The sequence below is a fragment of the Bidens hawaiensis genome, unplaced genomic scaffold, assembly GCF_021521415.1.
Source record: "Bidens hawaiensis isolate Kalapana, Puna unplaced genomic scaffold, B.hawaiensis_p1.1 tig00011819_1, whole genome shotgun sequence".
In the NCBI taxonomy this organism is placed as follows: Eukaryota; Viridiplantae; Streptophyta; class Magnoliopsida; order Asterales; family Asteraceae; genus Bidens; species Bidens hawaiensis.
The window spans coordinates 627,861-682,926 of NW_027491940.1; the positions used below are offsets into that span (position 1 = coordinate 627,861).

At 35.4% G+C, this 55,066-nt stretch overlaps 4 protein-coding genes across 4 annotated transcripts; 2 read left to right on the plus strand and 2 right to left on the minus strand.

Moving 5' to 3' along the window:
* The first annotated feature begins 448 nt into the window (after window positions 1–448).
* LOC143539168 (putative peroxygenase 4) lies at window positions 449–5,025 on the plus strand. Its single transcript, XM_077032565.1, has 7 exons — window positions 449–667; window positions 762–854; window positions 1,554–1,639; window positions 3,825–3,922; window positions 4,046–4,171; window positions 4,680–4,832; window positions 4,987–5,025. The coding sequence occupies exons 1-7, from the start codon at window positions 643–645 to the stop codon at window positions 4,994–4,996; spliced, it is 591 nt and encodes a 196-aa protein (XP_076888680.1). The 5' UTR covers window positions 449–642; the 3' UTR covers window positions 4,997–5,025.
* A 1,261-nt stretch (window positions 5,026–6,286) lies between these two features.
* LOC143539181 (mediator of RNA polymerase II transcription subunit 23-like) lies at window positions 6,287–27,321 on the minus strand. The gene is made up of 21 exons (XM_077032573.1): window positions 27,122–27,321; window positions 26,972–27,015; window positions 20,877–20,976; window positions 19,924–20,766; window positions 17,092–17,326; window positions 16,794–17,011; window positions 15,810–16,017; window positions 14,653–14,930; window positions 14,477–14,560; window positions 13,940–14,034; window positions 13,592–13,754; window positions 12,663–12,908; window positions 11,508–11,678; window positions 11,088–11,204; window positions 10,879–11,004; window positions 10,652–10,800; window positions 9,708–9,948; window positions 8,522–9,152; window positions 7,467–7,648; window positions 7,209–7,312; window positions 6,287–6,568 (listed from the first exon to the last, which is right to left on the minus strand). The coding sequence occupies exons 1-21, from the start codon at window positions 27,263–27,265 to the stop codon at window positions 6,370–6,372; spliced, it is 4,578 nt and encodes a 1,525-aa protein (XP_076888688.1). The 5' UTR covers window positions 27,266–27,321; the 3' UTR covers window positions 6,287–6,369.
* A 6,327-nt stretch (window positions 27,322–33,648) lies between these two features.
* Window positions 33,649–37,012, plus strand: LOC143539182 (uncharacterized). Its single transcript, XM_077032574.1, has one exon. It carries the CDS (start codon window positions 33,913–33,915, stop codon window positions 36,937–36,939), a length of 3,027 nt encoding a protein of 1,008 aa, XP_076888689.1. The 5' UTR covers window positions 33,649–33,912; the 3' UTR covers window positions 36,940–37,012.
* Window positions 37,013–47,049: 10,037 nt separating this feature from the next.
* Window positions 47,050–49,627, minus strand: LOC143539169 (protein PLANT CADMIUM RESISTANCE 2-like). The gene is made up of 4 exons (XM_077032566.1): window positions 49,327–49,627; window positions 49,057–49,128; window positions 47,922–48,134; window positions 47,050–47,165 (listed from the first exon to the last, which is right to left on the minus strand). Exons 1-4 carry the CDS (start codon window positions 49,586–49,588, stop codon window positions 47,089–47,091), a joined length of 624 nt encoding a protein of 207 aa, XP_076888681.1. The 5' UTR covers window positions 49,589–49,627; the 3' UTR covers window positions 47,050–47,088.
* Between the last annotated feature and the right edge of the window lie 5,439 nt (window positions 49,628–55,066).

Sequence of the window (55,066 nt, forward strand, 5' to 3'; positions counted from 1 at the left end):
ATCGTTTTTGATTTTGCATGTAAAAACAGCCAAAAAAAATAAAATCAAATTAAACCGAATTTATAGATTTTCATCTTTTATTTTCCATTTAAATAATTTATATGAATTTAATAAATATAGAACTCAAATATATTAGCCTAAACGAATAATAATAAATCAGTTATTAATTAACAAATAAATTCATTACTTTTTGCTACATTTTTTTCTTCATCACAAAATTTTCAAGCTCAATGATAAAATCAAAATTGAACGATTTTTAAACTTTCAAAAACCAAAATTTCAGTTTTAACCCAAAACCGACTTAAACGTAACCCCTCACACAATGAATATTCAAAGAGTTGAGTAAAAGAAACAACATTAAAGGAATAACATTAAATTCAAAGATATGTTACTATATATCTATTAAATTAAAAAGATATTATTTTTATTATTAATATCATTTTCCTTTTAAAAGTATATATCTTACCAAATATAAAAGCAACCCAAATCTTTAATCCACTATAAAACCCTTTACACCCTTCTCTTGTTATATATTCTTAAACCACCTTTCAACGCTTTTAGTCTTTACAGGCACACGATTCTTTCTCTGTAACAGTTTATACGCATTTAGTTTTATAGCAAATATTGTCAAGCAAAGCATCAATGGCTGTTAAAACTGATTTTGAAGGTATATATATAATATAATATATATATATATATATTACAATTTCTATATATTTGTTTTGTTTTTTGTTTAAAGATCAGTTTGTAAATGAATGCAGAAATTGATAATGATCAAAACGTGTTACAAAAACATGTTGTGTTTTTTGATCGTAACAACGATGGTGTGATTTACCCATGGGAAACTTTTCAAGGTTTGTTTTCGTGTTGATTTCGGTTAAAAGATTTGATATACGTGTAGGGATGAGCATTTTTTACCGAATACAGGCATACATAGTCTGTATCCAGTTTTAATGTTTTCGGTATTGGTATCATTCAGTTTCGGTATTTTTAATTGTACCGAACTGAAAAATTCTGTGTTGTATTTGGTATATGGCTTTTGCCTAATACCGGTATCGACCTAAAACAATTGGTGCGGGAACGGTTACTCGGTTTTCATGTTTTCGGCATTGTGCCATTTGGTTTCGAGATTTTTAATGGTACCGATACTGATAGGTACAAACCGAAAAAATCGGTAGGGTTATTCAGTATATGGTTTCATTCATTTTACGGTATCGGTATTTTTCGGCAGGGTACCTGCTTGGTACAATCGGTATAATTAAACTGGTACCCTGCCGAAAAATACCGATGCCGAAAAATGAATGGAACCATATACTGAATAACCGTACCTATTTGTTTCGGTTTAGTACCTATCGGTGGGTACCATTAAAAATCTCGAAACCGAATTGTACCGATAGCAAAAGCATGAAAATCGAGTACCGGGTGCGGGTTTTGATTGTGTTCAGTCTCGGTACCGGTACGATACCGGTATTTGGTAAAAGATAAAAAAAATGCTCTTGGTACGATATTATTTATTATTATTTTGTGAATTTGGGATCTGTTTTTTTTTTTAGGGTTTAGAGCAATTGGAAGTGGTATTTTGTTATCTTCATTTGCTGCATTCTTCATCAATGTTGGTCTTAGTGGCAAAACTCGTCCGGTATGCATGATCTAGATTCAGCTTTTTTTTTTAATAGTTAATTTAGTATAATAATATTTTAATAAGAATGAACAAGATTTTGGTGATAATGGTATTAAAAGCAACATAGGTGTGTAATCGGTGCTTCCTCATTTAGAGGTCGAAGATTCAAATCCTATCGTAGACAGGTTAGGTGGATTTAAGATTAGAAGCTGTTAAAAAAAGGCAATATTTTACATTTGGACCAAGATCCTTGAATTGGTTAGGTTTTGATGGTAGACTAATGTCGGACTACTAATTAAGGTTTTTAACGCTTCGGTTTTGATTTTCTTTTTTCGAAATGATAAGTTAGTATCAAACAGTTGATTTGGTTTACACAGCTGGTTTCAAGTTTTAAACCGGAGCAAATTAGAAAACCGAACCGTTTACTAGCATGGCTTGCTTGCTTACTTGACAATATTTGTTTGAGAGGCATGTGTAATTTACTATTTAGATTAGATTTTAAGTTTGTATTACTTAAAAGTTAAGGGGCAATTTAATAGAATAATAACCAAGTTTCAAAAGTGTTTTAATTAGGTCAATCAACTTTAAAAAGTGTTCCAATTAAGTCACTCAACTTTCATATTTTATTACACTAAAGATTTTAACATGTGTTTTTAGCGTTTTTCTTTTTTATTTCACATACGAAATCTTTTTATCTTTTTTTTGTTGACGTTGAGTGACGACGTGAATTTTATTTTTTATTTTTGAATTTTAATATAAGTAACGTTTTTTAAATTTTTTTAAATTTAACTACATATATTACAAATTCCGACCCCCACATTTTATCCTCCATTTCTTTCTTAGCACACAAAAAAATCGGTGAGACTCGATTTGATGATTTATTGACCCGATTTAAGAAAAATTATGCATGATTGACCTGATTTAAACACTTTCGAAAGTTGGTTACCATTCTATGATATATTCCCAAGAGTTAACTAATAATAAATTTAATAATTATAATGGATTAGAACACCGTGATGCATGGCAGTTATTATTAGAGAGATAAACGTGTAGGGTAAGAGTCATGCTAAAGTGCTTATCTTACTTTAGACTTGAGGACCCGGGAGTATGGCTTTATTATTATTATTATTTAAAATTTTAACTATTATAATTGCAAAAAAAAAACATAGAGGTAACTTTGTAAAATAGTAGTAGCAAAATTTTAAAATTGTTTCAGTTAATTTACTTAAGTGTAAAAAGTGTCAATTAATTCATTCAGAAAATCTTTTTATCTATTATAATTTTATGTTGATATCTGTTTCAAAAATGCACTGTCTAGATTTAAAATTACGCTTTTTTTTTACTATTTTCATCTTTATATATTAAGTAGATTTCTGAATATAAAAACTTTGGCATGGCTAGCCTGAAACATTTTATTCATTCTTTTTTTAGTTTTTATATTTCTCAAATATTTTATATATGCATGCAAAAGTTATATAGTTACATGCTTCATGTACAATTTTTGATCTTTATACTTTTGACAACTGTTAACCAATTTGATTAATATTTGATACAATGTGCAACACAAATTAAACCATTAATGTCAAAAATAAAATTATACCATTATTTATGAAAGTGACAAAGAAGATAACATTTTTTTGTATTTGGTCATTAGTTAAGTAATTTCACCAAGCAATGTGTTGATGGTGATGAACTAATATATTAATAACTAGTTACAATTTTTTAAAATATATTTTTTTATAGAAAATAGTAAGTATCCCTGTTGTCCCATTAAAAAGTTAAATTCCTTTTAGCAGATGTATTACTTTACCATGAAGAAGAAGTATAATACTTGAAGTTTGGGCAAGATTAGAACCACAAGCAAGTATCACATAAAAATATTATATAGGAGGTTAAAATGTTAAATTAAAACAAATAAAAAATTAAAAGATAGGTTTGGATTCACCCATAAATAATGTTTAGGATTTATGTATATAATATATAAATAACCATGTCTTTTCAGAAACCGTTTATTCTAATTAATATGACCTGCCAGCCTATTTACTATACTTGTTAACATGTTTAACTCGTTTAGTTAGATGAATTACAATGTTTTAAGTGTTTTAAGCTGATTTTAACACGAATATATACATGTGTCATGTTTTGGTTTATCAGTACAAACATTTGACTCACCAGCCTGACACGAGTAACAAACATTTTGCAGGGAACGAAGTGTCCTAATCTACTTTTTCCGATCAACATTGAAAACATCAAAATGGCGAAACATGGAAGTGATTCGGGCGTCTATGATGCTCACGGAAGGTATCATTGATTTGATCATACTATCTTGCTATTCACATACTAAAAAATGACTTGTCTACAAATTTCGAATGGATAATAACCAATGCAATCCAGAACAACCCCTAATTCGACTTTTGTTTTAAGGTTTGTTCCTTCCAAGTTCGAGGAGATATTCCACAAATACGCATGCACACATCCGGATGCCTTGACAGCAGACGAATTGAATGAGTTCGTTAAAGGAAACCGAGAACCCAAAGATTATGCTGGATGGTAAGAATACATTGACTTTTAATATATTTTCTTAACATAGTTCGGTTATGGTCTAGAACCGAGCCTATAACCGGCTTCAGTTATAAATGGTTCGGTTAATTTAGTTATTGGAAAAGATGGTTTCAAATAAAATATTAGCAATCCCTTAACTTTATAAAGGGAAAATAGGTGGCAAATAATGTGTTATATATTTAGAGTTAATAAATAAATATTTTTGACATATAGCATATTATATATTATATATAAATAACATATAAAGGAAGTGTCTATTTGGGTAAGTTAATTCAGTTATTTATACACGTATAACTATAACCAAACCATAAAAATCATAACTAGTTTGGTAACTAAAAAAATCATAATTCAGTTACTAAAAAAATCTTAACCGAACCATGGATTTCTCACCTAGTTCGGTAATTCGGTTTTCTACTCACCTTTGGGCAGAACTATTGTAACCTCGAGTTGAAAAGCTCTAGTTATACTGATTTAATATTGGTAATGTATTGTGTAGGATTGGAGGTCTTTCGGAATGGAAGATATTGTATTACTTGGCTAAGGACAAAGACGGGTTATTGAAAAAGGAAACCATTCGAGCTGTTTACGATGGAAGCTTGTTCGAGAAAATGGCAGCCGGAAAGATTAATAAAACCAAGAATAAACATAGGTAAGCTCTTATAAGTAGAACGGGTTTAGCAGACGTTGAATACGTGTAACTAAAAAATAATTATATAATAAATAAGAAATAAACGAGCCGACCTTGAACTTAGTTTGACACTATGATATTGATTTAACTTTTTTTTAATCATTTTTTTTTGCAGTGAAAAATAATGGATTGTTGATTTGATTTTTAATGGGTGTTGATCATATGGATGATGATATATCAATAGATATATGTTGAATGTATGTAATTGGTCATGTGTATGCATGTGTGTTTATTCTTTTGTATGATATGATTTGTGCAAGTGTGTAACATGTATTCTTTAAATAGTGAATGGGATGCTATTTGGGTAAATTTGTTTGTTTATTCTTTAAAATATAAATCCAACACAAAAAAGCTTTTCTTGAAAACCAATACATGTTAATACATATGATACCTTCAGCTTTCGTGCGTGAGTCAAATCCAACAGGTCATGCATGACAGTTATTTCTCCAAGATTTTTGAAAAACTTAGTTATGCTATCCTTAAAAGGCTAACAGTGCAACTTGTTGCCCGTTTATCTTCTACTTAGATGTAAAAAAATATGATTGGTCTTTCAAATCAGGTTACTAGCGGTTTGATGTTTTGGTCATACAAGCACTGGTTTGAAACCATCTTGTGGCCGAGAGTCAAATCAGGTTTAGAACATGTCTGGGCCGCTTTGGTTATGTTCTAGCCAGTCTCAAAGTATAGGCCTACACCCTATTTCAAACCTATAGGTCGGGAATCAAGTCGGTTCCAAACTGGTTTCAATGTTGGTTCTGGTTCCTGGTTACAAACGGTCTTGCACCTTCAGCAGGACGCAAATAAATTATTTATAAAAGAAAACGCCAACAGAATTTTCGTTCTGTCATGTATAATAATGTAAACTATAACTATTAAAACTACGTTTCTTAACGATAATAACCTTTTTAATAAAGTGATTCCGGATGTCATGCTTACAAATACATTGATTTGCTAGTTATCATATTCAAACAAACCCGCATCATCATTGTATAGAAGTATACAGTTTTCATGACTAGTTGACTACTAAAGACTTCGTCAACATTGCAAAAAAATGTTTAGATTAATCCTACAAACCGCCTATTCCACTCGCAACTAATTAAACAAAACAGTCTTAGTAAGCAAAACCCAAACTACCATCTTAACATAACGAGCATTTTTATTCATTTTTTGATTATCCATTTAGTAATCTTCAAGGAGCAACGCTTCGATTCTCCTCGAGCAAAGTCTCTATGTTATAATCCAGCTTCCACTATCTTCATCTTTATCCTCTCGGTGTAAAGTTGCACTTTATGTGATTCTTTCTTACTTATTAGTAAGTTATTGGTGGGGCATGTGAGTTTTCACTGACAGGTACCCAAAAAACTCCAATTTATAGACCAATCCCAATTCAAAAAAAAAAAAAACTTGGCTAAAAATATACAATTTGGTTAAATTTATCATGAAAAACCTAGTTCATCTATAGGAATCCTATAAGATATATGAAACTATGAACCTCAAGTTAGGACGGGTTTCGAGAGAGTCTAGGATTAGTCGCAGCAAAAACAGCACTTGTGTCGGGTTTCAAGTGAGAAAGAAGAGGTTGAATATCCGAACGCATGCTTTCAATGGCTTTACCGCATAAAGCCAACACACCGGGTCTCGGTTTTGAATTGGGCTGTACCGGCCCGCCCTGACCTTCATAATGCACCACATGGTGGCTGAAAAGGTGAAAAGTAATATCAATAATAGACATTGTAAGCAAAACACCATTCAAATGAACGACTTATAAATTATAAATAAACGGAAATGAATATGTAAACTAGTGTTACTAACAACTTATAAGTTATGATATAAACCTAAATGAATATGTAAACAAATGTATGAACGGTGTTTTTATGTTTGGTATAAACGAACGTAAATGAACAAGCGAGACACGTTTTTATGGTTTGTTACTTTAATTTAAAATAAACAAAAGGTTCTGTTCATGTCTGTTCGTTTGTTAAATAAACGAACGGTGCGAAATTCAACTAAAAAACATCTTTTAGCACACATTGAAACGGGTCGGGTTTGGTTAGCTTGCAAATGCTTTTTTGATAACTGTTTTAGTTTTTTCTTAAAAAAATTTAACTCGTGTTTATGTTTGCGAAAACAAAGTGGTTACAAAAATATTCAAAATGTTTGAGAAAAAAACATTTAGAAGGTTGTATGCATTCAAAATTGACTCCGGGTGACGTTCAACAGGTTCCCATAGGCCATCTGACTCATTGGCCAGTTTAGAATGCAACCCATCGACCCGTTCATAACTAAATGGGTCTGATCAAGAAACTTAGTTATATGATTGGTTAAGTGTAGTCTTACAGGAAGTCAATAAGATCTGTTATGTCGGATGCTTCAACAGGAGTTGAAGGTTTAGCATTCTTCCCGAACACGTCCACCATCATGCTTAAAAGCAGTTCAAGAGTCTGCAAATAATTAATTAAAATGTAAGTCCGCCGCGAGATCTAAACAGTTCGGTTTTTGCAGTTTGGTGGCTTAATGGTTTGGTCTGGTTGGAACTTGGAACCAGCCGTTTAACTTTTGGTGTTATATACAATAAAAAATACAATTTTGGAATACCTTAATAAAGAGACCATGAGCATTTGCCAATATTGGAAGCAAAGGCCCGATTATACGAAAGACGATTCTAAGCATTGAGACGGATGAAACGGGCCTTAGTTGGTGTATGAGGAGATGTGTATTGTCCAACCACTGCTGGGGAAGATTCCAGAAGAATGCATGGATTAGGGCCACCACATTTCCTGCATTATTACAATAATTATGCAAAGCAAAAGTAGACGAAAACCTCATAAATCAGTTAACATGGATCTGGTAATGCGTATAGGTGGAATTTTAGACCCCTCTAATCATTAGGAGATCAAAACTCAAAAGTCAACCTAAGTGTATTCGAAGACCATAAATAATTAGTTCTAAAATAAAAAATTAGAATGTTTTCAATATAATAAGCTTTTAAGGGTAATATGCCCGAAATAGGAACAAGCTTTACGTTTTCCCCCAATTAATTTAAGCAGCCAACCTTAAAGCAGTCGCAAAACTATAACGAACTTATAACTTATTACAGTTTTAGCAACCAACCTCAGTCCTCATGTAAATTAATGGCACGCCACATGGCTTCAATGCATACAATAAAATGACAAATAAAAAACAGAAAAATGACCTTTTGAACATGTCTTTTGCTGCTACAAGATTGTAAGTCGGTTGTCAAAATCATGAAAAAGTAAAGTTTGTTTTAACTTTTGAGTTGTTTGCCCTTTTTTATTCACATTTATAGCATTAGTTATTTATAAGAAAAAAAAGGTTATTGTGGGTCCCCGACCCGTATTAAAACTACTCGTTTCATCTGTTTAACAAACCACGTGTACTGCTAATTTTACTCCTCTAGTTATGATTACAAGTATATTTACTTCAGTACAAATAAATATAATGAATAAAATGATTTAGGATGTTTTATGCTTTAAAAACACACTTATCAACTTTCTACCCAACCCATTTGACCAATTTCCCTTTTAAGACTTTTTTTTTAAAAAAAACCACGTTTGACACTCTAGAGGCAAAGCATAACCCGTAAACTCAATAAAGAAACAAAATAGGCAAGATAAATGAGTAAAACTTACCAAGGGCGGTTGAGGTATGATCTTGAGCAGCCAATGTTGGATCCGACAAAGAATATCCAACAACCGACTGTAATTCATTATCTTTAATTACACACGACACCTCCTCATAAAGTTTAATGTGGAACTCAACAGGAAGTTGAGCCAATAAGAGGCCACAAGCTTGTATCACCAAAACAAAGTTTTTGCGGTCAAACCCTGTGGTCAAAGGGTTTGACCCACAACCCACAGAAGAACTGTTGCTTTCAGAACATGAATCTGAACTGCGCATAGAAACACGATTCGGTTGGCCTTTAACTGCTTTTACAATTATCTGTACAAATGCTGATATAATTTGTTTTGTGGTTATCGGGAGGGATAATATTTCTATAACTGCAGTTTCAAGAATCAGTTGTGTGTATGTTCCGGGATCTTGTGTTTGATAGAATGCCTTTTGAGGTTCAAAAGCATTTGTTGATCCTGATTGGTTAGTTGCAAGGTTGAAATTACTATTTTGCCCCTCGCCTTTTGAGTTATGTAAAGGAGGGATGACATTATTCACAAGATTTAGTAAAAGAGATGTAAAGTACTCGGGTGGTGGGAATGTGGCGTCTGGTGAGTTGATGCGTTCTTGAAATGTCTTGGAAAATGGTATCTGAAGAGAAAAAATAAGTGAAAATTAGTAGTAATTACAATTATTTTAATATTTAATGAGTCAAATTGTAAGTATCAAAAAGGAAAACGGAGGTTAAATTGGTTAAACGGGTCAAAAGTCACCAAAAGTATATTTTTAAAGCAGAAAACCTCCTAAAAAGAAATCTAATATTAGGACTTTTCAGAATGTAACAAAAATTGGCCGTTTTGCGTTTAAATTTTGTAATACATTATTATAACCCTGGACTCTTTAGAATGTAACGAAATGTCCTCTTTTGCATCTAAATTCCAGATAATTATGTGTGAATTCAGAAAAAATCTATTTTGGTTTCTTGGACAAGGGTCCATCATTTTACTCAAAATTCAGATTATTATTGAGAATATGTGAACCATGAAACCATATTTGACAGACTATATATTCAAAACAATTAACGATAGGACCTGGGCCATTTCAACCTGCATAAAAATGACCTGATTTAACTTGTAACCTTCCCACCCGTGACCCACAATCTTTAAGATTAGGGTATGAAGAAATCTGAAATAGGATAAACCTTACCTTCTTTACATCGAGTACATTCAGTATTCGGAAAATGAGTTTTGCAGGAAGATGTCCATAGAAATACGCAAGAATATCATGCACGAATGTAAAATGCAAAGGGTAATAACGAAGAAAAGATGAATATAACTGAAGAATTCTGTCAGCTGCTTCTGTGGCATTGTTTTCAATAAGTCGGTAAACGATTAAGGGGATCACGGGAAGTAAACGTGCTGCAATATCGTCAAAATATGTCGGGTACCTGAAAAAACAAATTTATATAGCATCAGAAACAGGTAATAAATGCTAGTTACATAACCTTCTAAAATAATAGTTAAACCAATCCTTCAAATATTAAATGGATTTAGCAACAACACAGTCAACACAGATTACTAGGTCTGTAAACGAACCAAACGCTCATTGAACAGTTCGGCAGGTACTCGTTTATTTAATAAACATATGAATATGAGCAAATACTTTGGTTCATTTGGTTAAACAAATGAGCATGAACACGTCTTTTTCGTTCATTTATGCCCGTGAATGTTTGTCTATGTTCATTCTTTTAAATTTGCTTATCTTCATTCGTTTCAGTTCCTTTATGTCCGTTTGTTCATTTACGTTAGTATATTCATTTAGATTTTTTAGGCCCATTATTAATCTAGTTTTGTTAGCCTTTAGGCCCAACACACATTGTTCATATTTACTTTCAATTAACTCGGTCATGTTCGTACATATATGTTCGTTTATGCTTTGTTCATTTACATTCATTAACAGTTCATTTATATCGTTAACGAGCAATCATAAATGAACACAAACAACCAAAAACCATTCATTTAGTCGTTCGCTTCAATCGCTTGTTCGGTTAAAGTTAAAAGAACAGACACAAAAAATACTCTGCTTGTGTTCGTTCAGTTCGTTTACAGGCCTATTGATTATAAATTTTTTATTAAAATAAGCATGCATACTTTTGATTCCATGACAAATGAGCACCAAGAGCCTTCTGCAAGTCAACACGTTTAAAAACTCCAGTTTGAAGCCAATGGTCAGGATTGCCTTGGTTAGCAATGTAGAAACTTATCCTCTGTTGAAGCTCTTTCCGTTCAAGTAAATTAGCCTAAAAGATAAATAAAACAAATATAAATAAAAAAGGAGGATGTACATATTATAAGCACAGCTATGTTTTTTAACCTACCACAATACGCAACGCATAAGGATCATCATCACGGTCAGTTAGGGCTAAAAGTAAAATATCCAGAGGCAGTAACTCGTGGATCCAAATAAATTGTGCAAGATTTTCACACGTATTTGATATAACATCCTATGAGATATAAAACGATTAGTCAAAGTCAAAAAAATGAAAAAAAGTTTTTAAAAAGGACCGCAAATTAGTCAAAGTCAAACCTGCATGGAATATGGATGTTGTTGTAGCTCCTGCTGAATATTATACAGAATGATATCCACCATGGTATATATATTTGAAGTCACTTCCTCAGGAGAAAATTCTTTAAGCACACGTCCCTGTAAGAGAGAGATTATGAGTCGGTTGAGAGAGATAATGATAACATGACAAAAATGGCCTAACTATGTATGTGGTTTCATTTATATCAATTCCAGCCAAAAACATGTTGGATGACAAAAATGCCCTTAACTGTTTTGGAAAGACAGCAAATTTAGTCTCTGACATGTTTGACGCCTCTTGAGGGGTATTTTTGACGTTTCAAAGTTAAGGGCACTTTCGTTATTCAACATGCTACGAGATAAAACACAACCCAAAACGACTCATTCAAACATTAAACAAAGAAGAAAGACGATTATGTTTACCAGATTTCCTGTGTTAATATCCTCCGGGTGCCCGCGCATCAGAACCCATGCTCCAGCACATAGATATAGTCTGTGTTGAGGAAAACTGTGACTTATATAAGTCATTACATAAGTGGGGTCATCTGGTGGTGAGAGCAGTTGTCTACACTGATGGATCACAGTTGCTTCCGCCTGTAAATGACAATTATACTCTTATTAGTTACAACTATCTAAAAAAATCAAATGCGCAATACCTTAAATTTGATAAAAGAAAACATGTAGGTAGCGAGGGCATCTCCAATGTATGCACCAAATTTGGTCAAACGAAAGCATCTTTTTTAATTCAGTTCAGTTAACATTTAATGAATTTCTAGACATACTATTTTGAATATATAACTTTCCTTATTGTAAAATACTTTTTACTTTATATTGAAATAACTAGAATCAGGATCATTTCAGAACTTCCAAATAATTTAAGAGCTTTAAAAACTCTTAACAGTTAACAGCCAATCATTATATTTATTTATTTATTTTATATGTTTAATATTATTTGAAAGTGGTTTTGTCATTTATAAGTAATTTGGTTATTACACATAAATAATTGTGAATACATATATGTAATCACATTATTACATATGATAAATGACAAAACTACCCTCAAATAATGTTATATATATAAAATATGTAAATAAATACATAGATAAAATGACTGTTAATTAGAAGTTCTTGAATTTTATGGAGTTCTGAAGAGATCCAAACCCTATAATAATAACAAAGTACACAATTATTTTAAGATATTTAAGCACCTTTAATTTTCTATTTACTTACATCTAGATAGCAGTTTTAATTGAATAATACAAAAGCGAGTTTCATAATCAATAATAGAGTTATTTTAAAAATCTCAATGCGATTGCTTTAATAATAAATTTAGTACAAATTAACTTTTAGTTTCTCATGTCGAGTATTTAGCAATTATATAACTACGCAATTATAAAGGGTATAAAACTAAAAAAAACATGATTCTAAAAGAGTTAAACTGAGACTTGCAAAAAGTTGATGCGATGAATAATTTCACACCAAACTTAGTGTCTTCATACAGATAGGTACAGCTATATATGGTTTTTTTTTGTGGATTGTAATAACGATCACGATAACGATAACATAGTAATGACTGACCTGCTTCCATGCTTGGATTGCAAGGGGGCGCTTATCTGTCTTCCCAATCAAGGCATCACGAAGAACAGGTGGAAAGTAAAAGAGGGTCTTGTGGGACCATGTATGTGTGCTATTAGCCAATATTTGTTCAAGCATAGCTTGAAGATACAAGAGGTGTCCAGCATCAGAAATTCCACGAGTTTTAATAATAATAGCAAGAGTCATTACGGTTATACGATTCAATGTTTCTGTGAACTCAGTAGGTCCCTGTTTCAAATTTAAACAAGCGCAAATGAGGTGACTGATAAATAGGGGCAACTCGAGAGGGTTATCCGGTTGAGCAACGGGTCAACATGGGTTTGAGTCAAAACATGTAACTTTTGGCGTCTGCACTGATGAAATAATATGAGTTTACAAAACTTGGTGTTTAAAATACACTTTGATTGACTTTCAACCTTGACCCATTAGAACAAAACTGGTATTTTTAGTGTAAACTAATAGAATAAAATGATTTTAGGAGGTTTTATGCATTAGAATACACTTTGATAGACTTTCAACCCATCTGACCTAAAAGACCCATTTGACCCATTAGAACGGGACCTGGTAATTTTGTGTACACTGAGGAAATAATATGATTTTAGGAGGTTTTATGCATTAAAATACACTTTGGTTGACTTTAACCTGTTTTACCTGAACGACCCATTTCACCCATTTATATAGAACTGGTATTTTTTAGTGTACCCTGATGGAATAATATGTTTTCAACAGATTTTGTGCATTAAAATACACTTTGGTTGACTTTCAAAAAGTTTTATCTGAGCGTCTCATTTGACCTGTTTCCTTTTAAGCATTTTTTGCTCATAACCATTTTGACCCATTACAAAAACCATATCAACCCATAATTGAGGGAGAAAAATGTACTTCCAATAACTAAATAGTAAATATCTAACCTTCGTGTCCTTCCTCACAAAAAAGAATTCTCTGAACGACAAAATAAGATTCATGCACAAGTTTTCAGCCAATCGAAATGCGCGATGTTCTCCACGTTTGCCTTTTAATGTGGACAGAATTTTGGTAACATCATACATCAATGTTTTCTTCTTCCCATGGTATCTACAGTAGTACCAAAACCATATAAGTGAATATATAATTGATAGTCTACTATAACCGTTTTATTAATCCATTTGTGACATTAATGTGGTTGGTATATACATGAGGCTATTTCTTTCTATAGTCGTTAATCTAGTAATCTGGCAACCTAATATACAAAATGATTTGTTTAGGTCACTAATAATTACCTGTATAATGGAAATAGCCTGTAGTTGAGAATTTCAAGCACTAAAATTATAGGTCCAGGTTTATTAAAAATTTCAGGATTCTTCTGATGCAGATGCTGCAAAGTTGAAGTAAATAAAGAAAAACAAATTATTATAGATTAGCAAAAAGAAGTGCAGGTATCGGGGAAAAAAAGCTATGGAATCTGGCTGAATTTGTACACATGTCTTGTGACTTTATTTTTCAGACTTGCATGATTAAATCCTTTTTAACTTTTAAAACTTACCAATAACATCCCTGGGTTTATTTATAACAAAAAAAAGAAAGTCCTGTTAGCTGCTGCCTTATGTGAAATTAGCAAAAAGGTTCTTTTAAATATAATTAAGTCCCTTAAACTGGATTCTTTCATTAAGTTTTGAAAGCCCAAGGATTTAATCATAGAAAAATAAAGTCCAATGACTTAAACTACAAATTCAACAAAAGTCAATAAAGTTTTTTGAAGCACACATAAGAACAAATAGTTGAATATAGTTTCAAGATTCATGTGTTGCAGGTCTTACACTTAAAAGTGAACGGAACAATGAATGAGGTTGAATAAGCAACAACCTAGTATACGTTTCCACCATAGCAATGTTAGGTGCATGCTGCAATATTAAAACATAGATTTGTAAAACTATCTTGTACATATAGATCATAGCTAAGATCTTTCTTAAAGCATATTATTCATAGTGCTTACCACTCCAGAAAACATACTATCTTCCATCTCGAAAGCCAATTTCAGACACAAATTAATTGAAAATCCTGATAACAGTGATATTGGCACCGGATTAACCTCCCGCCTAACAGTAATTGTCTGGTTAGCCTGTGGATTTGGTTCAGGTAATTCCGTGTATCCATCACATGTTAGCCACGACATCACCATCTCACAGGCGGGTTGTGACATGGTGTAAGAAACAACCCAAAACATCCCAATTGATTTGTCATCCAAATTCATATAATCCATCATGTATTCACCTGAAAATAACAGTAACAGTTGAACAAAGATCTGCAGCATGCAGACTGAATAGGATATGCACACAGTTTGTGTGTGTGTGGGGGGGGGGGTTCAGAAAGGTAATTGTTTCATTATTAAAATTGCTCTTTAGGCCGCCCGAGTTTGTAATTCATTGTGTTCATAACAAATCTAGCCAAAAACATGCCCAGTGACAAAATTACCCTTGAAATTTTTGAAAACACAATAATACCCTTGTATCAGGCTATCAATAAGCAATGATCTCATACGTTAAAATTTTATAAAGGAGGTCAAAAAGGTAATTGCTTTATTAAGACCACTCATTAAAATTGCTTTATAGGCCACCAGGGTATTTATTTCGTTGTGTTTATACCAAATCTTGCCAACAACATGCCTAATGATGAGAATACACTAAAATTTTAAGAAAGGCAATAATACCCTTGCATCAGGCTATCAATAAGCAATGATCTCGTACATTAAAGTTTAATAAAAAATCAGGGCTTTTCTTATTTGATGATATTCCGACATGTTTTTAGCCTAAATTGGTATAAATGAAACCAGATATGTCCTATAAAGTAGTTTCGATATATGAATGGCCTTCAATAAAAAAAATATAAAGTAAATAAAGTGGTATACTGGGGGTGGTCTCCAGATACATTATTTAGTGTGTCAAATATGATTACAAAACACTATATTATTGGCTTATTACAATAATATTCTAAGATTCTTTTAGTAACATGACTTAGGAGGTTTTACTCATTAAGCATACATTTTGGTTGAATTTTGACCATTTCTCATTTGGCCCATTAGATATAAAATGCAACCCGAATCGACCCATTAATAAGTAAATGGGTAAAAGTGCCACCTGTACTACAGTATACCTTTCCTTACTTGCCTCCACCATTCATCTATTTGTTTTCCTTTGATAAGCTGCTCACTATTTAAATATTCTCTGACTGATGAGTTCAGCGCCCATATGCGAAGGGTCTGACAACTGCATATAAAATCAAGTAGGATGCTTTGGGGATTATTAGAATCCGGGCTTCTAGCTTCTTTATGAAATGATAAAAGTTTTCTTACTATCTCCACCTGCATATGTAACTGGATTTTCAGTTGAATGCATATATTTAAATAAATTACATCCGAACCTAGTAATGTATAATATATGAGGGCGTGTTTGGACTGGTGTGCATTTTGAAAGTGATTATGTGATTTGAATAATCAGAAACAATCAAATTCAATAGGCAAATCCAAATACACGATGGCTATTAGGCTTGTAACGAACCGAACGAACACAAACAGGGCATGTTCATGTTCGTTCGTTTAAGTTTAACCGAACAACAATTGAACACAAACAATTAAACAATGTTTTCTTGTTTGTGTCCGTACGGTAAGAAAAAGAACATGTTCATGATTGTTTATGTTCGTTTGATAACAATATAAATGAGCGCTTCAGAAATGCAAACAAATGAACATAACTGAGCTAAAGCCTTATACCAGTAATAAGTAAACCTGAACAACAATGCTTGGGGGTCTAAAAAGTTATTAAACTAGACTAAATTGTAACATGCCTAAAAAAATTAAATGAATATATTAGCAAACTAAACTAAACTAAACAAACGTAAACTAATAGGCATAAATGAGTGTGAATGAACGTACATAAACAAACTTAAATGAACGAACATTCATGTTTGTTCATTTAACTAAATGAACAAAAACGTTTTTCCATGTTCGTTCGTTTATTAAATAAACGAACTTCCCGCCGAACAGTTGACGTTCAGTTCGTTTACAGACCCTGCTAGTTATAGATTGAATCACGTAATTGAAATGCAACTAGATTTGTAGTTAATTAAATATAAAATAACCTTTCTTGAGTCTGTGGTTAAAGCACCCACTAAAAGCTCGACCCGAATAATCTGTGTAAACAACCATGTGACATGATTTGTTCTGAGAACTTGGTGATCTTTTTCAGATAAGCATAAAACCAATTTGTCAACAAAATCAACAAAATCCATGCAACCACTTTTCACAAGGAAAAAGAACACATCTGAAAAGATGAGCCAATCTTGCCAACAATTCACATCTGCAATAAGTATTGAAGAAAAAAAAGAACATTTAAAATCATACAAAATTTTAACTTAGATATAATAATTGTAAGCTTACCTGAATTTGTAAGCTTCAAGAGTTCAACAACTCGTTCAATGGTTGCCTCACAAAACATATCAGAACTAAAAACAGCACCTGGTGTTGATCCTTGTGGATTGGGGCGGTTACATGGTGCCTCCATAAGCACACGCCGCCACCAATCTGGTGATGGTGTATTTTTTAAGGCGTGCCTAAGACAGCGGATTGCTCTCTCCCAATCAAGACTTCCTCTTTGAATTGAAAACGCAATGTCCTACATGCATAAAGTATTAAGTATGTATTTAATACTTAAAAGGTCTATGTTAAACAGAGTACTTTTGAATATGGGCAAAAAGAATTCCGGCTGATCCGTAAACACTTTTGGTCCCTTTTTCTTGAATTCTATAAATAATTAATGCAGAAATCCCATCTACCAAGTAGCAACGTACTTTCAAATGGTCGTCTAAATATTCTCGGGCTGATGAGGACAGCAACCATATACGTACTTTACTTTCCAAACTAGTTACTAGACCATTGCCATACCTTTAACTAAGGTGTTGGGACATAAAAGGTATACTTACCAAATTGGACCATTTTGGAAAGTATGATGCTATGTAATTTACTCATCATTAATATTTTATATTCAGTTATGATTATATCATATCATTAAAAGACTGATCTAATGTCTTGAATAAAGCAATCTAAGAAGTTGTAAGCTGCTAGATCATGTATTAGCGCAATATGTAGGCTTCAAGGTCAATTTAGAAGTGGCTATCCTTTCTATATGTGCATGACCCTCTATGATGTACATACATACAACTAGACATAGTAAGTTATTACTTCATTTGGTTCATGTTACACGCGTACCGGATAAAAGTTTTGATCGAGTGAGAGATCTACCCCCAACACTACCGCCCACCTTGATTTTTAAATGTGTGCATCAAGAGCGTATAATGTGTTGATGTGTTCGTCGCCACATGGTTTCAAAATGCCCGGCGATTTTTGATCCAAAAGGCTAATGCGATGTGAAATGTGTGATATTCACACATCACGTATGTGGGGCGTTTGTTATTAAAAAGATACTAAAATATTATTTATAGATGAAATTTTAATTTGTAACTTTCAAACACAAACACTAAAAAATAAGAGACTAATATAAACAAATTAAACAAAAAGCTACAGAGCCTATAGACCACCAAATAACTTTTATGTATAACCAAACTAAGTCCTAAAATATTATTTATAGATGAAATTTTAATTTTTAACTTTCAAACACAAACACTAAAAAATAAGAGACTAATATAAACAAATTAAACAAAAAGCTACAGAGCCTATAGACCACCAAATAACTTTTATGTATAACCAAAATAAGTCCTTAACTTTATGTGTACAAGTAGTCTATGCATAAGGTACAAATAATCTATGCAAGAACTCGCTTTAACTCAGAATGTGTGCATCAGACCGCATCACATGCATCACCCAGGAGAGCGCATCATCCTCGCACCATGAAATTGCAGTGAATCGCCCCAACTAATGCGATCTCATCAGCGCATCGTGTGCGTCACACATTATGCGCTCCTGATGCGCGTATTTAAAACCAAGTATCACATGATGCGTGTGTGATGCCATCAGATGCGTGATATTGAACTCTATGCAATTGACCGGAATTTGAACAAATTAGACTGTCAATTGCAATGGGTGAGTTTTTCAAATCTGATTGTACAAATAGACCGCATAAGATACCCTCATCATCTGTGGTCAGATTTGTTCAATCAGATTTGAAAACCTCACCCATTGCAATCGATGATCTAAATTGTTCGAATATTGGTTACTTCATAAGGCGCCTCATCAGACTGCATAACATGCGCGTCAAACAAAGACCTACAACCACTTATGTATTTCTTGAGAATTAAACTTCTCGTAGAAGAAGGATTAGCTAACTGTAAGTATTGTTTGGATGTACTAAGAGATTCAAGAGTGATTGAATCAAAGAATAGTGATGCTCTGGTAATATCACATGTTGAGTTAAAAGTAGATGAAGGGGACCTTCTTGAAGATCTAGAGAAGTATAGGCCTGTTGGGAAACTAAACTATCTTACCATTACTCATTCTCACATTGCATTTTCAATAAGTAGGAAGTCGTTGCCCAATGAAGTGTGGACGTGGCATCCTATATCAAAATTCAAATACAAGGCTATGAGACACACTACTTGTCAGCTCATTTGGCTTCATGATCTACTTGGTGAGATTGGATTTACACAACCTAAGCCAATGAACTTATGTGTAATAAGGAGCCATTTATTCACATTGCAAAAAAATCTCGTATTCCATGAAAAAACACACACATAGAAGTCGATTATCACTACACTTAGGAAAAGCTTGAAGATGGAACAATCGTAGCCCCTCATAACAAAAAGCAATTAACTAATTTCTTCATTAAAGCTTTACCCGAAAGAAGAACTTATCATATTCATAACAAGTTGGGCATGATCAATATCTATGCTAAAGCAGTCGAGCTTGTAGAAAATGCTAGATTATGTATTAGCCTAACATGTAGCCCAATGGGCCTCAGGGTTTTGTTCAAAGAGGTCCCCCCTTCTATATACATACCCCCTCTATAATGTCAATATATAAACGAATACATACTGTTAGTTATTACTTCATTTCACTTTTGTCTCTCATTACATCAGCTTGCATATACACTTTTGTCACTTTCGACCCATTTGACCAGTTCCGTTTTCAACTTAACTTTTAAAGTTACATATTTAACCCATCAGAGGTCAAGTATGGCCCATTTCCAATTGCCACGTCTAATCAGAAAAACATAAATGAAGCCCAAAAAGTTTTAAATTTATCAGGAAATGTGATTACCTCGCCATGCAGCGGTTCTCCGAGCACACTGGGGTATGTAATAGGTGAGTATCTTAGTTGAGTATTTGATTCACTTATTGTATTGACTGCAACATGAGTAAGAAGGCGTTGATTCCCAAATGTAGGGCAATGAAGATGTTGATCCAACATTTGCATGTGCAGAGCCATCATATCTCGTCTCCTATGAACCTCAAAAATGAGTGTAAATAGTGAAATGTCATCAGGCAAATTTTCCATAAAATGCAGTCCACTTCTCAATAGTTCATAAAATGGCACACGGCATTTGTTATCCTCCACTAACATCCTAACAACACTTAAACACTTGTGTAGCCATTCAGATAACGCCCAATCCCGTTTATACAGTTTCATTCCATCCACCTCATCACTCCCTTGTTGACATGGATTCCAGTTTATCAACCAGCTCAGAGCATGTTTGAAAATATCAGCATAAGTACTTGGCTTTAAGTTTGATTCCATAGCAGAAATAATTATCTGGCAAGACAACTTACGCAGACTGCTTATAACAGTAGATGATTGGTCATTTGCTAACACCATAGAAGATTCAAGATTTGGAGACTGAATATTAGAGTAATTAGGACCCCCCGCTGATGCGGCTGAGGTATCCGACTGTGGTGAAGTTGTAGAAAAGATATTTACAGACGTTTCTGCAGAGGTGACAGAAGAAAGAAGATATGGTATAAACGAATCCCAGGTAATGCACCCAATACTGTACAGACTGCATATAGCAAAGAGAACAAACTTTGATCTTGGTCCATGATTACTACACTGGATGACCAGAGACACTAGTACTGACTCAACCACGGTATATAACTGCTCATGATCCTGAAAAGAGTAACCACAAACATTAAACAATAACTGTTTATGGTTACAACATTTAAAAAGGATAAAAGACCATGACGCAAGCAGGTTACTTTTTGTAGTTAATAACTTACAAGAAACTGATTCCGAAGCTGTTCAAAATCTGGAATAAATTGTGCATCAGGCGGAGGAATGTCTATATTAAGAGCTGTAACGCGCTTTTGTGTCTTGTTCCTGTAATTGGTATTAATAGTGCCAATAAGATTCAGATTGGACCGTACTATTTTTAGATAACCATCAACCAATTAAAACTGTGATAGCTAACTTCGTTTATGATGGCTAACCAACTAGGCGACTAAGTAGCTCAGAAAGGTAAAATCATGAAAACCCCAAATATCTAACTTCTGATAACCTAAATTTGACGTTAAGCAATCTAAACTATATTGATTCATTGCTACATGTTTGAATTTTGCATCTTTCATAAATTTCGCACACAATTTGTTTTGAATTACGACCCTATGTGATCATCATCTAAACCCAACTCTCGCCGAACTGTGTGCACTGTTTGGTGGGAAGTTCTTTTCTGTTCGTTCGTTTGATACACGACCGAGCATGAACACAGAATGTCGTTTGATTAACCAAATGAACGAAGTCAACGAACACATGAACGGAGGCCATGTCCGTTCAATTGTGTTTGTGAACGTTCGATAATGTGTTCATTTACGTCCGTTTTCTTAGCCGATACATATTTTAGGGATTTATTTGTATAGTATATTGTTAATGTTTATCTTTAATATTGGTCCATATCTATTCCTATTTTAGAGGTAGGGTTTACATTGTATTACTCCCTATTTAAAGGGCTATTGTTTATTGAATAGATCATCAGAAAATATTAATCATCATACGCTTTTATGGTATCAGAGCTTCGGTTCTGAATACCCTACCTCTCCTCTCTCCCTTTGCTGTAAACCTTCCCTTCCCTTTTATTTTTTTCCGATTGATTAAATCATTCGGTCAGCCATGACCAAAACCGATGGTGATACATCCGATCCCAAATCCCCCAAATTGACAACCCTACATCCTGCTTACTCGGTCTCAAATGTTCAGACCAAGATCCGGACTTTGGACGGATCTAAAGTAACATACTCTTCCTGGGTAAAACTCTTCAAGTTTCATGCCATCGCCTACAAGGTGTTACATCATCTCGATGATACTCCGGCCCCATCCGAAACCGATCCAGCCTTAGAAGCATGGAAAGAGTTGGATGCGCTTGTTTCCCAATGGATATATAGTACAATATCTGATGACCTTCTCTCGGATGTTCTTGATACCGAGGCCACAGCCCGCAAAACCTGGCTCAAGCTTGAAAAGATTTTTCTGAGTAATAAACAAGCAAAAGCGGCTGCTCTTGAAACCCGTTTTGTAAACCTTACACTTGCAGCCTGCAGCTCCGTTGACGATTATTGTCAACAACTTAAGGAGCTTGCAAATCAGTTAGTAGATGTGGATCAGCCTGTAACAGAAAAACGCCTTGTCCTTCAACTTGTTCCTGGCTTATCTCCCGAGTTTGATACCACCGCCTCCCTCATTAATTCCCAGAATGCCGATTGGGACTTGGCCCGAACAATGCTTGCTGATGAAGTTATCCGCCAAGAGGCTCGCAAGCAGCAGTCAACTTCTGTTTTAGTGACACCAGCCGCACCATCTGCCACAACCCAGAACGATCAGCAGCAATCACAACAGTCCCAACAGAATTTTCGAGGCCAGCATACACGCGGACGTGGACGAGGACAGCAAAATTACAGAGGACGTGGGGGCCGGGGCAGAGGGAACCGCAACTTTCAGTCAGGCTCTACCAATTGGGCCTTCCAAAACAACTCCTACCCGTAATGGGCCTGGTGGAATACTCCACCCTGCCCCTACCCGACCCAAACTTCATGGCGACCCAACCAGCAATCTCCATACCCGCCCAACACCAGCCAACACCCATCCGCAAACTTCACTGGTTATACATCCCCTGGCCCATATGGCAGCCCTCAATAAAGTGGCTTTGATGCTTTGAATCCTTCGGCCCTAAGTGCTGCATTTAATGCCATGCAATTCAATTATACTGATCCAAATTCCTACATGGATACTGGTGCTGAGCAACATGTCACTGATACCAAAGGTACGATTCAACACCCTAGTTCTTTTCCTGTACATACTAAATTACTTGTTGGCAATGGCAATGTTTTACCAATCGAAGGATCCGGTACGGGTTTTCTACCCATTAACAACCGAACCTATATCTTACCCGATATTCTTTATAGTCCACAAATCATTAAAAAGCTTTTGTCTGTTCGTAAATTTACTCGTGACAATAATGTTTCAATTGAATTTGATCCTTTTGGTTTTTCTTTGAAGGACCTCAACACGGGACGCCTCCTATCCCGCCACAATAGCACGGGCAACCTCTATCCGGTCACACCACCAACACTACCGCCTCAAGCTTGCTCCATTACATCCACTTCTCTACCATGGCATGATCGACTTGGACACCCCGGCGCTCAAGTCTTAGATCTAATTAGTCGTCGTTTTAATTTTTCATGTAATAAAAGTCATGGTTCTAATTTTTGCAATTCTTGTCATTTGTCTAATAGTAAACGTTTGCCATTCTATGAATCGAATTCCTTTACTTTTACACCATTTGACATTATACATTGTGATTTGTAGACTTCACCAATACCCAGTAAAACAGGCTATAAATATTACATGGTGTTAATTGATAATTTTTCAAATTTTATTTGGGTATACCCTTTGAAATACAAATCCGACACCTTCCCCACCTTTGTCAAATTTCACAGAATGATTGCCACACAATTTAATCGTCACATCAAAACTTTCCAATGTGACTTTGGGGGGGGTGAATTTGATAACCATGCTTTTAAAAACTTTGCCACACAGCACGGCCTATTGTTTCGTTTCTCTTGCCCCCAAACATCATCCCAAAACGGACGTTCGGAGCGGATGATTCGTCGCCTAAACGACATCATTCGAGCTGTTCTTATCCATGCCCACCTGCCTCCCATATTTTGGGTTGAAGCCTTACACACCGCAGCCTATCTTCATAACATCCTACCCACCAAACGACTCAATTTTTTCACCCCTACCTTTGCATTATACCTTCGCCACCCCACCTACGACCACCTACGCGTTTTTGGCTGCGCGTGCTACCCCAACTCATCCGCCACCCAACCTCATAAACTTCATTCCCGTGCCATTCGTTGCATTTTTCTAGGATATCCACCAGACTTTCGTGGATATCGGTGCTTTGATCCCACCACCGGCAAAGTCACTATCTCTCGCCATGTTACCTTTGATGAGCATACCTTTCCATACACCATTCCCACACCTCATGCAACCTACAACTTTCTTGATGACTCTTCACCACCCGGTTTCACATTCAACGGACCCATCTCTCTACCCAAACCTGCACTACCTAAGCCCACCCCACACTCGATCACACCCTTTCCTATTACCTATACCCGCCGCCCAAGCCAACATGTCCCAGCAGCCACGGGTGCTCCAACAGCTCCTACGGCTGCTCCCACCCCATCGGCACCCACATCAGCGTCTGCCCCCACCAATATTCATCCCATGACCACTCGGTCAAAATCCCGAACCACCCTTCTTTCAACCGCAATCTCCCCTGTACCACCTTCCTACTCTAAAGCCTTTAATAACCCTAAATGGTTACATGCCATGCAAACGGAATTTAGTGCGTTACAGGTTAATGATACTTGGGAGTTGGTTCCACGTCCGGTGGACAAGCCGGTTATACGTTGCATGTGGTTATTCCGCCACAAATTCAAATCCGATGGTTCCCTTGAAAGGTATAAGGCACGGTTGGTAGTGAACGGGAAATCTCAGACGGTTGGCATTGATTGTGATGATACTTTCAGTCCGGTTGTTAAACCGGCTACCATTCGCACGGTTTTATCTGTTGCAACTTCCCGGTCTTGGCACATTCATCAGCTTGATGTTAAAAACGCATTTCTCCATGGGAATTTGAATGAAACTGTATATATGCATCAACCACCGGGTTTCGTGGATAAACATAATCCTACATTTGTTTGCAGGTTGAAGAAGTCATTGTATGGTCTGAAACAGGCCCCCCGTGTGTGGTACACTCGGTTTGCCACATTTATTATTGCACAGGGATTTCGAAGCAGTGCGTGTGATAATTCGCTATTCATTTACAGCCGGGGTCCTAATACTGCATAACTATTACTTTATGTCGATGATATTGTTCTCACAGCCTCTTCAGACTCACTTTTGCAGGAGATTATTCGCACACTCTCACGAGAGTTTGCTATGACTGATCTAGGACAGTTGCATCATTTTCTGGGAATTAAGGTTACTCGAAATTCCCGCGGTCTCTTCTTGGATCAGACCCACTACGCCCGAGATATCATCTCTCGCGCTTCCATGGCTGATTGCAAGCCATGTTCTACCCCAGTAGACCTCTCTTCGAAATTAAGTGCCACAGATGGGTCGTTATTTTCCGATCCAACTTTATACAGAAGTCTTGCTGGCGCATTGCAGTACCTCACTTTTACACGTCCAGATATATCTTATGCCGTACAGCAGGTCTGCTTATTCATGCACGAGCCGCGTGACCCACATTACGCTTTCTTAAAGCGTATACTTCGGTATTTACAGGGAACTCTGGACTATGGACTTCGGATTATCAAATCCGGGTCACATTCTTTGGTTGCTTATTCGGATGCAGATTTGGGTGGTTGTCCAGATTCCCGACGTTCGACCAGCGGGTAATGTGTATTTCTTGGGGATAATTTAATTTCCTGGTCGTCCAAACGTCAACCAACAGTTTCCCGTTCTAGTGCAGAAGCTGAGTATCGCGGTGTTGCTAATGCTGTGGCAGAGGCTACATGGATTCGGAATTTGTTACTTGAGCTTCACATACCTCTTCGACAGGCTTCAGTTGTGTATTGTGATAATATTTCCGCTGTGTACTTATCTGATAATCCAGTTCAGCACCAACGTACTAAACATATAGAAATTGACATTCACTTCGTTCGAGAAAAGGTTCGAGTTGGTGATATCCGCGTCCTTCATGTGCCTTCGTCTCTTCAGTACGCTGATATAGTTACTAAAGGACTCTCCAGGCAACTTTTCCAGTCTTTTCGTTCCAGTTTAAGCGTCTGTCCCATAAACGCTCAAACTGCGGGGGAGTCTTAGCCGATACATATTTTAGGGATTTATTTGTATAGTATATTGTTAATGTTTATCTTTAATATTGGTCCATATCTATTCCTATTTTAGAGGTAGGGTTTACATTGTATTACTCCCTATTTAAAGGGCTATTGTTTATTGAATAGATCATCAGAAAATATTAATCATCATACGCTTTTACGTTTATGTTCATTAATGTTTGCTTGTTTATGTTGCATTAAAGGTCTTTAATATCTAACTTGCCTAATCTTATCATATAGATTTAAGCAAAACTATTAACTATAATACAAAAATGTATATGAGTATTATGTGATTAGTTCATATGTAATTAACGTATCAACACGATCGCTAAAATAGAACACCAACACAAACTTCGTAGCCGAACCAAACCGTTGAAACCGACCATTCTCAGTTAGCCAAATAAAAAAATAACACTGTCTGTGTTCATTTTCGTTCGTTAGCCGTTAACGAACAAGTTCGTTTCCTTACTGAACTAACACTAACAAGTAACAACAAATTTCATTCGGTCCATTTACATCCCTAAGTACAGCATAACCTAATTACACTCCTAACAAACACTTCTATCCATCAAAACATACACAACTTAACAAACTAAACATGGAGGCTCTCAAATCGACTCATCCGCCTTACTCAACGAACACGAACTATAAACTACATTCCGTTTACTCGTTTACAGCCCTAAGTACAGCATAACCTAATTGGCTAATTACACTCCTAACAAACACTTCTATCCTTCAATACATACACAACTTAATAATAAATTAATCAAAACAGAGTATTAATAATATCATCCACTTACGGAAGCTCGCAAATCGACTCATCCACCTTACCAAACAAACACGAACAATAAACTTCATTTCGTTATTACTCGTTTACATCCCTAAGTACAGCATAACCTAATTACACTCATATCAAACACTTCTATCCATCAAAAAACTTAATAATAAACTTAATAATAATATCATCCACTTACGGAGGCTCTCGAACCGACTCGTCCGCCTTACCGCGTCCGTTTATCTGCAAACATTCCAATCCAACACAAAACCAAACGTCAAAACCTAACACTCTACCACAAATGTATAATCAATAATTTAATACATATATAATATAATTATATACGTACACCGAGATATAGATTAAACAGGTCAACAATCGCAGGTCTGGCCGGATGAAATTGAGAGATTCTAGAAGCAGCTGACCGGAATTGGCTCCGATCACCGGTTTCCGACGCCGTTGTAACGCCGCCGGTTGCCGGAATTCTGAACATTATGGAGTCGTAATCGCCGTTGCCGGTGGTGGTTGATGACGGTTACAGAATCAATTGCTTTGGGGTTTTGGATTATTATTATTGTGTTATGATTATTATTATTGTTATGATTTATGATATGATGAAGTGATGATGGTGTGTTGTAATAAGCTGCTTTCATATCATGTGTCTTTGATATATTTGAGTATTTGATTTTGTTATATTTGCAAAGTTAATATTTTATTATTTTTTGTTTTATTTGGTAGAGTATTTAAATATTTGTAATTATTATTTTATTATTTGTTATTTTTATATTATTACTATTATTATATTATTTTATGTGTGTGTGTTAAGCATGAGGTTGTCTTCACATGACACATATGGCGGTTTTGAATATAATGACAAAATTTTATTTTTATGTATTTGATATTATTTGAATTTTTTTATAATTACGTATTTCTTATACTTAGGTCATCGCACTCTATAAAGTTAGAGAGTCCCAATGCTTTATTCTGACAATACTATGTTGTCTTAACCGGATCAGAGTTTGGCTTGGGCATTCCCCGAGATACCACTTGACAGTTGTTGTGCCAATAAGAGAACTCTCTGGCGTAACACACGTGGGACGAAAACCCAGTGATTTTGTTATTTGCAAAGTTATGTTTTTGTTATTTTTTAATACTTTTTGTTTTTATGTATTGTATTTTTTTTTAAACGTGATTTTCTTGTATTTAGGCTAACGCGCTCTTTAAATTTTGAGATTATGATGTCCCGCTCTGGGCAGACTACGTTGTCTTAACCGGGCCCGCACTGGATTTAGAGTTTGGCTTAAGCGTAGGAAACTATATCGTTGGCTGTCACTTGACAGTCTCTGTGCCGCTATAAGAGCATAACTATTTGGCGTAAAAATGGTGGGACGAAACCCGAGTGGGCTCGGAATCCAAACTGACAACCTTATATAATGCTTAGCTCAAATCTTTCATTGTTAATATCCGTTAAAAAAATATGAGATTGAATTTGGATCTCCACCAAACAATCCAAGCGTTCCTCTCGTTTGACCACAAAGTAGGGATACTTTTTGTTTTTATATTATTAAAGTGTTTTATTATTTTTGTTATTTATTAATATCTTTTTTCTTTTTTTTTGGTGGGGGGGGGGGGGGGGGTCGTCTAAACATGAGGTTGATTTTTTCACAATTCACATGATAGATATAGAGGTTTTTGAAGTTAATGACAAAATAATATTTTATCTTAAGATGTTGCATATATTTATTTTATTATTTTTACGACTGTTATTAAAGTTAGGTGTTGTTATATATAAAAATAACTTTTTTTAATATGATGAAGTCTATGTTACTTTCTTTGATGATGAGATGCATGTTTTTTTTAATTGAAAATAGGAATACCAAATTATGGGAAGAATAATTGAAAGGTCATAGTATGAATGAATTGAAGTAATTGAACTTGTGTATGGTTTGAAATTTAGGGTGTAAACGAGTCGAGCCGAGCCCAAGCTCAACTAGATTCTAGCTTGGCATGTTTTGACTTATGAGTCTCGAGCTCGGCTCATTTCTACCTTTTTTTTTCAAAGCTCGAGCTCGGATAGGGCTCGGTTCATTTACTATTTATGAATTATTTTATATTCAGCTATTTATATATTTTGATAAAGACTTTAAGCGAGCCTAAGTGTGGCTCGAGCTCGTGTGGTACCTTAAACGAGCCAAATCTCGGGTCTAGTTGGCTCGTTAAGGCTCAACATGTCTAGACGAGCTTCCCATATAAGACTCGAGATTTGACTAGATAACTAAACAAGTTGTATTTAAGGCTCGGGCTCGAAAAAACTCGACTTGTTTCTAGCTATTTATCAATCTGAGATCAAGTAGATGATGAGCAACTCGACTTATTTGCACCCGAATCGAATGAATGATGATTTATTTAAACTTTAGGCATTTTCAATGAAATTGAATTTGAAATCCACCAAAGTTTTGTAGCATTTACATGAAAATTTCCGGTGTTGTGTTCCTCCGAAAAGTCACATCATATGGAATTAAATAATGGAACCAAATTTGTATATATTCTAGCTGACATTGCCAAAAATCAGGCTTGGTAGTTGGTATTCAAGTTTTTCATGACTTCATGGCCAAAATTCAATAGAATATTCTTAGTATGTTTTAGTAAATAACGGAACATAATTTGCCAACCTTTTTTTAACAATGATTTTCTTATGTCTTTTAGGTCATCGTACTCTTCAAATTGGAGAGTCTGTTGTTCCACGTCGACCAGACTATGTTGTCTTAACATAAGTATATATCGGATATGCTTGAGCAGTGCATCTTATGGTACGTTTAGACACAATGAAGTATTGAAACAAACAATGTGATTTATGTTGTTCAAGTCAACCTCTTTGTTATGTGACTATGTCCAAATGCATTGTCTTCATTATCACTAAGTTGTAAAATATATATTATGATTTGTTTATATTGAGACTTTCTTAGTTGGAGATGTAGATGTAGTACACAACGTCTTACTAGTTCTTTTATGTATTTTATAAATTTATTTCATTTTTCTTCTAGTCTTTTGAGTTATTAAACGAGTATCACATGGACCGTGTATAGAATATTTTTCTTCATTTTATCATTGTTTCTTATATCGATGACAAGAACATAGTTGCCCGCGACGATATCCAACCTTATGCTATTACATGCCATAAAATGTAAGCTTGTACAAGCTCTACCCATTATATAAACAAAACTTACGTATTTCACTGGCATGAAGTTTTACGTGTTTGTTGACCATTTGTTCCCTTGTATTCAATGTTGAATAGTCTCCGACGTTTTGTTTTACAAAATTATAGCGTTCTACACTAATACGTGTCGAGTAAGCCACGACTAGTCCATGCATCAAGGCTACTAGATTTTTATCATTGCCCACTCAAATTTAGTGTGGGGTTTTGTAATCTTTATAGAGGCTCAGCATTGCATTTTGCTTTCATGTATATGAGGATCTTAATGCATAATCTATTGAAACATTCGTGTTATATTCTCTCCGTGTAAATTTATGTTTATAATGAAGAAATTTATGAATGAAGTTTATGAAGAAATTTATACGAGTTGTTGAATGAAATTTATAAAGACGAGATGAAGCAATAAGACAAGCTAACAATGAAATTTAGGTCTATCACATGTTCAAATGTAGCCACTACGATCACAACTTGAGGAGTTGTAAATGCAAGGAGATCTAAACGTTTGAGTTTAGCTGGATCGTGTCTTTTGTGGGTCATGATATGTTTCAAGACAAGTAATGGCTTTGTCTTAACCTCCTGGGGTCGGTGGCCCAGCGACTTTGTCTTTTGAACACCTATATAAGGATATGCATTTGTTATGTATGTTAATTTGTTTTGCATCTGTCTTGTAAATTTGTTAATAGGTTTGTGTGAGGTTAAATTGGTTTAGTGTAAGTTGGTCCATATGATATGGAGATTGTAAATTGGTTTATGTGAATTGGTCAATGGTTTTGTGTACTTTGGTACATGTTGTAAGGAAAATGGTTAGTTGGTAAAGTGATCTATATGAATTGGTCAATGGTTTAGCATATATATAGACCATGTGGCATGGAAATTGATCAATTTGTGTCAATTAACTATGTTAGTACATCGAACTAGTTAATTCTTTGTCTTTGTCAATTTGTTTGATTATACTTGAACATGATCACCAAAGACAAGTATTGATAAATTTTTCAACTCATTCTCATTACAAATGATAGATTTTCAAACACAAACACTTGAATCAATATCATAACACATTGTCACTACTAAACATACATTACCAAAGAGAAGCTATAGTTACAATTTGTCAACCTTAACATCATGAACACTAAGAATATCATCACGTTCTTCATGCTAATTAGAGTTTCCAAACGCTTAACTTTTAAGCTTGTTTTTTTACTGAGACCCGAAATTATCTCCCTTGAATGAGGACACATTGGCGGGTCCACACACTCGATAAAAATGACATTTTATCTCCCTTGAACGAGGACACATTGGCGGGTCTACAAATCATCCACATTATCAAAGCTGCCACAAATGAACGATGGGAAAAAAAATACAATTGCCTGAGTTAACAAGATCTAGAGAATTAAGTAAGCGGAAAAATAAAATAAAAGATATAAACGCCCTCAAACATTTGGCACCTAAGAGAACTTAGTGCCTCTTTTAAACATATATCTATCAAGATGACCATTCGCATTACCCACTTCCAAACAATTGGAAACTAAACTTACAATATAATCAAACCTTACAAACCATATGTGTAATTAATTCGTATACGTGATTGGACAATTCGCTTGGGCTAACTTTTTCCGACTGAGTTTCACTATGTTGTGCAAGTCGTGCAATCGAAAATGTTGTCGTGGTGATGAAAGTTTGTTTAACATGTAATAAAATAAAATAAATTCTTATTCATTTTTAATTATTTTATTTATTTATTTATTTATTAAATAGTATCACTATGGGCAAATAAACCGGTTAACTGAACCGAACCGATTTGAAATCGATTATGTAAAAACTGGTTTTGAACTTATTGAAACCGTATGTTCGAAACCAGCTTGTAATTTTCTTCATCAAAACCGGTTCCAAACCAGTTAATCGAACCGAAACCTGCTAAAAACTACAACCGATCAAAACCCGAACAGAAACCAACCGAAACCGATCATAACCTTATCAAGAAACCGGTTTCAACCCGAACAAAACTGATCATACTTTTATTAACCAAATCGAACGGGTCTTGAGTTTTAAACCGGATTCTGCACCTCTAATCTCCATCTTTGACGTTCAACGCATATATTGTATCTCTGTGTTCCTCTTCTGTGTATCATAAACCCTAATTTCTAACCGCCTCTAATCTCCTTCAAATTATTACCAGTTTCGATTACAGGCTATTCATTCAATAATCAATCAATCAATCAATCAATCAGGTACCTCGTTAATTTACGCGTGTAATTTCTAATTTCTACTTGTTTAACTGCTCATTTCGATTTGCTTTGCTTTGCTTACACACACACACACACATACAATACATTAATAATTTAATAATATGCTTCTGCTTATACAAAACTAGGAATGATATTAGTATACCGAATACAACTACCGATTGTGTTAGGTTCGGTACAGTACCGGTGTTATTGAAAATACTGAAAAAACATGAAAAACGAGTACCGGTTGTGTTCGGTTCGGTGTATTTAAAATGTTCTAGACTTACGCCTATAATTAATTTCTACATGTTTAACTGCTAATTTCGATTTGCTTTGCTTATATATATATATATATATATATATATATATATATATATGCACATAGTACATTAATAGTTTAATAATATGCTTCTGCTTATACAAGACTAGGAATGATACTATTTTACCTATTGTGTTTGGTTCGGTACGGCACCGGGGCCATTGAAAATACCAAAACCGAAAATGAAAAACGAGTGCCGGTTGTTTTCGGTTCGGTGTATTTAAAATGTTTTAGACTTGCTTTTGCTTTTGTTTTGACAGGATATTGAAATGTTTAGGGTTATAATTTATAAAGTGTAAATGAACCGAACACGGCCTTGTTTATGTTTGTTCGTTAAGCTTTTTATTAGACAAGCTAAAGGTTTATGAACTCCTGAATGAATGGAATATTTTGTTAGTGTTCATTTATTATGGAAATGAACTTGTTCGTGAACGGTTCACGGACACAAATGAATGCAAAGAGTGTTTTTGTTTTATGTGATTTGGTTAACCGAGAATGGTTAGTGTTAAAGGTTTGGTCTGGCTACGGAGTTTGTGTTGGTGTTTTTTTTAACATACATATAATATGTTAAGTGGATGGATCAAATACAAATGACTTTTATCGTGAGAAGTGTAGAAACAAGTAACTAGTGTAATTATGTTAACACTAGTGTAGTTATTATTAAACTTTTGAACTCGAGTAAGGGGTGTTTGGGCTTCCTTATTTTAGCTCCTTATAGCTTATAACTTATAGGTTATAAGTTATAAGGTGTTTGGGAAAGTTAGGTTTTGTGAGTGTATAAGGAGGTGACCATTTATAACTTATACCTTAAGTAAGTTATAAGGAGGTAAAATAAGGAATCCCAAACACCTCTAAGTGTTATTACACTTTTTGTTTGTATGTTTAGTAGGTTAATTTTACTTGTACATATTTTAATATACGTTAATATTAATCGCATTATTCTCGTATAGAGTTTTGTTTTTTAGTTTATAATTTTGCTTAAACTGTATGATAAGATTAGAAAAGTTATTAAAAATATTAGAAACCCTTTAATGAACAAACACAAATAAACAAACATTAACGAACATAAACGGATGTAAACAAACACAGTATCGAAGTTCACGAACACAGTGGAACGAACATGGCCTTTGTTCGTGTTCGTTCATTTAGGTAATCGAGCGAAATTCCTTGTTCATGTTCGTTACGAACGAACATAAATGAACTTCGCTCTGAACAGTTTGCTGAACATACAGTTTGTTTACAGCCCGAGATTGTATGCTTCTGGTTTAAATTTATTTCATTATGTATATGCTTATGAGAAAATAATGGTGTATATGTATATGTTATTGACTTGCTTATGTATATGTTTGTGATTTGCTTTTATGCTTATGTATATGTTGTAGATGGATTATGATTGCGGGAAGATTCGGAACATATGCATTCTTGCTCATGTTGATCATGGCAAAACCACCCTAGCCGATCACCTGATCGCGTCATCAGGAGGCGGTGTTCTGCATCCCAAACAAGCAGGCAGGCTTCGGTTTATGGATTATTTAGATGAAGAGCAAAGACGTGCGATAACCATGAAGAGTTCTTCAATTGCTCTTCAATATAAAGGTCATTCAATAAACCTAATTGATTCACCTGGTCACATGGATTTCTGTAGTGAAGTTTCAACCGCTTCACGTTTAAGCGATGGCGGTTTGGTTTTGGTGGATGCGGTTGAAGGTGTTCATATTCAAACCCATGCTGTTTTGCGCCAGGCATGGATTGAAAAGCTTACACCGTGTTTGGTTTTGAATAAGATTGATAGGCTGATTGTTGAACTGAAAATGAGTCCAATGGAGGCTTATAACCGGCTTCAGAGGATTGTTAATGAGGTTAATGGGATCGTGAGCGTGTACAAATCTGAAAAGTATTTATCAGATGTTGATTCGATTCTTGCTGGACCTGCTTCTGGTGAAACTGGAGATGAATATCAGGAGTTTATAGACGATGATGATGAAGAAGACACGTTTCAACCACAAAAAGGAAATGTTGTGTTTGTTTGTGCATTAGACGGTTGGGGATTTGGTATATGTGAGTTTGCTGAGTTTTATGCTTCTAAACTAGGGGCTAGTTCAGCTACTTTGCAAAAGGCATTGTGGGGCCCGCGATATTACGTTCCTAAAACGAAAATGATTGTTGGAAAGAAAGGGTTACCCTTGGGAAGTAAGGCCCGGCCCATGTTTGTTCAGCTTGTGCTTGAACCGTTATGGCAAGTGTATGAAGCTGCATTGGATACAAATGGAGATAAAATGATTCTTGAAAAGTTAATCAAGTCGTTTAATTTGTCGGTTCCGCCTCGCGAGCTTCAAAATAAAGATCCGAAAGCCGTTCTTCAATCTGTTATGAGCAGGTGGCTTCCTTTATCAGATGCTATTTTGTCTATGGTGATCAAACATATGCCCGACCCTATATCCGCACAGTCGTTTCGCGTGGCGCGTTTACTCCCTAAACGAGAGATTCTTGATGATGATTTTGCTAACTCTGAAGTACTCGCAGAGGCTGAGCTTGTGAGGAAATCGGTTGAGGTGTGTGATTCACGACCCGAGTCTCCATGTGTTGCTTTTGTGTCCAAAATGTTTGCGGTTCCTATGAAAATGATACCTCAAAGAGACGCTAATGGTGGAATCGTGAATAATAATACAGAAGGCGGAAATGGTGACTCTGATGAGTGTTTTCTTGCATTTGCTAGAATCTTTAGTGGCGTTCTTCATTCGGGTCAGAAGGTTTTTGTGTTATCAGCATTGTATGATCCCGTTAAAACGGGTGAGTCTGTTCAGAAGCATATTCAAGAAGCTGAAATACATTCTTTGTATTTGATGATGGGTCAAGGGTTAACACCTGTGGCCTCTGCCCGGGCTGGAAACATTGTTGCTATTAGAGGTTTAAGTCAGCATATATTAAAAAGTGCTACTTTATCATCAACTAAAAACTGTTGGCCTTTTTCAAGCATGACATTTCAAGTTTCACCGACTCTAAAAGTGGCCATCGAGCCGTCTGACCCGGTTGACATGGGTGCACTTATTAAAGGGCTACGTCTTTTAAACCGGGCTGACCCGTTTGTGGAAGTTAGTGTGTCGACTAGAGGCGAACATGTGCTTGCTGCTGCAGGTGAGGTTCACTTGGAAAGATGTATTAAAGATTTAAAAGAGCGGTTTGCAAAGGTAAATCTCGAAATCTCACCGCCTCTTGTGTCGTTTAGAGAAACGATTGAGGGAGAATCGTTAAACCCGTTTGATAAATTAAAATCTTTAACTTTGAATTCTAACGCTATTGAAAAAACCACACCAAACGGAAGGTGTACGGTTCGTGTGCACGTTTTGAAACTACCCGACGCGCTTACTAAACTGCTAGATGAAAGTTCAGATCTTTTGGAAGATATTATAGCAGGTAAAACAATACGAGGTCCAGACGATGAACATCCGGTTGACTCATTTAAAAAACGCGTATGGGATGCGATAGAAAGTGAAATTCCCGACACATATGCAGAAAAAGATAAAGAAAGATTCAAACTTTTATGGGAAAATCTTTTAAAAAGAATATGGGCTTTAGGGCCAAGACAAGTGGGTCCCAACATGCTTCTTCTTCCGGATTCATCTACCGAAGAAAACGATTCTCATATTCTTATAAAAGGGTCTCCATATGTATCTGAAAGATTAGGTTTTGTGTCAAACAGTGATGAGTCAGCAACCGAGTCAACAGCAAGCGTTGAAACCCGATCTTTAAAAGAAGAAGCCGATAGCCTCAGAAGCAGCGTGTTATCAGGCTTCCAAGTCGCCACCGGATCCGGCCTGTTATGTGACGAGCCAATGCACGGTTTAGCATTTGTAATAGAAGCTTCCATTTCACCTCTCGATAACGAGTCACAAACCGATCAATACGGTGTGTTTTCGGGTCAGGTAATGACAGCTGTCAAAGAAGCATGCAAAACCGCTGTACTTCAAAGAAACCCGAGAATCGTTGAAGGAATGTATTTCTGCGAGTTAAACACGCCAACTGAGTATCTCGGGCCCATGTACGCCGTGCTGGCACGTAGACGGGCCCGCATCTTGAAAGAGGAAATGCAAGAAGGGTCATCATTGTTCACGGTTCACGCTTACGTACCCGTTGCAGAAAGCTTCGGGTTTGCAGACGAGTTAAGAAGATGGACTTCTGGTGCTTCGAGTGCTCTTTTGGTTCTTAGTCACTGGGAAGTGCTTCCAGAAGACCCGTTCTTTGTACCGAAAACCGAAGAAGAAAAAGAAGAGTTTGGTGACGGGTCGAGTGTGTTACAAAATACTGCAAGAAAGTTGATTGACGGTGTCAGACGTCGTAAAGGTTTGCCCGTTGAAGAGAAGGTCGTGCAGTTCGCTACCAAACAGAGAACTTTGGCTCGTAAGGTTTAAAAGTTTCGATTTTGTTCATTTTATATCTTTATATGTCGTATTATCCGGATCTTTATTTGTTTCTAATGTATGATGAGGCTTAAGTGAAATTTCACTAATTTTGACGAAATTGCACTAATGTATATATGTGTGAACCCTCGGGTGGGCAAAAGTGAAATTGCACTAATTTTGACGTTATTTTACTAATCTCGTGAAAATAACGTTAAAAGTGACGGACGGTTAATCAGGCATCATGTAGTGGCGTTGATAGCTGAAAGATAAGGGTACATGCACCGATCAGCCGGTGTCCCGATGATTGAGTGCTATGTGCCTTATGTCCAAGGCTTGATGCAAAACTACTATCGAGCCGGGGGTCTCACCGGAAGCAGCCTCTCTATCCCTATGGGGTAGAGGTAAGGCTGCCTACATCTTACCCTCCTCAGACCCTACCATAGCTTTGCTATTGGTGGGATATACTGAGTACGATGATGATGATGATGATGATGATGATGATGTATGACGAGGCTTAAATTTGTTTTGTTACTCTACTTAATGATATACAGAGCATTTGTTTTGTTGATTATTGTTGTTGATGTATAAGATTGTTGGCCTCGGTTACTAGTAAGATCGTCAAAATTCAAGAAGCGCGTCGAGTAACAGGTAAAGATGAGTTTGGGCTGCTGATCAAAGAGTCAACTCTATTGCTTTGTTAAGTGGTCAACATGGTCAACTTTCAAATCGTCGATAGTCTGCCATCTTGAATTTCATTCAGAAAGGTAAGTATTTAGATGTTGAATAGGTCGAATAAAAACCAGCTAAAAATGTTTCGGGTCAACCCTACCTGTTGACTTTTCTTTATTTAATGACCAGTTTTAAGGATAAATGAGGATAACCTTCTAGTTTTACTGTAATTTTGTTTCTAATTAACGTTTTATGTTGAACACTGGTAAAGAAACAAAAAAGAATACATCCGATATAATATCTGAGCGTGCTGTACTTATAACTTGTCAAAACCAGTTTGGGTCTTGAGTACCTGATTTTGTTCCACCCCAACAAGCAGGTTAGGTTTATGGTCGAGGTAGATTCGTTTGTAGAACAAGCGAATCTAGAATTTGTTCTTTATAACATCATTCTTTGATAGTTTGATTGCAATGCTTAGTATCATAGGGTTGCATCTACGCAATGCTTGATACGGTTAGGAAGTATAATGGGTGTGTGGTTGGCTATTTGTCTAAACAGGGTGTTCATAAACCATTAAAATCGAAGAACAAAACATCCAAATCGAAGCAAGTAGCTTGCTCAACTGCTTTGAAATATGTAATGGAACCGGTTGTCTAAATCGAACAATCTTTTAAACGCATGTTTATTGTTATTGAACAATCTTTTAAACTCATGTTTATTGTTATTTTTAAATTTAGGAAACTGACCGAACCAGCCGTGAATACCCTATAGGTGTAAACGAGTAAGCTCTCGACTAAGTTCTGTTGTTTATTAGTTATAACTTTTATAAATAATATATATTATTTAGTTAGTTCAAAATATTATATAACAATAATTATTATGTAAACATATATTTAATGTATTAAATAAAAATTGCTTATTAATAGGTATACTTAGGCTCAAGCTCTTTTGTTAAATGAACACTTATATAAACTTAAGCTCGGTTCAAGTTTTTAACAAATCAATCTTAAGTAGCTAATTCGACTTGTTTTCTAGTAGCTTTTTAGAGATGTAAATGTTTGAATGATTATACAATACTTTCACCAGTCTTTTCATTTCAATATGCAAATATACAATAAAATAAAAAGGAAACTATAGTAACAATTGCCTGTTTTTGACTTTTTGGTTTACATTTACAAAATCTTCATACAACAAGCCTCACATATAAAATGAGAGGACCCTGGTATAGCACATTGCTTATAAACATGCTTGTTACAATAAGGCTTGTTACAAAAATCACATTTTGGCAACTTAATCCAACAATCTTCACATAACATATCTTCACAAGCCGCTTCATTGTCTTCGTCACCAAATCCGACGCATTTCCTACACTCTTCACACCTTAAAATGCAAAAATTACACCCTCGACAACTACCCGTTGCACGCTTTCTATCACATGTTTCCAAAGGACAATTAACACACTAATACTTGAACATAATACCTTACCATCATTTACCGACCAAATAAATATAGAATATTATATTCTTTTATTAGGTTAAATTGAGAAATTTATTTTTTGGTTTAACGCTTAGGTTTTACCAACGGTGTCATACCTTAACGATCATAACCGATAATGTCCGAATTCACGTCGACTTACTGTCGTAACACTTGTGGTATTGCAATACCAGGGTTTCAATGTTGGGGTTTTTACCAGTTGTCCTGGCGGAACGCGTCGTGTAAACACTGGTTATATATTATATCCAATACGACAACTCCTTGGAGCGATATAGCCGGGGTTTTACCGACCTTTTTGTATTAGTTTCGGTACTGTGATACGTGTAACTGTTGCAACGCCTGGGATAGACAAGATAGGGTACGAAGGCCCGGGTTTTATTGATCAAATAAATGTCATTTTGAATATTTTATTATTTTGTATGTTAGTCTTTTTTATGTTAATTTGAGGATTTTATTTTTTAGGTTTTACGCTCTGCTCCGATTTCAATTAAATAAGAGAAAAGAAAAGAAAAAAATATTTTATTTCTTTTCACTTTTACCTTTCCTTTCTTTCTTTCCAAATTGAAAAGAAAACAATTTCTTTCAACTTACTCTTTATTTCTCCATATTTTCATTCCATCTGTTTTTTTTCTTTCATTTAATGAAACTCGCGAACATAATGTTCTCTCATATCCTTTCTTTTCCTTCTTTTAAAAAAATCTATGGAATACCATAAATTTTTTCTTTCCCCCAATTTCATTTCTTTTCCATCAATAAAATAACTCTAAACACAGTGTTAATGCTTGGGTTATATTAACATTGTTTATATGGTACTGATGCGTGCATGCGTGTGCTTTAAAATTATGTATTGTGGAGGTTTAAGCTTTCGCACAAAATCGTGTTTTAAATTTATAAAAGTGATTTCTACTAAGACTAAACACACACAAAATAGGCAAGTGTACATATCGTATATGTAGAATAGTATTGGTAAGAACCAAGTATCGATAAGTGGGCACAAATGTTTCTAATAATGAATTTTCGTTTTACTTTAATCGAAGAGGATAATAATTTTGAGGTTGATTTTCAAACTTTTTATAAAATAGAAATACTTATATATATATATATATATATATATATATATATATATATATATATATATATATATAATATAGGTGACCAAGACGAAAAATTCTAAATGAGTAATTCAATTATATGAAGGTTACCATCTAAATCCGAGAATCCACTTCATTTGTCCTTGGTGATTATAAAGTGAACATGTGATAAACTTGCCATAATAATGCATGATAGAATAGTCCATCATTTCTAAGTGAGCATATCCTATGACATAAAAGAAAGTAGCATGCACATTTTAAAGTCAACCCTTTCCTAATGTCATGTTACCACGAGAATGTCAATTTGAGTTGGCAAGTAGTTTAGTAGAGTAGAAAGATTAGGATTGACTTCGACTTCTCAAATACCAATTCTAACAACTTCGGGTGGTTATAGTTTAGTTACAAAACCTCCCCTTGGTTGATTTAAGTAGGTTATAATTACACATTCCGTTAACATATGATTTCTTTAACTAGCATGATAACCAAAGCAATCGTGTTAACGATGTTATTTCAGAATTATCAAAACTAGAAAAATAGATCATAGCTTATATATCATCATTTCTAAGTACAATATAAAGATCCATGTTTTATCTTAAATAAGTTATCAAAGTATTCTTTTTACCATTTCTAGTCTCCAAGAACATGAGTACATTATGAATAATTATAAATTATCAACTTTGATTTATTGAGTTAAAGTGATAAAACATTTTTCATCAAAGGATAATTGCAAAATAACCATGTACTTTACTAAACTAAACCACATGTTCAATATAATCATCAATAAAACAAAGTTTCTTCATAGAATTTAGATGGTGAATGGAGTTTAGCTCATAATGAGCATGGTTAATGACATCAAAAGAGATGAAGATAACAAGCATATGATCAAACTAGAATAATCTAACCAAATGCGGATGAATCTCCTTTAATGATGATGATGGATGATGATGATGATCTCCAAGTCTTCAAACTCTCCACAAGATCTTCAATATGATTGTTAGTGGGTGTTATAATAAGTGAAAACCGTACATAAATCTCTTCAAGACACACCAAATGAGTGCAGCATGCTCCACTATTTATAGGCTATCAGGGCACTCAGGCACGACCCTGTGCATGAGGCACGCCCCCGTGTCTAGTCGCATTAAATGCTCTGTCAGATCATACATTGTGACTCAGCACGGGGGCGTGCTCTCTGAGGCACGACCCCGTGCTTTTTTGTGACATGTGATAATTATTTTGTCGTTTCTGAAAGGTGACCACGGCCCCGTGTCCTCAGAAGCACGGCCCCGTGTCCAGCTGTCCAATATTTTGTCTTTTCTTGTAGATTTTTGTCTTTTTTGAAAGGTGAGCACGACCCCGTGTTCCCAGAAGCACGACCCGTGTTTCCTGACACACATCCTCGTGTTCTCAAAATCACAGCCCCGTGTTTTGCTGTTTTCTTCGGTTTTTCATTTGTTTCTTGTTTGAGGCTTGGATTCACCTGAAAATACATTTTAACATGATAAGTAGTTATTTTAACTATATTATACGATAGAATTTGCAGTTTTTAGAGATTATTTGATGCTAAAAAGATGTATAATTTTATATACATCAGGTACCATAACGAACATAGATATACCAACCTAATTCGCGTTGATTCGTGTCACGCCCCGACCAAAGGCGGCGGAACATGCCGAGGTGTAATGATTGCCCATAAGCGCATGACACTAATTAAAGCGACAATATTTAACAAACTCATTTCATTTCACATCATTGAAAATGTCACATAACAATATTCAAGAGATAGTCAATACAAAATATAGCAATTCAAATATTGTTCATTTTTGCTAATAACTTAAAGGTCTTGACATTCATTTTCTCCACAAGCATCAAATCTACCAAGATGTAAACCTGTAACATTTCATAAAATAAAGTTTGTCAACACAAAGGTTGGTGAGCAATTCATAAGTTTGAGCAACAATAGTATATAGTAAGAAAAGCCACAAACTAGTATACGAAACAATAAATAAGAGTTATAAACTTGGATAAAATAGTTATCGCTAACAAGTTAGCGACACCCAACTATAAGGGGATGCCAAATAGTTTAGGATTTTATAGTTATCGTTAATTTCATTACGTTAACGACACCTTGCCATGAGGGGTTGCCAAATGGTCTAGGATTTATAGTTCCACCATCCAAAAGCGATAAACACATAGGCAAATAAGCATAGAACCCCAACTCGAGCAATTATTCAAGTAAAGTATACAACAGCGTTTGTGGTTTAAGACCCAAGTATAAAACATTTAGTTTAGATAAGATGAAATGTCACCTCCAAAACAAAAGATAGAAAACGGGGTATGAAGTTACTCGCGTTCAAGTAATAAACTGAAAGATTGATTATTTGGAGATATGCCGGAACAACGAGTTAACGTATGAAGCCTAAATAAAAGAAAGTCTTGGATTTAGAAAGGTTGTCTTGAAGGTCTTTAAATAAAATAATTGTTGCAAAAAGTAAACAATTAAAGTTCAAGGTTTATAAACTATTTAAGAATTTATAATAATAACCCTTTAAAAATGTAAGTTTGCTCAAAACCGGGTTAAAGTATATAACCTTAATATTTACTTAACCTATGTTAAGTAATAAGGTGAGAAAATGCTAAATGCAAGTTCCTTTAGGACAAAGATATTAAAACGGGTCTTTAACGAGTGTTCGGGTTGTTGGTTCGGGTCTTGATAATTGGTCAAACCCAAAGTCAACTTTTCAAAATAATGAATGTTATGAGATAACTCAATAAAACTTTATAAGACTTAACCAAGTATGTAGATCTATTGTTTTAGAACTAACAACGTATGTTAAGTGGGTGTTCGGTTTTATCGGTCCAAACTATGTTATGAGATCAAGTTGGATCCAACATTTCCAAGTACTTAAGAAAATAATTAAAATCATTTTGTAAACTATTTTTAGAGAAATATACAAGTGTTGATAGCTAAAAACACACTTATGTGTCTTAAGCGAGTAAAAATCGGATTGGTTCGTTTTCCATCTCACAATATGTTCCTTGATGGTTTCCACATGCCCAAATATCATAGATCTTGTATAATGATTTATAAATGAAAAATATTAAGTTTTACAACTAAAAAGTTAACAAGTCTTTTAAGCAAAAGTTTCAGTTTGGTTAGGTTTCCATCTCCCAACGAGTTCATAGATGGATTCCACATGTTTAATATCAAAGAACTTGTAAAAAAGATTTTTGAAACTCGAATCTAACATTAAACATGCTTAAACAACTATTTTAACAAAACTAGTAAGCAAAAGTTCGGTTCACGGTTTGGACTATTTACGGTTAAACCGAGGTTAGTCTCTACAAACCCCCACCATGGAACTTCATAAATATGACAAAAAAAAACTAAAAATAGTAGAAGTTAGTCATATATCAAGAACACGAAGTCCTCCATGAAGCCTTGTCTTACGAGGTCCGAAACTTAACCAACCGGAGTCGGAGAAGTAACTACCAAAGGTAACAAGGGGTGTGTATTCTATATATGTTGTACCACCATATTCAAGTAATAAGAATTAGTTAGAACAAGGTTAGCTTTTTAGTTTGACCTTAAGTAGTCAAAATAGCAAAATGTTGAAGATGAATACTTGGATTTGAGAGAGATTTTGGAGAAGATGAACAACCAAAGTGGTGTATGTAGCCTTGCTTTTGTAATGATAAGATTATGGTTCATACAAATAGGGTAAAGATGCATGTGATGGTTGAAATGGTCAAACAAGTTTTTGGTAAATGACAATAATTGTCCCCAAAGTTTGGTTTAAGTCATTTTTAAGGAGTTTTAAGGACCAAAAAGGATGTTTTCAAGACCCAACAGGTGTAAAACAATAATGTAACATAAAATCCATCATTTTGATTATATCATAAGCTTTGGTTTACAAAATGGGTCGGTTTACATGATAAACGAATACAAACGAGACCCGAAATTGACGAATGTCACAATTCGGCACCGCAACACCTGAGATTTGCCGACCAAATTCTTCGTGCAATGCATGCGGGAAAATCACTGTTGTTACAATTACAACCTTTATAATGTGTTATTTTTTATATTATAAGTTATACGAGCGTCTCTTTTGTGTCTTGCGTTGACATTTTTTTTTAATTTAGTGTCGGTATCTTTATGAACTTAACTCATATAAACCAAACCCACATTAGTGTAACACCACTACACGATGGGTAGAGAAAGAGATCCGACTTACCCAGGCGCAAAGCTCCGGGTGTCTTTTATGATTTTTTCCAATATGATTTTCCGGATTGAAATAATTTTCTTTCCTTATTAAAGTGAGTGTGTGATTTTACACATTTAAGCCCTTGTTGACCCATATTTTGTTTCTTAAGCCCAAAACCATCAAATTTTCTTTAGTAGTTGAGTAGTTGAATAATATAAGGCAAATGTCGAGGCCTGCTCCACCTAAAATCACAAAACCTAACTTTTTATTTTTCGTATTGTCTTCGGTGCCACTAGCGTCGTCTGTCGCCGCCAACCCTAGCCAACAATGTTTGGTTGCCGATGTATGGTGAAAACAATTGATGTCATCTCAAAGTAAATCACTAATTAATTCTTATTTGTAACTCATATTTCCTTCCACATTGTTTTGAATTGCGTTTTGATAATATAGCAAACTTTTCACTTTGTTATAAATATATCATAATTACTTGTAACTGATTTCATTATGAAGGAACCGAAGAACGCATATTTCAATCATTGACAACATGTTGATCGCTCATAGTAGTATAACAAGCATCTCGTGCCCTTATACGCTTCTGGTAATGTTAAACTTTATAACTAACAAAATGCAACCTGTAGGAATTGAACCCATTATCTCTTTAATAACATTAGTTAACATTTTTTTTATATTTGTTCTATAGATTGTCCTCTTATTCATAAATCAAAATTTTTATTGTAATTTAATTAAATTTAAAAGAATAAAATAAATATTACCTTGCTTGGAGGCAGGGATGAGCAAATGTGTATAGGTACCGAATCAATATGGAATTTGATACTATTAGTATTGAGTTTTGAATTTCTATACCAGTATATCCTCAATTTTGCCTTCAATACTTGTATCATACCGGTATCGAACCGAATATTTAAGTACCAGCATAAAAAATTTGGGAAATCCGTACCGATCGATATGTTACCCGTTTATCCTTAATCGGAGGGTATGTACTGTGCCATTGACTTCATACAAAGCTCGGCGGCCACATTGAGCCCATTTCCGGGGTGGTGACTGAATTCTAAATAGTAAACCAGAATAATATATGTTTCTTTTGCCTAACTTAATTATACCCCGCAGGCTAGGCTAACATACATACTCAAAAACTACTACTAAATCTACCTATTTTTTTTCTATCATATGAACTACTTATACTTCACACTGTGGTCCAACTCAATCATACCGTTTCTTAACCCATAATTCATTCTTTTATTGATGTGTGATTATCTTTTGTAGGCTACAAATACTGAAGAATCAAAAAGATATAAAAATGTCATAAGTGAGTTGGAATGGATGATTAAGTTCTTGAGCATCACAAAAGCTGATTGCTTCCCACAATCAATAATTTCAACTCTTTTAAGCACAACACAATAGAAAAAATTGGGACCAAAGAGAAGCAGTGTTATCGGGTCCGATAGTCCAGTCAGTTTGTTTTCAAACACAACTGCTACTCATGTTCCATCCCGTACACTTAACATTCCTTAAAAGAAAGCACCGACAAAAAAGCGGAATGATAGTACTAAATCAAAAGGGCATCAATGGGTTTCTCCGTTGACTTCAAAATTGGTGAATCAATGTCGTCTTCCATCAACTGTTTTCCCAATTCCTAAGAAAACATCAGTTTCATCTTCAAAATCTGATGTTAATAGTGTGTTGTCCATACACTCAATTGCTCGTTCACCTATTTTACTTACTTGTAATTCGACTTTGCAAGAACCAAAAGCCTCAAAAGATCAGGCTTTTCATTTGACCGAAATGGTACACTTGTTTCTGAAACATGATTTGAGAACACTTTCTAGTTTTGCCCTTAAATTAATATATTTTTGGTGTTAATTGTTATAGTTGCATGTTTTGCTATTTCAGATAAAATCAGTATCATCAAATGCATCGATTTTTTCGGCCACTAACATTAGCTCAAACGAAAAGGCAAGTGATATCACACCACATTGGGTACCTTCAAATCTAGTTAGAAATACATATAAAGCAAACTACCAACGAAAATACATCGATGATGTTGCCATGTTGGTATATATAATCAACATATTTCAAAGAAACGAAATGAAATATGATCCCGATACAATTATCTATTGTTTGACATGCATCATATCACAAACTCATTCGGTCACTATGGATCGTTAGTTTAGAGGAACAATCGCATGTCAATCAGTGATGGACCCAAACTTAAATAGAGTGACAAATACATAACATAAGCAGAAATAAGATAAACTAAATGATCCGAACTTCATTGTATAGGCTCCTTTGTTGCCTAAGCACAGTCGGTGTCTTCCTAGCGTAATTATTCCTCTAGCCTTAGGCTCATTTGTAGCTTGTTCGCCATACACGTTAGATAAAGGCTCTGTCACGTCAGCTTTGAAAGGATTTTAGTGTTGGCCCAAATGATGCCTAACCTAGTTACATGTCTTTATTTGATTGTGGATTAAAATTTTTAAATTTGAAGAATTTCTTGTTCAACATGTCTATTAGAAAAAAAATACTATTCATGCTCAAAACTAACTTCAAGAACACTTTGATCATAAACAAACTTTTATATTCATTTTAAAACCAATATACTCAGAACACTTGGAGAAGTGATAACAACATATCATATAAATATATCATAAATCTTCATGCACTCAACAGTCAACAGTTCCTAATTAACGTTTCATTCCTGCTGGAGCACACGGTGGCGTTAGAACGACATTGTTTTTCCTCACCATGCTTTCATGCCATCCTAAATATCGCAAAACGAATCGAATCTAGAATTAGAATATCCTTCCATGAAAATGCATAGTCAATAAGGGGTGCAAACGAGCCGAGCCAAGCCTGAGCTTGCACGACTAGGCTTGAGCTCAGCTCGTTTCGAGCTCTGTTTACTTATTTAGAAAGCTTGAGCTTGGCTTGGGCTCAGCTCATTTACTATTTATTAATTGATTGTTATATGTTTATGTGTGTGTGGGTAATATTTCATTTATAATTTTATATATAACATAAGGGAAAAGTTAACGTACAAACTAAAAACGTATGCTAATTGTGCGAAATAAGTAGTGTAATTATATATACAAGTAATGTAATTATGTAATTACATCGTAGTGTAATTGCATTATGTTGTAATTATGTACACTACACTCTAATTACACTATTTTGTATATATAATTACACCACCTGATTTGCACAGTTAGCACATTAATTTAATTTGTATTTGATCCAAACCTTATAACACAATATATATTTGTTAGTTATTTTTCTCATAACTTTATGTATACTAATAATTATAATTATATATTAAATAAATTTTATATAAATAATAGGCTTGAGCTTGATAAGTATAGCATAGGCTCGTATATTAGACGAGCTTATGTTTATGCTCGAACTCAAGCCCGGATCGATCGAGCATTTTCGCAAGCCGATCTAGAGTAGCTCAGGCTCGTTTAAGCTCGGCTCGATCATGCTTGTTGACCATATATAGCGTTGTTAATTTCAAAATTACCATGCCACATATCAAATCCGCGGTTCTTAAGCTCACGATACTCTTGACACAAGACGCAAGACTCGCAAAAAAGATGTAGCAAACAGTCACAAAATGGATCTCCAGGCAACATGTATTGTTTTCTCATTTTAGACCGGTATATACATGAATATATACATTGGCAGCCGGTGACTAGCAGAACTAGCGTGTAAAGGACCGCATGAACCTCACAAGCTGTGTATACATGTCAAATCAAAGTTAATATTAGTGATTAAATTTAAATCATATTGGCATTTTTAGATGATTTGTACACTGTAAAAAATATATGCACAACCAAAATATTTGTATTTGTCTAATGTACAATTCCTTATTTGCAAGTTGCAACTATGATGAGTTGTAATGTGGCACAGCTTATGAGCCAAGATTTTACTTAATTGGTTTTTTGAAACGTTAGTTTGGAATGATCAAAATGCCCATTTGACTAATCAACGTAAACAAAATATCCATTTGACAAGTTTTTTTCAATAATGTTCACTCTCAATCTCGTCTTCCAACACACTTTTGAATCATTCATCACGAGATTTTCAACTAACATGCAAGATTCGTCACGAGATTTTCAAATCAACTTGCAAGATGCAATAAAATTGTCGGGTTGATGGTTTTCTATTAAATCGCCAGAGCCAGCGAGATTTGTTAGGCATCCAAGGAGATTTATTTTGACATCCAACGAGATTTATTTGCCTTCCAACAAGATTTTTTGGCTTCCGACGAGATTTTTTGAATTCTAGCGAAATATTTTTGGCTTTCGACGATATTTTTTTCTGTTCACGACGAAATTTTTTAGACAAGTGACAGAATTTGATTGGTTCGAATATTTTTGAGTAATAATTAAAAGTCGTCGATTCGACTATATTTTATGGTGGACTTTTCGGTCATTTTCCCATAAATACATCTCTCACTTCTTCATCTTATCTTTTCTTTTCTTTTCTTTTATTTTTATGAAAATCGATTATACACTGTCACTCATGATATATAAATTATATAATATCTTTTTAATGAAAAAGAAATGTTAAATATGAATTCCTTTTTAGACTCCAAAATAGGTTCACATTCCCTGAATATGTACACAATAAAAGATGCATAGATATATACTTACAAGTAGTTCCCTCATCTACAATTTCAGCAATTTGTTCGAATGTAATGCATGGACACCATAACGTGATGCAGCCTATATATCATTAAAAAAGTGTTGCATGCGTTAATTAATTATATCTTGATTAATGGGTTAGTGTTTACATCGAAATAGAAGATAATTAATAGGCAGTAATATATAAGGTGCGTTGTACTAGCACTTTTTAGATATAAAAACTAATTCTTTTAAAAATTACGTTTACGGTACATAAATAAAGGTAAGTTGCAAGCTTACAATTGGTTACATTGTCCATGCAGTCACAAACGCCAGTGGACCATTGACCGTCATAGTTCTTAGGTTGTGGTGGTGGTGGTGACGTTGGTTGACCGGATGATTGATTGCATGGTGGTGATGCTGATGCTGGTGTTGGTTGAACTGATGACTGACTACATGGTGATGCCGGTGTTGGTTGACCGGATGAATGAGAATAACTGCGAGGTGGTGATGCTGATGCGGGCGTTGGTTGACCGGATGAGGGTTGTGAATGCTCGGACATGATTATAAAGTAATGATTGGATTGCTTGTTTGAATTGTGAGGATGGATATATATTTATAAGCACCAAGTTGGAGATGGTTGTGGTCCTTGTGGATGCTGGGAAAAAATCTTGTATAATTCTTTTTAGGTTTAATTAAATTTTAATAATTCTTATTAACTGGTATTGACTGATAATAATCTCTATTTATTTTATCGTCACTAGCGGTCCCAAATTTCAAAATGTTGGCCCAGTGGTCCTCTGTTAAAAATGACTTAACGACGTTATACTTTTTTTCCGAATTTCAAACTAATTTTTTAGGGCTTTTGATCGGAAGGAGAATACGAATCGATTGATGTAAAACTTAACTCGAAACGGTGATCCAAACGACTTGATTTTTGTTAATTGGAAGTTTGAACTCGAAACGGTTAAAGATTATTTGGAGATTTGAATAACATTTAATCTCATAAATATCAAGTCTTTTATTAATTATCGTATCTTTTTATTTATTTGGTTTATCTATAAGATTGTTACATCTAACTATCTATATTATTGTCTACCATAAAATTCTAAGTGTCGCTTTCAGGTTGTTCCCACCATTCTCTAGAGCCACTAGATTGCTTGATTTGTAAATGGAGGCTTCTCATGCATTTGACTCGAATTCACGGGTATGGGTCTCACCAAACCCGGATAGTCTTTAAATGGGTTATAACATCTCATTTAATTGTAAAACTATATCATAAACAAACAATAATTTTCACAGGTCATGGCTCTCACAAAACCCGGATAACCCTTAAATGGGTTATAACATCTCATTTATTTATGAAATAACCCCTTAATTATCAAAGAATAATTTTCACGGGTTATGTGTCTTACCAAACTCTTATAGCCCTCAAATGGGTTATAAGATCTCATTTATTGATAAACACTTTCATTATCAAACCTTAATTTAATTTATTTGCTTCACATGTTCTTAGTTACTGGTCTATCATCTTCATCGTCGGTTACTTTCATTACTACCCATCATCGTCAACATAAATCAACGCCTCTTTTTTCATTAGACAAATATTTGTGTTCATGTTTGTACATTTAAAAAAATCAATATGCTCGTCTCCGTTTATGTTTGTTCGTTAAAAAATCTAAAAACCTAAACATCTCAACTGATAAAACCCAAACGTTAAAAAATATAATAACAAACTAATATATATATATATATATATGTTTAAATTAAAACAAAACTACGTTAAAAAAAATATAATAATCATCATAAAATAGCCAAACGATTAAAAACAAAACTTTAAATAAACTCCCCGTAACACGGGAGGATCAAACTAGTTCTACTATAATTATGTCCATGGTGAATGTTTTTGACTCGTTTTTTTATATTAAGAAGATAGTAAAGAATGTTGTTAGTGAACCAATTCTGTTAGATGAAGTCTATGAACTAATCATTCGTTTTTGAGCCATTCGAGTATTACATTGGATTCTGTATCATTTGGTATCAGAGCTTTTGTTGATCAAATGGCTCGTCTGAAGAAGAACGTTTTCCAGATTCGTAGTTATGTCCAACAGGAACGTTTGGATTTACATGCCCGGGAAAGAGACCAATTTTCTATTTACATGCCTATTATTTCCAGTTTATGTTATAAATTGGTGATTTCAAATGGTTATTTGGAAATGGAAAAGGAAGAATAATCTCATGTAAGAACACAATCCTAAGGGGGGGTGGGGTGGTGGAGGGGTGGTGGATGTGATGAAATTTCTCATCACACACCCCACTCAATCAAATGGTGTCACATCACCAACCCCAAATCCATCACATGTGATGGATTTTTATAAGGAATGGTGGTTTGGTGTTGGTGGTGTGTGATAGGAATTATTTATCACAAAACCAAACCTTCACTTACTCTCTCTCTATACACACAATCAAATACATATCAATCAAATACACCAGATCTTCACCCCTCTCTCTCTCCATACACACACAATCAAATACATATCAAAAACCCAGATCTCTATACACACACAAAACCCAACCAACCTTCACCTCTCTCTCTCTCTCTCTCTCCATACACACACAATCAAATACATATCAAAACCCACCTATCTCTCTCTTTAAGCCTTATTCACCATATCTCCAGCCTTATTCAACGGCGGAGGAACGACGAAGGTGAGCTTCCGGCGAAAGTCAAATAATAAGTAAGCAACAGCGAAGGTCAAATAATAATAATACAAGCAGCTTCCGCGAAGGTGAGCAACGACGGAGGATTGAGGCGATCGAGTATGGTGGTCAACCTTTTATTCCTCAACGATCAGAGTTTCTCGGGGCTCACCACGTGATGGCCATCACGCGGACCCTCTCATCACGCGTGATGAGAGGGCCGGCGGCGGTGTTTGATGGTGAAACCATCACGCGTGATGGACCATCAAACACCGGGGCGGTCCGTCCCTTTGGGTGGACGGGGTGGTGCGTGATGGTGAAACCATCACGCGTGATGGACCATCAAACATCGGGGCCGTCCGTCCCTTAGGGCGGACCGAGAGGTGCGTGATGGTTTTCACCATCACGCGTGATGGACCATCAAACACCGCCGCCGGCCCTCTCATTATAACATCACGTAAAATTCGGGCCAAAAATGTCAAGTTTCCAAAAGTCAAGGGACCAATTCTGCTAATTTCTAAACTCAAAGGGCAAAAAGGAAAATTCTGTTTTCTTGTCCTACCGCGGTACGAAAAGAACTACATGACGCACGATCTAGAGTTAGGCGCCATAATCTTTGCACTTAAGATATGGAGGCACTATCTCTATGGCGTAATATTTATCGTGTACACCGATCATAAAAGCCTAAAACACATCTTTGAGCAAAAAGAGCTTAATATGCGCCAAAGACGCTGGATGGAAACTCTTAATGACTATGACTGTGAGATCATTTATCATGAAGGCAAAGCCAATGTTGTGGCCGACGCCTTAAGCCGTAAAGAGCACAAAAAGCCAAAAAGAGTCTGAGCGTTAAGGCTAGAACTTCAAATCGATCTTATTGACCAAATCAAATCCGCTCAAGCTCAAGCAATAAACGAAAACAAGATCTCCGATGAAAAACGAAACGGCACCATTGACTCGCTTGTCAAAGGTGATGATGGTATCCTTAGAATGGGAAACCGGATTTGGGTACCGATCGTTGGAGACTTGCGCGAAAAGATGATGAACGAAGCCCATAAGTCCAAGTATACGATGCACCCCGGTAGTGACAAAATGTATCAAAATCTTAAATCGAACTACTGGTGGAACGGAATGAAAAAGGACATCGCTTCGCACGTTGCGAAATGTCTTACTTGCTTGAAAGTCAAGGCTGAACATCAAAAGCCTTCGGGATTGCTCCAGCAACCCGAACTTCCCGTGTGGAAGTGGGAGTTAATAACCATGGATTTTATAACCAAACTCCCAAAGACGACTCGACAACATAACGTTATATGGGTGATTGTGGACCGTTTAACTAAGTCCGCACATTTCATACCTATCAATGAGTCGTATTCAATGGATAGATTAGCGCGTATTTATGTGAACAACATCGTTGCTTTGCATGGAGTACCGCTATCAATAATTTCTGATCGAGACAGTCGTTTCACGTCTCACTTTTGGAAAAGCTTCCAACAAGCAATTGGTACAAAGTTAAACCTTAGCACCGCCTATCATCCACAAACTGATGGGCAAAGCGAAAGGACTATCCAAACGTTGGAAGATATGCTCAACGCTTGCGTGATTGACTTAGGTGGAAGTTGGGATGACCACTTACCTCTAATGAAATTTTCGTATAACAATAGCTATCACGCGAGTATTCAAGCCGCACCATTCGAGGCGTTATATGGTCGTAAATGTAGAACGCCCATGTGCTGGTCTGAAACCGGAGAAAATCAATTGTCTGGACCCGAAGTAGTCCAAGAGACCACCGATAAAGTTCTTCAAATCCGCGAACGACTTAAGACGGCACGTGATCGCCAAAAGAGTTACGCCGATGTGGAAAGGCGTAGTCCGATTCGGCAAGAAAGGAAAACTAAGTCCTCGATTCGTTGGACCCTTCAAGGTACTCGAACGAATTGGTACAGTCGCATACCGCTTGCGACTACCCGAGGAAATGCAAGGGATACACGACGTATTCCATGTTTCAAATCTAAGAAAGTGTCTAGCCGATGAATCTCTTTCAATGCCCCTAAAAGACGTAGAAATCAATGAAAATTTAAAATTTGTAGAACATCCCATCCAAATCGAAGATTCAAAACTAAAGAAACTTAAAAGAAGAACTTTGAAAATACTGAAAGTCAGATGGGACTCACAAAGAGGACCCGAGTATACTTGGGAACTCGAGTCCGAAATGAAAAAGAAATACCCTCACTTATTCTCATAAGCAATCTCGAGGACGAGATTTATTTCAAGGTGGGGAGGATGTAACATCACGTAAAATTCGGGCCAAAAATGTCAAGTTTCCAAAGTCAAGGGACCAATTCTGCTAATTTCTAAACTTAAAAAATGAAAATTCTGTTTTCTTGTCCTCTCGCGGTACGCGACAGGACAAAAGACAATCCCATCGCGTACCGCGATGGGACTTGGTCAAAGCCTGTAGACAAAGTCAATAGCGGTACGCGACCGCCGTTGAGCCAACGTCATCGCGATACGCGATGACGTGGCCTGACACGTGTGCCACGTGGCAAGCGGTGGCACAACGTGTGCCACGTGCCGCCACGTGGTGCCATGCGTCACAACGCCTGCCACGTGTTGACACGTGGCAGGTCTATACACTGCGTCATCAAGCCTATATCGCGGTACGCGATAGGCTTCTAAGTGACCCATCGCGTACCGCGATGAGATCCAAAAATTGCTATAAATAGGGCAGTCACGAACTCAGCCCTCTCACACCTCCTCAAAACACACATTTACTCTCTCTCTACCTCGTAATACGTGCCAACGATCCGTCTCGATAAACGTGCCCCGAAACCTCGTTTTCCGTGCCCGTTACCTCGATTTACGTACCACTCCCCGACATCCCGAAAAAGAAGGAAGTACTGCCAGACGACCCGGTGAATTTCTCGAAGTGCGTGCCAAAAGTGTGGACGTCTCGAAAGGCGTGCCAAGAGTGGAAGGAAGCATTGATCAAGTAAAAGTTGATTAGCGAGCGGCGTCGAAGTGCTGCCCAAGTATCTAGGGCACTTCTAAGCCTAAACAAGGTAGGCATAATACCCGACCAAAATAATATTAAAATATTTTAAAGGCTTAATGCCTAAGTCGGAATTATACTCGATGAATATAACAGAGAAACGAAAATAACAAAGAAAAGAAAGAAAAGAATATATATATATATATATATATATATATATATATATATATATATATATATATGAGTATATATATAAATATATAATTATTCTTTGTTATAGAATATATTATTTAAGTATTATGAATATACTTAAATAAAATAAATACGTTTCTTAAAGAAGAAGAAACGTCG

Coding starts and splice junctions, on each gene's coding strand:
- LOC143539168 (XM_077032565.1), top strand. CDS start 643: ATGGCTGTTAAAACTGATTTTGAAG. Junction 668..761: donor TGTTAAAACTGATTTTGAAG/GTATATATATAA, acceptor AAATGAATGCAG/AAATTGATAATGATCAAAAC. Junction 855..1,553: donor CCCATGGGAAACTTTTCAAG/GTTTGTTTTCGT, acceptor TTTTTTTTTTAG/GGTTTAGAGCAATTGGAAGT.
- LOC143539181 (XM_077032573.1), bottom strand. CDS start 27,265: ATGTTCAGAATTCCGGCAACCGGCGGCGTTACAACGGCGTCGGAAACC. Junction 17,327..19,923: donor GAGAACCGCTGCATGGCGAG/GTAATCACATTT, acceptor TTATGCATGTAG/GACATTGCGTTTTCAATTCA. Junction 9,153..9,707: donor ATGTACTCGATGTAAAGAAG/GTAAGGTTTATC, acceptor TTTTCTCTTCAG/ATACCATTTTCCAAGACATT.
- LOC143539182 (XM_077032574.1), top strand. CDS start 33,913: ATGGATTATGATTGCGGGAAGATTCGGAACATATGCATTCTTGCTCAT.
- LOC143539169 (XM_077032566.1), bottom strand. CDS start 49,588: ATGTCCGAGCATTCACAACCCTCATCCGGTCAACCAACGCCCGCATCA. Junction 49,129..49,326: donor CATGGACAATGTAACCAATT/GTAAGCTTGCAA, acceptor AATGATATATAG/GCTGCATCACGTTATGGTGT. Junction 48,135..49,056: donor TGTAGATGAGGGAACTACTT/GTAAGTATATAT, acceptor ATGTATACACAG/CTTGTGAGGTTCATGCGGTC.